The 55935-nt window shown below is 39.9% G+C and overlaps 2 protein-coding genes across 4 annotated transcripts; one reads left to right on the top strand and one right to left on the bottom strand.

Moving 5' to 3' along the window:
- Positions 1-2719: 2719 nt before the first annotated feature.
- Positions 2720-35017, bottom strand: ulk2 (unc-51 like autophagy activating kinase 2). 2 transcript variants are annotated; one of them, XM_017694781.2, is made up of 27 exons: positions 33745-35017; positions 31461-31553; positions 31311-31352; positions 23204-23236; positions 21794-21830; positions 19603-19776; positions 19248-19321; positions 19033-19134; positions 18711-18769; positions 18504-18586; positions 18339-18389; positions 18161-18249; positions 17785-17956; positions 16280-16340; positions 12724-12873; positions 10770-10915; positions 10339-10422; positions 9166-9437; positions 8866-9062; positions 8588-8697; positions 8201-8335; positions 7629-7840; positions 7122-7300; positions 6853-6971; positions 6441-6598; positions 6208-6343; positions 2720-5089 (listed from the first exon to the last, which is right to left on the bottom strand). In XM_017694781.2, the coding sequence occupies exons 1-27, from the start codon at positions 33832-33834 to the stop codon at positions 5025-5027; spliced, it is 3123 nt and encodes a 1040-aa protein (XP_017550270.1). In that variant the 5' UTR covers positions 33835-35017; the 3' UTR covers positions 2720-5024. The 2 variants fall into 2 exon arrangements, with proteins under 2 accessions (XP_017550270.1, XP_017550271.1); XM_017694782.2 differs by having other exon boundaries at positions 7629-7837.
- Positions 35018-45152: 10135 nt separating this feature from the next.
- Positions 45153-55563, top strand: aldh3a2a (aldehyde dehydrogenase 3 family, member A2a). 2 transcript variants are annotated; one of them, XM_017694783.2, is made up of 11 exons: positions 45153-45257; positions 47178-47340; positions 47451-47682; positions 49260-49342; positions 49444-49652; positions 50861-50978; positions 51079-51220; positions 51377-51543; positions 51809-51908; positions 51996-52234; positions 53968-55563. In XM_017694783.2, the coding sequence occupies exons 2-11, from the start codon at positions 47179-47181 to the stop codon at positions 53980-53982; spliced, it is 1467 nt and encodes a 488-aa protein (XP_017550272.1). In that variant the 5' UTR covers positions 45153-45257; position 47178; the 3' UTR covers positions 53983-55563. The 2 variants fall into 2 exon arrangements, with proteins under 2 accessions (XP_017550272.1, XP_017550273.1); XM_017694784.2 differs by having other exon boundaries at positions 45154-45251.
- Positions 55564-55935: the final 372 nt, after the last annotated feature.

The following is a 55935-nucleotide window of genomic DNA, read 5'->3' as shown; positions in this document are numbered from 1 at the left end:
GTTAAATGCCGAGGTGGAATTTCCCCATTTATGGGATTAAAAAAGTATCACTTCACTTAATAAATGGTTGGGCCACCTTTAGCAGCAACAACTGCAATCAAGCGTTTGGGATAACTGGCAGTGAGTCTTTTACAGTGCAGTGGAGGAAGTCTGGCCCACACATCTTTGCAGAATTGTTGTAATTCAGCCACATTGGAGGGTTTCCGAGCACGAACCGCCTTTTTAAGGTCATGCCACAGCATCTCAAACGGATTCAGGTCAGGACTTTGACTAGGCCACTCTATAGTCTTAATTTTGTTTTTCTTACGCCAACTGCTTTTTGTGTTTACTGGTGTTATCTTTGTCTAATATTTAAATTTGTTTGGCGATCTGAAACATTTAAGTGTGACAAACATGCAAAAGAATAAGAATTCAGGAAGGGGGCAAACACTTTTTCACACCACTGAAGATGCTACAAGTGAGCTAATGCTGTGCACTGAAATTACGTTACATGAACGTAAGTCTACTAGGTTAATAACTTCATATTAACGTATTATACAAGCACCAGCAATTCAAACTGCAGGCTAGACCTGTTAAAGCCTTGAAACTACAAAGCTTGATGGTTTGTGTGGGATGTTTTAGTGAGGTTTACAGTCTAATAATGTCAATTCAATGCACAGCAGTGTTGGCTTATATGTAGCATTAGCTAGTTACATGTCGGCTCCTTGCCAGCCTGTTAGGTCAGTCAGCGACGTTCAGTGGAAAAATGTCAGTGTGACCAAATGCATCAGCTTCAGGGCATCACAGCAGGAATTATATACATGCCATTCATTTGACCGAGGTCACGCCATCTGCACTCGGTCACGCTATCGACACTAAAGGTTCAAGTGCGCGTATAAACCGCATTTTACGGTAACAGCTGGCGCTTTCACTACAGATGTTTAAAATGGGCCTAATAAAGACAACTAAACTAAGTCTAGTACACACATGTCCCCGAAATAAAACACATGTGGAGCAGAGAAACACGTTAGAAATTAACATATGAATTGTTATTAGACAGTGTATAATGCATATTCAGCTCTGTACAGACCACAATTTGAAGTCCCATAAAAACGGCAAATTAAAGTGTTCAATTCAGACCACCATAATCCTGAAGACCACTCTCTCTGAAGTGATATTACAGTAGGAATTTGCATTAATGGCATGTTGGGTTGTAGATGTTCATTTGGTAACATACGTTTGCTTTTTCATATTCTATACAGAGAATAAATGAAAGGCAGCACAGCAGCTATTCTCTCTTTGGATGCCCCAAAATCATTTGACCTCATAGAAATGAGGGTTTAAAGATAAAGATTTGGTACGCTCTGTCTGCTCATGTTTTTTATATCTTTTTCAGAATATCTATCTTTCTGCTACTTTTTATTCAACTTAATGCCATCAATTTATCATTCATTTAGACCTATAAAATCTAATGCAGCTGGAGGATCGGGCATCCCTGTGTTTAAGCACTACTACTGGGCTGCTGATGCTAGAATTGTTACCTGCTGGCAGAGGTGAGCTCCGGGTCACATATATTTAACTTGTTTTTTTTAACAATTTCATTGTAAGTAGTTCTTTGAGGATTTAAAATCTAATTAAGAATTTATTTTCTACTGCCAGTTTCACACTTTTCACAAGTTTGCTACCCCATTACTCCAAATTCTTATAGTAAAAGTACTTGGTACTCATACCATGGGTACATTATACAGTGGTCTTTGGGATTGTGGTGGTCTGATATGATAACACTCTGATTTACCTGTTTTATGGGACTCCAAATTGTGGTCTGTATAGAGTGAGACAGTGACTCACTATCGCCCCTTGATGTACAAAGTGGTATTACGAGATAAGGCCGGCCGGCTAGATGGTTAGCATGCTAAATGACTCGGTTCCATCTTTTATCAGCCAGACAAAATCAGTTCACACGCTGAGAACATTTGAGAACATGAAACATTTAAAAACGCGTCTTTTTCTACGTCTCGTCTTTCTTTTTTAATTTATCTGTTGTCTTCTGTTACTGTAAAACATTATCACCTGTCTGTAAACACTTTGCACTGACACTTATACGAAAACTGCTCTATTATTATTATTATTATTGTTATTATTATTATTAATAATTTCAGGATCACTGGGTCTAAAAGAAATTTCTCTGAGAAGAATGAATGGAGCTTTCAAAAACTGTCCTGCGATACGTTTCGTCCTGTGATCATTCTTCTCTCAAATATGACGCCTCTGAACCACGAGGTTGTTAAAGATAGAACTTGTCAGAGCACCAGCTTAAAAAAAAATCCTTGAGTATATATTTTTAACTCTAACTCTGTTCTAGAATGTTTTAACTCCTCTTTAACTGGTCTGTATGTTTCTGTCTCCAGTCTAGCCCCTCCCTATCATTATTGTTTTCACCTGTGTCTTGTTTATTCATGTAGCTCTTGCTTTGTCACTTTGCACAGTCTTATATGCATATTAGCTGCACTTCCCTTTTCAATATTCTTCATCTTGTTTTTTTTATTAATGTATGCATATTCTGATTCTGTTCAGGAGGCTCCACTGCAGAGTTGTGTAATCCTAAACAAAGAGCCAGTAAAGATGCCATCTGACCAGCTAGTTTTAAGATGCAAAAGATACTTTTTCCATTGTTCTTCCTCCTTGATTTTACCCCTTTAATCATAAAAGAGTGATGAAGGCACTCTATAGCAGAAAAAAAGGGAATTATTGTCATTTTTATTCTTATTATCAAAGTTTGTACAGTGTAAAAAGAGATGGATGCTAGTTTCAAATGAATTTGTTTAATAAAGAAAGGCTGTAGTTCTAGAGTTCCAGAAAGAACAGAAAGAATTGGTCTTGATAAAACATCAATTTACATAATTTATCATTGAAAAAAAAAAAAAAACAAAAAAAAAACAAAACAGGAGCTTGAACTTTAGTTATAAAGGCCGTATCGCATCAGATGGGCCACAACAGGCCAGGTTTACGTTTTCATTTGAAACAGGAAAGGTGCTAAAGACAGGGCAGATACATTCTACAGTTCCACAGGTATGACCCATGTTCAGTACCAGTCAATTCTAACAGAACATACTCTATACACAGGTCTCTGAGCTGGGCAAGGGAGTGTCATCCACACACTATGGAGATATGTCCATATATGATAGGATATTATAAAAAGAGTCAAAGACTGTCTTTATGTCTTCATTTTCTGTACAATAAAGGCTTTGTGAAGGTGAAGGCTCACAAGGGGGCAGGAGAACAAAATATAATCAAGCACAAACCTCTAGTAAAGAAGAGCACACTGGAGACAGCCTCTCAGTATCTGTGCCAGTGCTGCTATAGAACACTTGGGGGCGGCATATTAACACATGTACATGTGAAAGCAGCCTACTTCTTTAGTGCTTTCAGTTGTTCAGTTTCTTGAAACTGGCCTTCAGTGCACCTCGGCAGTGTGGTCACACTGCAAACACTGTCCCGAGCACAGAGCATGGCCAAGGAAAAGCCAAGCATCACGTCGAACTTCGTATCTATATTCTGCTCCCTAAATGGACGTACATTATAGAGAGCAGTTACTTCTAGAGCTGCCATGCAAAGACAAACATGAGGTTTAATGTTTTCCTGGAGGGCCTCGTAAAGACTTTGAACAGAGATTTGTGGCAGTAGTGGGCAAGTATCAAACCACAAATTACAAAAAGAAGGACTTGTGCTCTTGGGTTGACTGGTGGGATGTCCTATGCCAGCATCTTCCACCACTGATCACACACCGTGCTCGAACGCATTCATTCAAGGACAAAAACCAAAACAAACATCACACATGCAAGTACAAATACTTAAATATTTACAGAATGCAAACATAAGTTTGTAAAAAAAAAAAAAAAAAAAAAAAAGCTACAGTATTAATATGAACATAAAAAACTTGTTTCAGTATTGACGATTCAAATTAAAAGGTAACTACTCAAGTATTTTGACCGTTATTGTTGATGAACCTTGCGGCTGTGTTCAACCTGTATATGACCCTGATCACAGAGAGAGCTAGGAAGGCTCTTCAACTCCACGCAGGAGATGTTTTTGTCCTTATTATGGTCTTCACTGCCATGCAGAGCATTGTCTCCCAGAGTCTAACATCTGTGTTCATTGTTTCTGCTCTCTCTCATCACCTCCCATGAGCTTCCCATTCCCGAGCTTTCCGGAAAGTCCTCTCCGCTTCTGTGTCAATAAAGTGCATTTGATTTAAAAAAAACAAACAAACAAACAAACAAAAAAAAAACCCACAGAATCTGATTACATTAAAAATCTCAGGCTACCGTGCTAAACACAACTTGCGAGAGGTGCCGAGTGAACATGTGCGAGTGAGTTTGCTGCAATTGTTTTGTATATTTGTGGGATTCACTATTACTATAATTACAGTCCATCATGATTCTATCTCTAGAGCCCTCATTCAATATGAGAAGCATCCTAACTTAACATTTCAACACTATGATATCCTCCTAAAACCAATAAATAATTGCAACAGTGTCACAGATTACAGTATAAAAACAAGTCATTGCAGAGAAAAAATGTTTTTGTTCTTTCGAAAGGAACTTTGAGCTTCATTGTAATGTTCGCTCAGTCTTGCTGCTGGGCACTGAGCCCGATTCTCAGTGTAAAAAGAGAAAAACAGCTAAAAGTTGGATTAAGTTCCCTTGTGTTGTGCGATGAATTAAAGAAAACTGTAAAAACAAACAAGAGACGGCTCATGCCAGTAAAGAGTCCGATGCCGCTTTCTTGACAATAAAATCTCTATTGATACATTTAATCTTTGGTAGTGAATTTGTGCACAAGTCCCTCTCAAACATTTGTCCTTTATGAAAAAAATAATACTTGTCTCTGGTGGGTCCATGAAAAAAGAGGAGTAATTATAAATGGAAAGTGCCTTGACTGCTACGAAATTGAAGAAGTAGAATCGAGGAGGTCCTTGATTGAGTGAGCTGAGAGGAGGGTGGTCCCTGGGGCCAAAGGGCCGGGCCAGGGGTGGTGTGAAGCTGCTACTCGTACAGCGTGACGGTGCAGTAACACAATGCAGAGATCCGACGGTCGACGCTCGCCTTATCTGTAGACACACATACAGAGGAAGACATACATCACAGGCATGAAGAATGCTGGAAGAAAGAGAAACTGAAGCTGAGGTACTACGCAGACTGCTAACAGAGAAAACAAATCTTAATAAAAAGAGCAATTATAGGTAAATTAAGATATGAATTTGATTAAAACTTTTAATGTAAAACAATGAAAAATGTTTTACACAGTTGATACATGTACACCACTGCTCAACATAAAAAACAGAAAATAGTCTAAATGCACACTCAAACCTGTGAATACAAAATGTATATTACATGGAACTGTAATTAACTAAAAGCTTATTCACATAGAGTTCGAATTTTATGGATGAAAATATGTATGTCAAGTTTTAAAAACAAACATGTTTATTAATGCCATTTTAACATCTAGCCAGCTCGGTTTTCTGTGTGGTATGGATATATTAAAAAATCAGGCTGACCAATCAGAGCTCCAGTGTCACGGTTTCATTTCAAGCAAATGAGATTCAAGACAGAACAGATCCATCTAGACTGTGGCAGAGCTCAAAAGCTTATACGAAAAGCAACAAGATTTGAATGTTTTAATTTTCCTTTGTTATGAGAGCAGCTATGAGCAGAAGCAGTACCTCACTCCCACAGTGACTTAAGGAAATAAATAAAAATTATTATATAGCTTCAGCTCTTCTATAAGGAAGTAGAACTCACCACGTTGTTGCCTTTTTTTGTAAAATGGGGCGTACCCTATGTGTGTACATTCCTTGACCCCTTAAAAGTTTTCTTCTTCTATAACTTAATAATAGTTCAACCAGTTTGCATTGGAGTCCCTGTATTTACTACATAATAACCCCTAGTACATAATAAGCTTGGAATTTTTTCTGGGGCTAGAAAAAAGATAAATTCATCATGGCTTCTACTCAACGAATCCATTTTTTTGTCTTCTGTCTCCTTCACTCTCAGAGAGTTTAAAAAATGCAATCAGATTTAATGTGAAGATTCCAAATAAGTCCAGATAATGTCACTTGGTGTGCATAGGCCTTGAGTCTGTGCTTAAATGTTACTGTGCCATTAAATAGTACAGCAACACAAATGGAAAATTAAGGGTTAAAGCTGGACCATGAGGTAAGTTACTCACACTTTGTAACATTTTCTATATCTGCCGGGTCCTGCAGGATCTTGCTGAGGCCCTCTAACAGCATGGCAGCTTTGCTGTAACGATAGGCAATGTCCTCAGTCTGCTGGAACATCTCATCCAGTGCTGCCGACTGCACCTGTTACAAACATAAATGCAGAGTGGCTGTGTCAAACCACTGCAAAGACAAAGACACATGCATAACACATATGCACACAGTATGGTCTGTATCTCACCATTTCCACAGCGTGGTTGTATATGAGTTTCTCGGCCGTCACGCTATTAATTTCATCCACAAAGCGCTGCTTGTCCGAGAAGAAGTGGTTGAGTTTGTCCGTGAGGCGACGACACAGAGAGATGCAGCTCTTGTAGCGCTCATTCAGGCTTTTGACCACTGAGAAACACAAGAGGAGACATGAGAGACACTGTATGTCTGCGCTGAACTGCTGATATTCTAAGCTCTTTCTGTTAGGAGGAGAACATTTCATCAGTGCATCATGAGGCATCAGTCTGAAGGTGTCGATTCAGATTTACACTCTTAGTTTCTGATTATTTTCATCAATATCAGTGTTTACTACCGCTACATTAATCTGTAATCAAGGTTCTATACGCTCTCTTCAAGTGTGCATGTCAAACGCAGTTGCTCACCTTGTTTGACAGCGGTGGAGGGATTGAGCTTTGCCGACTTGATCTGGGCCTTGGCCAAGTGCAGTGAGGAGGCCAGCAGTTGAGCAGCCTTCATGTACAACACCAGCTGCTCCACTTGCCTGAAGGGGGTGACACAAAGAGACATGGATGAGCATGTGAATTCATGTGTGGTGTGGTCTGTATGTATGCATGTATGTCTTTCTGCCACTGGGTGAGCCTGGTGCATACATGTATGGCGTGTGGTCTGTCTGTGTGTGCACATGTCCTACCCCCATTCTTTGCTGAGCTGGCTGATCTGGTCTACCACCACACTCTCCTGGGGAGGGTAAAGCGAGGCTGCAGAAACCCCTAGGTCTGCCCCTCCTGCCCTCACAGCAGCCATCTCCAGCACACAGTCCGTAAAGGACAGCATCATCCGCAGGTACATGAGTGTGTCTGTGTGCTCTCGCTGCAAACACACAATACACAAGCCAGTCAGTATACTTGTATGGTTTTAAAGTGATAGCTTGTCAAATAAGGTACACAAGTTTATCCTTCCTAGTATCTGGACAAATGGACAAGATGGCTATAGTTTTTATTGTATTGCTATTTTTTTGCTTTGCACAGAATTGTCCTTTTTGTATTTGTATTTGTCCAGCTTGCATTCTACTAGCCTGGTTATATAACAGACAAAGACACTGGACACTAAGGCTTTTTAACAAACAGTTTTCTGTATGGTACTTCGACTAGTTTCCTTTAGATTAAAATAACTACCCTTAGCTGTTTGGTCTCCTCACCTCCATCAGTGTCTCTTCAGGCAACTCGGGGGCCTCAAAAGTAATGAAGCCATCCAGGCTTGGTGGGGAGGTGCCATAGGGGACATAGCGCAGGCTGCTGGGGGCTGCCTCTGCCCCGGGTGGGGAACTGCCAATGGTCATACCCGGAGGAGACCCCATACACACCTTCCCACTGGTGGAGCACAGTGAGCCACCTGAACTGTTGGAGCCTACTGCAGAGATACAAATGCACACATGATCACACCTACACCTCAGTATAGTCCAAAGAAGGTTTTAGGTCAAGTAGTTTGCTGTGTGTTAGTGGCTAAATTGTGTGGAAAAAACTTGAGCATGCAGTGGATAGCTTTGAAAAACACTTCTATGGAAGTGCTCTATCAAAGCCAGTCAGAGAAATAAGTATACCCAAGGAACCCCTAGCTAAAGGTTCTTTAGTACAATAATAATAGGGAACCTTTATTTCTGACAGTGTATGAGCAGTAGGTTTGTATATTTGTTTCTTTCTAAAAAGGCTTAAGTGGTCTGGGTAGCAGTAACTACAACTCAGCTATGAGTGATTAAGGTGAATCCCTAACCTGAGGTGGTGCGTGGGCGAGTGGCCAGATGACTGCAGGTGGGAGGAGTACTGCTGTTGGGGGGTGAGCCCACTGTGAATACCACAGTGCGGGGGCTTGCTCCACCTGCTGCCATACCACAGGACCCTGCAGGGGCTGGGGTGGAGGATAAACAAAAACACGACACAGGGGTCACTCATAGCCAGCTTCGCACACTTTTATACTCAGCAGAAGCCCATCATAGTACAACATGTTCTGAGCTGTGAAATGCTTGTGAAAAATATATCAGAGATTATATTTAAATGAATATGTAAATTATTTATTGATGTCAGATTAAGAGATTATACAATAGCAACAAAATCCCATCAGAGTAAGGAATGCTGTAATGCAAAAGGAGTGGACTGCTACCTGTGTCCATAGGTCTCTCTGTGTTTAGACTGTCTGTGCTGCCTTGGTATGCCTGGCCTCCCAAAGTGATTCTCACAGGCTGCTCTGACAAACGACCTGTACTCACAGACCTGAGGAAAAAAATAAGAATAAAAACTTACTTGTTAACCATTCAAATCAAATATGCCCATATGTATATTAAAATCTGACGATGTCAATCAGAAAAACAAATGTAATGCATTTTCAAAAGCACTATATAGCTCAAGAGTAAAAGAAAGAGAAGCGTTAGTCTCTGGCACCTTCCAAAGGTAGTTTTGCTGGCCTCTGGAGCCGACTGGCGGCCACTAGGATATGGGGAGCAGTGGTGAGCACAGATATCACGGGCGTCCATCAGCGTCTTGCTGGGCGTAGTGCTATCTGCTATTCCCTGCTGAGAGGCCAAGGCCATGAGGTTGCATGAGGCCTGGGTTTTAGGGATTTTGAAAGGAGCCGTTGTCTGTAAAACAGTCATAAGATCATATGATCTCTTTGTCCCTTAATGACACATGTAGAATACCATGCAATATTTATTCTAATTTTATCTAATTCATAAAGCTTACTTTGGTCGGTGACCCAATGATCGTAGGCAGGGGGGACTTCTGTAGCCAATCAGATGTGCGAGGAGAGGAGCCCAGGTGCTTTGTGGGTGAAGTGCCCAGGTTGCCGGGACGTCCGAGCTGTGGTGAGTGGGTGGGAGGGTAGGCTAGGGTGGTGGGCTGCACAGGATCAGAAAGCTGCTTGTGCAGCTTCTGCTTGTTCTGGTAGACATCTGTCAGGGTAGGTGCACTCTGGAGCCTGGCTCCAAGCAACTGAGACGAGGGCACAGGAGAACCTGTAAAAACAAAACATTTAGACATTTAAGCTTAAAAGTAAATGCAATGACTAAAGTGTCCTTTCAGATGCTTCCATTTTTTCAGGTAAAGAGGCACTCTGGGCAAAACGAAAAATGTAACCGTTGCTAAATCTGTTGCAAACATGCTTCGCAGCCTACAGATGTATGTAACCCAATGATTGTATGATGTATTTGCATAATGCATGCTATGCATTGTAGTGAGGGAACATTTATGAACAAAAACATGAAGACAATATTTGATTGTGAATTCAATATATTGTCAAATAGATTAAGCTGATGGATACAATATTACATTACAGAATTTGAAATAACCTATTAAACTCTAGTTTAGTCCAGAATGCTCCTTTAAGAGATTTTCTTTGGTTGTGCCAAGCATGCTACACTGTATGCTTCGTCCACATGATGGCACCAGAGTCTGCATGAGATTTCCATGCTTCAGTGAACCACCAATAACACTGAAAGAGGAGCTCAGGCTCCTTCCCTTCATTTTTAGTTGGGAAATACCTATGAACAACATTACAACATGTAAACAAAAAGATAACACAAAAAGACCATAAACTTTAAAAGGTGGAAGGTGGAAGCTTCCAGGTCACACAATGGCAGGCTATGTCTGAGCTGAATCTCCCATGGCTGCACTGGCTGTAATCACAGTCTGAACACTGCACATATTAAAAGTGATTTCTCCTTTGTAAGTGGAGTTTCCATGGAGATAAGTCCCTTGGTAGAGCAACACAGACACACTATGATCCATAGTAAGGTAACCCCGAGAAAACTCATGGGAATGTTAACAGGCTCATAGTGAGCTAAAAAAGACACCTGATTCAAGGGAGCAGAAAACAGAGATAGTCTCTCCTACACACAGACACACACAGACACTCACCACCAGAGGAGCTGCGGCTACGTGCCTCGTGGCTGTGGGGATGTCCACAGCAGCAGTGGCCCAGCTGTTCAGGAATTGTGCCCACTGGACAAAACACACAGACATGTCACAGCATGCCCCACATTTAAAACACCCCCTCCCAAAAAAGTGGCATCTCCCTGGCAACTGCATTTATAAACATTACAGAAAAAATAGAAAAGAGCATAATAGGGGAAAAGTAGAAAGACAAAAAGCAACTGAATAAAATGTGTACATCACAAACTCTGTAACCAAAGGTTTGACAATAAAAATGTACTTATGTCAAGAAAACATCCTGAATTGAAGAGATTTTAAATGACAGAGAGACAGAGAGAGAGAGAGAGAGAGAGAGAGAGAGAGAGAGAGAGAGAGAGAGAGAGAGAGAGAGAGAGAGAGAGAACAAAGATTCTTACCCAGTGGAGAAGGCGAGTACGGCCGGGAGCTGCCTGTGGAGAGTCTTCTGCCCACAGTCTGGGCAGCATCAGCTGGGCTGGGAGAGCCAGAGGAAGCTTTAGGAAAGCCCATGGGGCTGGTGTTGGAGCGTCGTACTGTACCCGACCTGCAGCCAGATGAGACAAAACCATTTCACCATTACAACTGGCCATAACCTTCTCATTCTGACTTCTACAAACACAAACCCACACCGTATTTTGTCCAAAATAGCAGGCAATTAAACCAAGGTGAAAGCAGTGCTCCGTCAGTGGCTCACATTTCTCAGATGTTTTACGTCTGGTGTTATTAACGATCAAAATCCTCAGCTGAGCTGCTCTTTCCACCAGAAAAATATCCAAAACAATGCTGCAGTGATCTGTCCTCTTTCTCTTGTTGGAAAATTTGAAAAGTTCACTGTGTCACTTGCTCTTTAGCACTGGAAAACAAGCATGACTCAGAGAATCCCAGTGGCAGTTCGGTCCAGCACAAAGACTAGTTAGCAGCGCTCTTCAGCACAACCGCTAGTGGAGCTGACTTAACAGCTCCAGAGTGTGAAGTGCATTTAATCCTTGTTTGAGACACACAGTCAGGCCAAGGGAAGTGGGGCAGCAGCTGCTGCTGGAGGATCAGCCCCTTTTGGCCAGCAGGCACTGGGCTGGGCCTGGTCTGGTCTGATGGGGCGATGGTTGAGGTAGAACAGGCTTAATCTTAAAGCTCCCTGCTGGCCACCTGCCTAAACCCTACCAGCCCCATGCTGAGACAATCACCTCAAAACAATAGCTGCCTCTCTCTTTCTTTCTTAGCTCCCTTACAGCCCTTTACACAGCATTAGTGCTGTGCTAGACTAATTAAATTAAATGCCACAATATTTTCCAAATACATCACACTGTGAGATAATTTTACTTTTAACTGGAATAAATTAAAGGTATTGGATTATTTACTTATTATATACTTTTAATTGAAAAAAAACATAAGTTTGCATGAACCCTAAAAGTATATTTTACATGCCTTGTAAGTCCTACAAAGAACATGGCTTGTAGGGATGCACCAGTATGGGAATTGTGGGCCAACGTCAACATACAATATTTTACAGGTGTGGATGTGCCAATGCCAATGCATAAACATTTATAAAATGTATAAACTGGGACTACTTCTACTTGGATTAACAATACATAGAAATGTATTGCTAAATACACTTACTTGTTAATGTTACAAATGAGGTAAAACGAATAAAATGCAGACATTTTGCCCAGCATCACCTAAACGTTCTGCTCTTCCAGAGTACAATAAATATGTCATCAAACATCGGTTTGAAACGTTGGTTTAAGATCTAAACATCTGTATGAAAGCACTTTTGTTTTTAGCAAATATCTGCCAATACTGATATGATTCTGATTTCATTGTGTATCCTTTATAGCTTGAATTGAATGAACTGTTTTGTTCTGTTCTGTTTCTCTTACAATTACACCAAAGAGACCCTTAAACACTATAACAGCATTACGAATGTTAACCTTCATATTTTTTTCTATGTATCTAAAGCTGCATCTAGCAAATCACATACATTGTAGTTAACTATGCTTTTGTTACCCATCAATATCTCTAAAACTAAAATCAATATTATTGTGTGGCTATACTGGTATTCAGATAAAGTCATTATATCACCTAGGACTTCTCAGTATGACTTAGCACATCTTGCTAGTCCTTTCAACTCCCCCTCTTGGCTTTTGTCCCCATCAGGGTGGCTACAAACATAGACACAGACACTGACCACTGCAAAGACATTCTGATGCAACCTGGACACTAGCTGATGTAAACCAAAGCAACCTACTGAGTATTAATCATGAGTGAGTCACATAAGGAGCATGGCAAGACAACTCCCTTACGGCACTTAAACTAGACACTGTGAACTGAGGCTTTTAAAAAGTGCAGTCTTACCTGGGAGAGCCATAGAGGGTGGTGGTGGGGCTGCTGGAGAGGTTCTGCTTGATGCGCTGGTAGTTGCGCACCTGTGTGGGAACGGGGATAGGGGTGGTCTCAGCCCGAGGAGACACCATTGGCGTCTGGCCCGAGGAGGGCTGCGGCTGCCTGGACATAGCAGAGAAAAACGCCGTGATCCAGTCAGCATGCCTTTGCTGAACCATGCTGGCAAACAAAACACTAATACAGCTCAAAGTCTGAAAAAAGAGTCTTGCACAGCAGAAGACCTATTCATTCTCAGAAGACATGTCAACATGCTGAAAAAAACTGATGACTAAATTAAGCAAAAGTAACAGAGCTGAGAACTCAGACCTGAGTTCTTTGTTTAGTTTGTTAACAGCGGCAAATATAGTGTGAAAAAACCTTTTCCTGTTTAAGGGGCCTGGCCAGACAGAAGTGGGAGGAGCAACCTTGTAAACACATGCAGCTCCAGCCTATCACCAGAGAAAAAGGAGGGGCTAGGGGGCTGACCCAGTGGTAGTGTGGGCTGAGGTTTTGGCCAATGGCACGTGCTGCAACTTCCCACTTTCAACAGCCACACAGTGAAAGAAACGGCTCATTTACAATCTTTGTTTTCTTGACCAGCAGCAAAAGACAGAAGTCATGAGTGGGTCATCTGCAGGAAGGGTCTCAAGGATATATGTACAGCTTGTTTTCAGGGGAAGGGTAAGCTACATACGGAGTTAAAAGGGAAATGTGCCATTAGAGCTTGGGTTTCAGCCTGCTGGATTATGTAACAAGACAGAGGGTGAAGGGAGGGCCTGAAACTGCAGCAGAGAGAGCAAGTACACGTGAGCAACACAAGGCCGTCCAGCAGAGGAACACAAAGAGAGTTTCTTTGTTTGATCGAGAGTCAGTTCAGCATGGCACAGCACAAGAAAAGGCAAAAACTATCCTATACAGCAAAGCAACACTAACTGTTAAAAGCACAACCAATACATTTTTGCACAACTTTTAAATTGACCAGAAAGACCAGAATTCAAGAGAATTAAAATCCTTCTCAAAGCCCTTAGCCTAATAAACTACATCAGACACAGTGTGTCTTGTCCTCAATAAAAGCCTAACTGAATTTTCCCTGACAAAAAGAAACCATATTTCTCCAGTGCTGTTTACTTAAGTCTCCTTCCTCCATATAATATTCCTGTAACCACATTTTGTCATTCTTATTTCCAGAGATGTTATATTGTTATAAATAAACAAGGACAAAGCATCACTCTTTTTCCCTGTGGTCATTTTCACAACCTACATCTTTACTTTAATACTTCAATAATTTAATCATTTAAAAAGGTCCAATACATTGGGTCAAATTTTCATGATGAACGGACCAATACAAACAGTCCTAAATTACTCCAAATAAAATTGTATTGTACTAACTTACATTTAAATTTAGTAACATTTTTACCTTCTCCTGTAAATGTACCCTTTGGAGGCTCAGAACAAGGTTTTGTTCTGAGAGCGACGACATACTTAGTGTCTTACTAACATACCCTTTATAGGAGTATATGCCCTCTTTCACTTTGAGATACACAGACATCCCTGTAATATTGCTGTATGTTTTTCATAAGGGTCAAAAACAGCTTTTTTTCTCTGCTTTTTATGGCACTACTGTTGACCTGCTTTTGTGTGCCTGCAGGGAGGCAGCACTGGGCTACTCGTCCTTTGGATCCACACTCTTGGGAATCAATGCACAAACAACGGAGTGAAAACAAGCCACTGACTGCACTTCATGGGAACAGCGTGTAGAGCTGCAGTTCAGGGATCCAGGAAAAATCGGCCTCTCTCCTGGAGGAGCTGGCAGTCATCCAACAGTATTGCATGAGAGTTCACACACGCACACAAACATGTTGAGAAATGCTGTGTGCACCGCTGTTCAGCCACCTCACTGCACTTGAACACAGTGTGTCTTATGTCAGAGCAGGAGTCAGAGGGCATGGAAAAGGAGGATGAAAAACAGAGCAACAAAATGGGAGAAAGAAAACAGCACATGTGTGTTTAAGAGAAGACAGCCAAAGAGAGACATGACATGATGTACAGAAAGGGAAACAGAGGAGGAAGTGGCTTTGAGATGGTGCACTGACTCTCAGAACTGCTGTGCAAAGCAGCTGTGGAATAACAACTCTCACAAAAACAAAAGAAAACAGGGCTAAGAGATATATAGCACGGTTTTTTTGTGATTTTTGTCAATCATAAAAAGCAAAAAAAAAAAAAGCATAAATTAATTAACCCTTGTTATAATGCAAAAATAGTATTTTGCCATATTATCATGACATTATTATTATGATCTTTTCAATCATATCTACCTGCCTTAAGGGGAGATAAATGAGGTATTGTTTTATATTACAATGAAACTTAGACAGCTAACTACTGATATTCTTTCAAGCATTTTTGTACTGACAGTTCTGCAAAAAAATTACAAAGACATGCGAGTCAGGCATTATCTACTTAAAACTGCAAAACAGTCACATATTTTTCAAAAACCAAATGTTATTACAAAATGTTTTTCAGGTCTTTTTGTAGTATAAAAACTACCCTAAGTCCAAATATGAGCAATAATTTATGAAACCATTCTACAATATCCTTCAGACTATGGTTAGGAAAGACCAATAATATATTTAATGAACGCAGGTATACTGGGATATTCCTAATTTTCAAAGTCACGAAAAGCTGATTGTGAGAAAAACGTGTCAATTTTTAGAAGAAGAAAGAGCCTCAGAACTGCAAGACCCAGTGATACCTCAGAAAACAATCACCATTTGTGTGAATGTTGTCGTTAATACCAAGGAAATGTTAGTATTTTGACAGGCTATTTTCTGGAAACAAGCTTTTCAGTAATACATCTTTTCAGCTGCAATATATCCAAAAATCTGAAAAATAACTGATGGGACCAGTGATTTTTCCTCATTTGGAGCAGTAGACAAAAATAGCAGACATTTTATGACTAAAATGTGTGAAACTGGTTCAGACAAGCAGAAGGGGAGAGTTCACACCACACACATATTCAAAATCACACACAGGCTCCTCTTTCACAGCCTTGTGATTCACACCTCAGCCTGGCCACACCAGCTAGCCTGAGTACAGAAATAGCAGACGCGTCATGCTAGGTCATATTCGCATAATGGAATCTGCTCTTGTTCACCTTCATGATCAAACAGCTTAAAAGAGAGAGCTGAAAATATCGCAGCTGACATCACCAAGACAAACAGGTCAGCATGTTAATCCAAAACAATCCTGCATCTCTGTGACGCATAATAGATGCATCTGTTCTACAGCCCATGTATATTGGTCAGACCATGAATAACAAAAAAAATAAAATTTTAAATTACGTCACACTCTGCAGATGTATTGTGAACCTGTGGCACAGTCATGTCTTAAAATCTTTTTGTTTGCACAGCTAAGCCAGGAAAACAGCATGTGGAGTGGTTTAGAGTGCTACTGTAACTTGATTACAGGGTGTAACTTTTTGTGTGGCTGTGATTTCTCGCTATATGAAGTGTGCCTGAGATGTCATACTCACCCTCCACACAGCAGAAACTCGCTGGACGGCCTGCGGCCAGTGGCTCCCATCGGCAGATCATCTGAGGAGAACACAGGAATGAGCAACATGCAATAAAAGCCTACAAAGCAGTAAGAATGTGCATATTTTGTGATGTAATTCTTTGACTTCACATTGATTCAATTCAAACATGATTCTTGAGGAACCATGAAAACTTTTCTGCTATACAATTCAGTACCCTTTTGATTCTGAATACACAAATGTGACTGCAGGACCTCTTTACACAGCAGTGAAATACGGTTGTATGCAAATGTTTGGGTGCCTCTGGTCAAATTACATGTTCAAGTGAAAACAATTTCTTCCTCTACAGGGAACAAACATCTGCACTTTTTAATTCACAATTACTGTGACTATTTGCTGAATGTAACAAACTGGAAAATATAAAACATGGCCTGTGCAGAAGATTTTATATTTTGTTTCCAAAATGTTAAACTCAGCAAATAAACTGCAAAAAATCTGTGCATTAATATTAGTAGAAAAATGTTATGTTTAAGTTTGTTCTCTGCAGTGGATGTGTTGATGATGTACAGTCCTGAAATCTGATTGGCTGAACCATGTTCAAAGTTGTAAAACACTGCTTATATAAACACGTATGACTGACAACAACGCAATTCTATATTAATGCACCAACTCATTAAAACCAGTCATACAGTGAATGGTCTGTTATGCTGCTTGCATGAACCATCATACTACTAGAAAAGTGAACGGGCAAGCAGCCATTGTAAATAGGAACATGGTCTTAATGACTTGCCTGGTTCAATTAAAAGTTAAATAAAAAAAGACAAATAAAAGATAAGGAGATAACAATTTAGTTTAAACGGAGAGGCTGACAACTTAATTTCTTAATAACTAGGCAAAAAGACAGCAAGCTAAACATGCTAAAAGATACCTAATGGGTTAAACTGCTTCTCCATTAATACTCAGTCTTAGGCTTTGTATTGAAGGATTTACTGAATAACTGACTAAAACTGCAAAATGAAAACTAAAGAATATGTTACTTAAATGTCTTCATGCTTCCAATGTAGTTAAATCTGCTAAACCCAGATCGGAGAAACAAACGTGTGGCAGCGTTGCTTAAAGCCAACACAACTAGTGGAAATTATGTTATTATATGACAAAAATGAAATCATTCATTAAATGACTGCCTTAAACAATGAGCGAATCGTAAGCACAAGTCAATGAGTGCAAATCATCCTTCAGAAGTCACATGTTACTTGGCAACAATAGCGTACTCTACACAGTCATTTTGGCATAAGAATTGTTTATTGTGATTATTATCAATTATACCTTATGATTTATGAAACATTTGAGCATGTTACGGTTGTCTATTTTATTAAAGCGATGAGCTGCTCGATGCCGTATACTACAGTGATTTTACCAAGGGTAAGAGGGGTTTTCGGCACTTCTGCCATCTCTATAAACACCCCTTACCTGTGATAAATCACTCTAACACACAAGTAACTCACAAGACTGTTCTCCTGAAAGGTGAGGCACCAGCACAAAGTCGTCAGTGTCACAGGAGGAGTTTTTGCTACTGGTGCTGCCGCCGGACTCTTTGGACAGCTGCAGGTAGTTGGGAGGGCCAAGAGGGGGTGAAGAAAGGACATCCTCGGGCAATGTCTGCATGTCTGGCAATGACTGCAGCAGAAGGACAGAGAGAAAGAGGAAAAACATTGGATTACCTAGAGTTAAGTCAGTGACGGTATTAATTCCTTTCCTGAGCTTGACTGCCGTCACTCAGCTGCAGCAGTGGTGTATGGATATAAAGAGGCAGCATTAATCTGAAAGCATAAGCCAGCTGCAGTTGAGTAAGAGTGGGCTTAAGCAAGGTCACAAACTCACTGGAGGAGAGACGTAACGGCAGGACGGCGAGCTGCCACAGGTGCTGTCCGAGACTGAGCTGGGACACGCAGGCACCGGTACAGGGCATGCTGGGTAAAAAGAGCACATACACTCAGTTAGTAGGGCAAGACCAGATTGGCTATAAAATATGTGCTGTAATATGATCTATTGTTCTCACATTTTTTAATAGTCGATGATTGCTCCAGGAAGGGATGGCTGAAGAATGTATCTGTGAGAAGTAAAAAGAGACAGTGAATAATGTAGGGTTCATCCAAGTTAATGACCTTGACAAACACAGCATTCATCATAACCTGTCAGGCCCCCAAATGGAAGCTTTACTCACCAAAATCCATTCGGTCCTTCTGGTTCCTCTGCAGCAGGCCCAGCAGCAGATCTGCAAGCTGAGGAGACGTCTCCCTTGGGATGCTGAGAGCAGGAAGGAAGCACTCTTTAGTTGTAGGGTCAATAGAAGCCATGTTTCAGTAAAGCTTTGAGTTTCATGAGTCACATCTCCAGCACCAACAACATTGTGATTAACGTTTTTTCTTACTTTGGCACCAGATTCTTGTTTTTCTCATAGAACATCCTCAGATCTTGCGGGCTGTTTGCCTGTGGAGAGGACAAAGAACATAAAAATACAAAACTGAAATGAACTCTAAAGGATAAAAAAAAAAAAATCTGAGATAGGCTACTATTTCCACAATTAATTAATTAATTCACCACTTCCTTTACTTTTCCAAAAACATTAAATGATACAAGAAAATAACAACACTGTGGGCATTCCTAATGCTATTAGGAAAGACAATGCAGTCCTGTTTTTGCTTATTAAGGGAGTACAACAGGTTGGCAGACACCTTTAAATAGACTCTGACCTGAAAGGGCGGCTTCCCCACGAGGCACTGATAAATAACAGTCCCAATGCTCCACAGGTCTGCTCTGGCATCGTAGTTCTGGGACATTATCACTTCTGGAGCCTGGAGGTGAGAGGAGGCAGTTTATGAGACATAATTAAACAGTCTATACAAGCAACTTGTCAAAGGTTGGACAGGCCACAGTAAAGTCTGCTTAGCCAGCTCTGGGCATTTACCATGTACATAGGCGATCCACACAGCGTGGCTGCCATCATGTTACTCTGAAGATATCGTGCGAAGCCAAAGTCAGCTGTAGAACACAGAAAGCTCCCATCAGTATGTCTGTGTTATTAATAGTAACTTGCTGTTATTGTCTGACTTACGCCTGCAGCACTGAGCTGGACCATGGAGACAATTGAAAGGCTGCATAGTCAGAAATAGCACAATGACACCAAATAGTCCTGCAGGTTTGGAAGATAAAAGGGCTTTCCCCTCACATGACTGCCCTATGTAATGTGCGTGAGCCATTATTGCAGCCTAGCTATACATACACAGTGTAGCTGACAGTGTTCATTACACATATTAAATTACCAATTTTAATGCGGATGCCACTGATGCTGGATTTCTTGCGGCCGGTGTAGGACAGGAGGATGTTCTGGGGTTTGAGGTCCCGGTGAATGATTCCCTTGCTGTTTAGGATGCGCATGGCTGCAGCAATCTGTTGCAGAAAGACCCTTAGGGTGTCCTCTCTTAGGGTACCCTTGGCTAGAACAGAGCAGATATAATACTGCTGAGAAAAACTCACACAAACTCACTGAACAGTTCATCCTCTGCTATAAAACTGTACTCTCCTAGTACTAAACTGTACTTTTTAAATACTATATAATCACTTATCAAGTAATTATGTTCCTTTTAAAATGCAATTTTGAAGAAGTTTAGTAACAAAATGTAGTGTAACATTACAAAAAATCTGATTTGAAGCCTACCTACCTTCTTTATTAGTGTTTTGATTTTTTGGCCCTCTGCCCACCACAAACATTACACTTTGGCACAATGCAAGAAATTCTTGCACTGTTTTTAAGTAGAGTTTTATTTTTCCATTTAAATCAGTGAACTTATAAAAATGTGCAAAAGGGCCTCCTTTAACCTTACAAATAATTGAATGTGGTGTACCTAAAACTAAAAATGGGACCTTAAGAACCATGTTGTCCAATTATAATATTAAAACACTTGAACTTCCTTGTCAATAAAAGTGTTTGTTATATATGCACATATCTTTTAACTGTGTCTTGAAACCCTCTGTAAATGCAGATGGGCACACAAAACGGTAGAGATATTGACCCTGAAAAATATATCCATTGACCTCTAGTACATTTCCATCATTTGTAGATTGTCCTTGAGGGACAAAATAAAATTTTTGTGACCACAATACCCATGTTCCCTTGCTGAGATCCACAAGATGTATGTGCACCACAGCTACAGTCAATCATGCCACAAAGCGGATGTCCCCTGACATTTGATGTCCATTAACAACTAGGCTGATATATCAAGATTATGATGATTAATTTGGTGCACAAAATACATTAGCAGAGCTGAGTTACGCCACACTCCAGCTAAATCAAGATCAATATATAATATAACACTGTCCTGTGATTTGCAGGGACCTTGTGATCGGTATGAATTTCAAAATCAGAAGTAGCTGAGGGGTATTACATAGAGTGACACTGCTCTGGCTCTTGGTCCCCTGTTACAACAAAACACCACTAATCCACAGAGCTGTTAAGAGGATTCCATTTGCCCAATCTACTCAGTAAACAAAGAAATTCTGATCACAACAGATCTAATAAGAATCCCCAAACACCGGCTTCACAAGAGCTTGGCATGAGTAAATCTCTGCGATACACGTCAGATAGAGCGGAATTGTATAACTGAGGAACAGTTGCATAATTTGTGAGTAGGGGAGTTGAGAGGCTGACACATGATGCACCATGCCATCTGACGTGGGAGTGTGTACCTGCACAAAACTGTTACGTACTGATAGCAACTTCAATCACACAGAATAACGGGCTCAGAGGTCAGTCTCCACACTCCTCCACCCATGCACACTCATGTACACTCTTCATGAGCTTGGAGAGGACACCTGAGTCATCCAAATACAGCATTCAAAAAGTCATGCTGCCACATTTCATGATGTAAACATGCTCCAGACCAATCACATCTCCTCACTGAGAACACCAGAGCACCATTATCAATATTTCTCTAAAGATAAGCACCAGATCAATAAACTCTAACAGCTGCTGCTTGAATATTCCATAAGAAACCAATGTGCACATTTCCAAAAAAACACTGCACAAAACCTGCTGGTAGATAAACTGTGAATGTCACTCTGACCATGTGGAACAACATTCAAGTAATTTAACCAAATCATACGTCATCAAAAAAACTGTATAAAACCACCTCTGAACAACAAGCTGAATATCACCCTGATGGCTAAAGAATGATTTGGCCTAATTGAAGCAGATCAAAAATTAGTATTAGTATTTGGTGCCTGAAAGCACAACAAGCTGTAAATATACATCTTAATATAAACAGCTGTCAGGTAATGTGAGTGACCTTTGGCATTGGATGCCTGGGTTTGAAACAAACACTAGTGCTCTGGAATCGAGCCACAGACCTGCATGTTCACTATTATATCACACACCATATCATATATATTATACTCTTTATCAGTTCTGAGGTTGTACTGCAAAACACTCAGTGTTATGTTTTACTAATAGCTTACCTTGTAAATAGTCTGCAAGATCCCCTCCATTGCAATACTGTAACAGGACACACACAAATAAAATGAATTTAACAGGATAGGTAATATGGTAATAAGATTTCATCAAGATATATGGCACATTTTCTGAGGTTTGATCAATTTGAACACACCAAAGAATCATAATTTTTATAGAATTTTTAGTATAATGATTTTTTATTAAACATTTTACAAACTGCACTGCACTAAATCCAATTAATCAGGACTAATTATGCTGTCTCAGCATGCAATTGTTCAGCTTTCTCAAGTAGTGATTTTATCACAATAAATATTGTCATACGGCCTACCCCTACTGTACAACCAGTATAGTGTTGGTATAAACACTGAAAACCTTGTATCTCCCAAATTAGTAACTTTACAGGATAATAAAACAACCTTCATTACTTTACTGTATGTTAGTTTATCCTGATTTTGGATCATTTATTTTATTTATCATAACAAGCTCACACAATGCAAGTGTTTTCAAATGGTGTGGGAATATTTAAAAAATTTAACGTTTTGACATTGACAGCAAGAACAGCTTCAGAAATATGAAGGGCTGGAGAACAAGGCAATATGTGTTATGCTGGGCAACATAAAGCAGAGATAACAATAAGCTCTTCAATTAATCTGATATAGTGATGTAGTGTTATAGCAGCACAGCTTCCATTCAGGGGCAGTTAATCTCCTTACAACAAGAAAAGGGTAGAGAGAGTGAAAAGGATCAGTTCACTGCACACTCACTATAGGAATGTACTGTATTCTACACAGCCAAAAGGTTTCAAATAAGAACTTTTGATAGGAGCTACTTAAATAACAAGTGCTGATTAGGCTGTTCTTAAAGGTCTTTGTTCGACAAGACTGTAATGGACTGGGTTAACTGTGGTCTGATAAACCTTGGATAATTAAACAGTGATTTAACAGGCAAAAACTGAGTGCGGTCATTGTTTTGTATCGTTTCTACAAAGCTCCAGATTACTTGCTGATTTCCAAATACTCATCTAACAGTGACCACCTGCCTAATCACTTAAACAACAAAACTCTGGTCACTCTGACAGTTTCCATAAACAAGAATCAGGTGGCCACTCACTTATCTTATCACCTGGGACACATGAAGTGTGAGAATTATATTACATGCTAAAGATAGAGATGATATAAAAGTAGATGAAAGATGTTTTTCTGAGTAGGCTTCTCTGAAACGATATTCTTAGTTTCAACACTTAAGGTGGTCAGTTTGTTTTTCCTTCAGCCACTGTAGTGTTGAGCAACACCAGACAGAGCCACAGCAGTCTGAGTCATGTGATTCTGCCGTATATGGAAATCAAGGACATGAGGAACGAAGACAGAAAAAGGGACAGAGAGCTGGAGACTGATGACAACACACAGTGTACTCACCTCCATTACCAGGAACACAAAATTTGGCGTTTCCTAGAAGAAAAAAGAAGACAGCTCTTTACACCTCTTGTTTTCAAATGACAAATCATTTATTTTTGCCAAGGCCCATTCAGTGCCACATAGAAGGGAGTGGAAGAAGAAGGCAACAATTAACAACAATTTAACTGCCATAAATGCACTATAAAAGTTTCTGTCCCTAATTGTCATATGACCTTAGATGTTAAGTTTAGCCAAGGGCTAAAATTACACAGTATGATCAAGTAGCCATCAAAAGATCACAAGCACATTAATATGCAAGGCCCTCAGACACATTCTCTCCATAGCCTGTTATAGGTTAGCATGTGTTGATCAGTACAGACCCTCTGGGCACTATTATAGCTCAAATGTCAAGCAAAGAGGCATATATGAATTTGAATATGTATAGAAGATGTCAGGTATGACAGCAAGAGGGAAAATCCTGATTTATAAAACGGAAAGTTCTAGTTCTAAAAAGCCATCATAAAATACCTGAAATACACAAAACATCAAAGTCAGGGATCAGAGATGTTAACTAACAGCCAAAACAATCATTATATCTCTGATTTTTGCACAATACTGTACATGACTGCACACATCATCTGAGGCCTGTTTTAATGAGTCAAGTTATGCTTATGAAATAACCTCTCACAACTATGTTGCTTGGTAAACATAGCCTACTGGTAACAAACTATAATACTATTACACAATTTATGGAATATTAGTGGATTTGTTTTACATTACTTTGTGGCTTATTGCTTTAATACATTTCCCCTAAAGATGATCAAGTCCACATCTCTTTTCTTCTGCTTAATGGCTAGTGCTTAACGGCTGCGTGAAATACTGTTCAGATGCTGGACTGGTCCATTAAAAAGGGAAATGTGGCTATTTTGTGCACTGTGATTGAATTTACAGGAAGAGTGTGCGCCAACTGCCATGCTGGTTCTAGTTTCTCCGCACAAATCCCATTAACTGCCTCATACAGGTTCATTTTCTCAACAGACTTTATACACCGAAAGCTGAACTCAAGATTTATTCATTTGGCCTGGTTGGAATGTCAGCCGTGTCTTTAGAACTCATTGTTCATTAAAGTTGCACATGGACAAACCACCATTATTCTCTGCTAATGACTGCTCAGACAGTCCCAGCTCTGGAGTCTCAACCAAATGTAAACCCTAAACTGAGGCTCAGCTTTGCTCCAGTTTTGCTCAGAATCCTGTAATGGGATGGGATCAGCGCTGCCTCTGGGAAGTGGGGGGGTGGTCATGAGATAACTACTGGATGACTGTCCACTCAGGCAATCAGAGTGATTACATAAAATGCTGTTTGCCTATCAGCTGGAAGTGGGACTGTGGGATAGGAGGAAGGAAGAACTGGAATACTAGGAAAGCATTAATACAGAATTCTTGGACCAATAACACTAACTGGAATTTAATATCTTGCTGAGAATGACAGCTTTGAAATTTCTGGATTTTATGTTCATTTATGTATCCATACATGAAGAGCAGAGTTATGACAGAGATAAATCAGACAAGACAATTATTGTAAAATGTATATTCAATCATGTAAATATTTTACATAAGTCATTAGTCAGCCTCATCCACAGACACTAACAGCATTAGGAGAATGTACCATTAGAAGTCCTGCCCAATGATTCTTAGTAGAAAGATGTAGCTAAATATGTAACGAACACATTCTGGCCTCCTCACTCAGCTCGTCTGCCAAATACCTTCAGATGTCACAGAAGCACATGGTTCTACGATTTAAGATGATCGAACAGACCTGTTGACCAAGAGTGGGCCAGAAAAAAATCAAAACAACCAGCACTAAGTCCGGAAGCATATGTTATCCACACACACACACACACACACACACACACACGCTGCCCCGATCTCCCTGCCATCAGATTTTGTTCTGTTTGTTTTGGCGAGAGGCCACACTTGGTCTCTTGCCTAACAAATGATGTATGACAAGGATTTAAACCAGTAGCTGTAAAATCTTTAATTATATAAGCTCCACGGTACGAAAACAAAGACATTCATGTAATGTACACACAAATCAGATCAGATACTACACCACAGAACATGCTGGACCCGGACATCAAGATACCATTTAGACCTGTGGTAGAAAGAAACAGAATATCTCCTTTGAGTATGTACTTCAAGCTGCTTTTTTTGTTTCAATACTTGCTTCACGCAATTCTCAAATAATTTTTAATCCTTTATTAAACATGTTTGCAATTCCCTGTAGCAATTAACCTTTTAAAACACACAACCCTTTCATTTCTCAGCTGCACAGGACGATTTCATCTTCTGCACCTTATTTAATTAATGTTCTTCAGACTGACTACTTCTTTCTAGCTGACTTCACATCTAGCTGTGTGTCTGGATGCCTTCTGGTTAAATGTAGTTCTTTTTAGGTAAGCAACGATCAAAAATTGTTTTATTTATTATTAATTATTAATAACTGTGGGAAGGTCAAGCAAGTCATATTATTCCCCCATATTGACACACATACAGTAATATGCAAAAGTCAGCCTTCATTCATTTAATTTCTAGTCAAAAAATCCATTTAGTACAAGTCATTCTTTGTGGGATATTTGTGAGGAGATTAGATAAGAATAGATAATCATTTATTAAAAGATACACAGAAAAATGGAACCACTAACCATACAAGGCCATGCAGACTAACAGAACTCACCATCAAATAAACATTATTTATAGCTTTCATTTTTAAGAGTTAGGAGAAAGGAAAAAAAAAAAAAAAATCAAGTTCAATTATTATTTCAGATCTAAAAAAAAAAAAAAAAAATCCACAAGTGTTTCTGAGAAGACAATGTGTAATAGGATACATATGTAGCTGTCAAGAAGCCATTATTAAAAGATTTAGTAAACAATCAAATCTGCAAGTGGAACAAAGAAGCTTGTGCTACTTTCAGAACAATGGACTGACCACCCTACTGAATGTGTTTGGGATTACTTGATGAGAAGTAAAAAGTTGCAACCAATGCAAAAACGTCCCTGCAGATTTCTTTAAAAAACTGAAAGCAAGTCTGACAAAAAGAGTGGAAGCTGTAATAACGGCACAGGGTAGACTAACCTACCCTAAACCTTGCAAAAATATATTATATATTTAATTACTGTGTAATTCAATTTCCTGTGAAACATATTTCCTGCTTTTTTTCCTGATGCTGAAAAATAAGTAACTTGTACTTAAAGGCCATTTTGACCTGAAATTAAATAAATCAAGGGTGGTCTGATTTCTGTTCAGTGCTGCACACATACAGGGTTACCAAAGTGCATAGCCAACACATTGGCGCACACGCACACACACACACACACACACACACGCTAACAACTGCTAGAACTCCTGATAATGCCCGCATGACATAACACCCGCAAATGTAGCATTTTCTTCGCGTGCTCTTGGACTGTAACTCAATGAACCCTGTGTTACATAAGAAGTGGAAAGTATATGAGACACACTGGGTTTTAAAGGTCCTGAGCCTTTGAAAACATATGTAGCTGACCAACATGCAACAGTAATACTTGGTAATTGTAACCATTCCTGAAAAGTGCTCTACATGGGAAAAAAATGTGGGGGCTTCCTCAGACAATGGAATGCTGTTTCATCGGTATGTTGTTGACAGCGATGATGTAAATGACTGTGGTGATGTTTTCAGAACATCAAGTCATAAAACTGAGAAACCTTTGAGCTCGGACTGTGTGGATGCAGACACAGGACTGGTTGGTACGAGGAACAACACCAGTAGGGCACAAACAGTGCTAGAACCAGATTAGATCTCTTTGTCAGCTGTGAGAACATCCCTCACAACTGTACACACATAAACTTACATGCCGTTTTAAACACACACAAATCAAACTCTGGGCTTTCTTCTCTTCTGCCCACATGGAGCCAGTAAATAAACACAGCCTACACTATTAAGCACCTCCAGGGAAGGAAGCATATGATAAACAAAAACACTTCTGATCTCAGCCTATAGTTATGATCACACACAGACGGCACACCCTGATAGTCATCAGTCTGAGCGTTAACTATGCTGTGCATTCAGCTTTAGGAGGGCTGGAGAGAGCATGTGAATTCCTCCTGGTTTACACCATAGCATGTGCTGGAATGTGAGCCAACAAGCAGCTCTCTAGGAAAACCAGTGAAAGTTCCTGAAAAGCTTCAGTTCCCCCGGCCCCCTTTAACGGCCCACTCCTGATTTTCACAGCTTGTTTCCATGTCTAAGCCCCTCCCACTCTCTTCCAAGAACTGGAGAGAAAGAACAACACAAACCCCTCAGAGCTGAAGACACGACGTTCTACAACAGGAAGTTCAAGTTCTGTTTCGGTGAGCCTGAAAGAACACGTGTGTCTCTTCAACTTCATAATAAACAAACTTTCCACATCCTGGACTTTAAACTTCCTTGCTAGGCTAAAAATGCATGTGTTCATCTTAAGGTATGTAAGAACTAGGATAATGTGTATGGGCCCATTTGTTGGCCAAAAATTCTCAGGCTATTTTCAAATGTAAAATTGTACGCCTGTGCCAGTAACAGAATCCTCTTATTCAGGTAATCATGTGGAAAACAACCTCGCTAAGCATTTAAACTGGGGCTTAGTTCTACCTTTGATTTACATTTTTTTTATTTCCTCAAAGCTTTTACACACTTTTTCCTGGTAAATCTGAGACAGTCCCTAACATTGAATCAGACGTGGGCGCAAACACGGACAGCACGTCATTTGAAGCTTAACCTCTGTGAAATAAGAATAAAATAATAAATGCAAATCTGTGATTATACCGTATTGTCACCTTTCAGTTGACCACAAAGCCGTAATTAATCTACTAATAAAGAATGCGTTGTAAAAGTAATTTGTACATTGTATATTTGAGTTGAGATATGATGGTGCTTTCCCTGAAGCTGAATTGTACACCCCGTAATACAGGCTGCCTTTTGTTCAGGAATGATATATGTGGGCCCCAGTGGCACACAGTCCCCCATGGCAGCATTCAACCAGCCCAGCTCAATATATAGGCTAGAACATCTCATTTATGCTAGGTCCAGTAAATGTGGTATTTAGTATAGAACATCACATCATACAACATGTTTAAAACTTGCTGGAATATCAGTGTCTTGCTATACAGCAACAGATCAATAAATGAGTCACTTTTCTTTGAAGCCAAGTTTTTAACATCACTGGGGGCTGGTGTGTTATATACTTCATTGATCCTACAATCCGGCAAAAGGTATGCCAGGTAGACACGGTCAGCTAATTCCTATTACCCCTTTGATTGCCGATGAGACTATCATTCTGTCCTTTACACATTGTCTTAAGACACAAAAATACATCTGAACATTTAACAGCTCCATTAGAGGCAGATGCAGGCAGAAGAGAGGCAGTCGCCACCCTGTTATTACACAGCTCCAAACCCCCTCCAGACTGTGAAAAACTTCAACAGGAGCCATACAGCTCTCAGCACAGACCTGTAATTAAAACTGCTGAGCAGACACCTCCACAGCACAGCCTCATTCAGAAAAAAAATGTACAGAGAAAGGTACTATTAGCTCTAAAATCTCCAGATTGAATGGGTAGGCACTTAGTGTCTGGGCTACAGCTCCACTGCTAACACCTCTTAGCGTTAACATAAACACAAGCTAGCTTTCATTCACACTTCATCACCAGAAAAATGAGATGGGACCAGTGGTTCTGGAGCTGCTCAGTGAGGTGGCGTGTGGCTCACGCTCTAAATGGCTTAAATTAATGAAGCCCATAGTGGGATCTAAAGCCTCCCTCACGGTGAGGCGGAGGCGCTAAAGGGCAAACCTTACCACTTAGCGATCTTTAATAAGGCAGCTCAGCCAAGAGAAGAAAAGTCAATCATGCTAATATTTCCCAATGACAGGAGGCCATAAACTGCCCCCGGTGGTATAACTGTGGCTCAGAGGAAAGCTGTAACAAAGAAAGGTCACGTGCCTATGTGCTTTAGTGTTCTATCAGAGCAAACATCTACTGTTCTCCTGGTGTGTATGGTTACCTATGCTTTCCTATACCTGCTTTTGACGGTCATCAATGTGTCAGTGGTTCAGGCTTAACCCCCCCTAAAATCTTGTTTACTTACTGGGCTTGTTTACTTACAAATCCACACACAAGTCTTAAAAGGTTGCAATTTAAAACATCTGTGATCATTCGTAATCTGCCAGGGTTGAACGGGTTTCGCTCCAAACATGCAACTGTTTGGCCCACTAAGATGCATATAATGTTATTTATATTGTTACTTTAGTACTATAATACATATAGAGTGAGCTTCAGGTCAAAAATAAATAAATAAATAAAAATTTAAATAACAAAAATCAGCTGTCAGTCACTTTGGCAGTAAAACCAGAATTAGCTATTAAAAAAATTGGTGGATCCACAACTATACCAAAATGTCATAAATCTCATTGCACTAAACAGCCAGATGGTACTTTCAGTGTAGCACTTTAATTGATTAATGTTGTTTAAATAGGTAACTCATTTTTTTGTAAAGAATCTAAAGTGCCCGTTTGGCCTGTTAAGGAGCAAATGTTATTTATTTATCATTTTTGGCCAATGGAAAGTCTCAGAAACGTAGTGTTTGTCATGTGCACAATAAAAATCTGCCAAAAAATGGAATTGGAATTGTCTCTATACAATATGTACATGAATCAAAAGTGTCTTTCATATATATATGTGTTTTACACAGATCTGTCAATTCGAACCTTAGATTTATAGCTTACAACCAATCTATGGCATGATTTTTGCGATTTATGCTAATTATTTACACAGAAAAAGCCCACACGCTGTTCTTTTAATAGCAAACAGATCTAGCAGTTGCACAAGCATGTGTATTTATGGCTCCTCAGCTGAGTGACACAGCACGTGGTATCACCATGAACAGATGATGTGCTGCTGCGTCGCCTGTTTATTCATATCAATGCAGAGGAATCACACTAAACCAGCCTGGTTTACATAAATAGCACATCACAGCTGCAACACAGCCAGGTTACTTCTCCTGCCAATGTAAAGCATGTTTTTTATGATGGCTACAGGGGGAAGGAGGTTTTCTCTGGAACAGAGATGCATTACAATAAAGGTGCCACAAAGACTCCATTTCCATCACAACATGCTGAGGCTAGGCTGTGATGGAGGAGTAGCAGGACAGATTCACTGAAGCTGGCTGAATTAAAGGATGAAAGCCTTAGCTTAAGGGGCCCTCTCGGCATTGCAGGTCCGAGGTGGGAGTGTTGCATAAGGGCAGGAAGTGCATTATGTGGGAAGAGGGTTATGTATGTATGGGTATGGGTATGTATATGAGCTATTCAACAACACTCCACTTACTAGTGCACAGAACTATGGGCCTATTTTCTCTTCAGAGCATAAAAAGAAGAACTGTACTACTGTATCAAGATGAGCACAATTAAGGCCCACGCTTTGAGCCATTAGAGGCTAGGCTGCCTCTCAGAATCCTCTCTCATTCATCCACAGTTATCAGCTGAGGCTTAGAGCAACCTGGAGAGAAAGGCAGTCAGACTACTGAAGAGACGAAACTGACTTAACTAGCTAATGGATTTGGCTGACTTCTGCCATTTGCCAACAAATTTGTACCATATAATCTTATTTCCTCCCTTACAGTAGTAGCATTTGCCGGTCTGAGCACAATTACAAATGTGCATTCTTTTTATTGACAATTAACATCATCTTTTCAATCCAGTAATTCTGAAAGAAACACAGTCCCTATAATACAAACTTCAAAATAACTGTTAACACTAACATGCAGGATCTGTCCAAATACACTGAAATTACAGTTAGCTTTTGCTGGCTCATGTGAGAAACAGTCTAACATAACAGCAAAGCTGAACCCTCACATCTGTTAGTTAATAGATAAACACGACAAACACAATCTATTGACATCACTATTCAAATTCAGTGATGAGAGAGAACGTTTAGCAAACAAAAGAGGCATTTTGGAACTTGGCAGCCACCTTCAGTCCAGCTACACAGAAGCGCATGAACGTCATGCTGATGTTTGGATTAACAGTTTAACAGCTCCACAGCTGACGCGAGCTTACCTGGACATCATAGAGTGCTACGATGTTCTCATGCTGCAGTTCCTAGAGAGAGAAACAAAAGAGATGTTCTTCAGGACTAGCTAAAGAACCTGATCAGATACAGTTATATTTCAACAACAGGCTCATATATTCAATCAGCAGCAAACTCACCTTCAAAATTTTGATTTCCTTCCCAAGCAGAATTTGGGATTTGGAGAGGTTTTTTTTGTTAATGCTCTTGATCGCAACCTCCCAGTCTGTCTTCTAATAACAGAAAAAAGGAAATGCTCAAATGTCAATGAACAAAACAAGATTTTCTTTTTTTTTTTTTTACTTTACAATTTTTCCATCAATACATGCTAGTCATTATTTCTCATGAGGCTCTCTGGGTACCTACACTGACAACTGCCTCAACTTACTTAACAATGCTGAAAAAATTTCTACAGACATACTCTGATTAGGATCTGTAAACGTGTCTTGGCAATAGTGCATAAGACTCGGTACGATTAAGAGATTTTAGCTATTTGGAGAGAAATTTAAACCAGGTAGAAACAGCTTTAAGAAACCATATGACCAAGTGGAAAGTTGAGTGGAAATCTATGAATAGAGGGGCACGCTCACATAAATCTAGGTTAATAGGAGATGTTCCTGCGGCTCATTCTGCCCTGGCACCAAAGCAGAGGCCGCACAAGAGAGTGGCATCAGTCAGCTCATCTCATCTCAGCGAAAGCCAGAGCAGCCAAGCATGGTTAAGATGGCACAAAGACAGCCTTTCCTTAGGGAGCGACCCCTTTCAGCAGATGAATCCCAAAGACGAGAGGTTTTTTTTGTGTGCGTGTCAAATCAGTTGCGTATCAGTTAATCTAGGGAAGATCTCGTTTAGCCTAACATGAGCATTAGTGGAAAAACATCCCTGACATTCTGCTAATTCTTGACCTGAATGAACCTTACACCAGCATCCCAACCATATCCTATAGGTAGGCAAATTAGATTATTCACGTGATGCAGTAGGTTTTCAGGATAATTAGACAAATGGGTCTATAAGGGCACAGTTGCAGGGGACATGTTCTCTACTACTAACAGTACATCTTATCTATGAGAGGCAAAGGCAAGTAAGCAAAAATCAAGTGTGCATCCCTAAAGTGTGAGGATTCATTATGTTTTAGGCTGAATCAAACCATGTTCATGACCATAATTTTATCATTTGGGCCATTTTCTGTGCAGAATCACCCTTGTCAGCACTGTGCATCTGTTGAATGATCTGCTTGTCGACATAAACTGAGTGATTGTGTTCTCTGTGTGCCCCACAACAACCTGATGTGAATTACAGTTGAGAAGCACATCCAGGTAAGGTGCTGGTCCTGCAGGGCAGAGGTGAGCTCTATCACCGAGAGCCCAGCTGCACTCCAGAAGTGCCGTATGTTGCCTGTGGTTCAGGGTCTTCGAGGGTACGACTGGTCAAATTCTACTGTCTTTGCTGTGACACAGCAGCAAATCCACACACCTGACAGATCAATTCAAATATTTTTGTTTACAGAATGTCTAGCTTCAGCCACAAAACCCTGCAAAACCATATTGAATTATGTGAAAACCTGGTGTAGTGGCACCCAGAGTTGAGAAAATCAAATCAGCAACAGAATCACAACTATGTCAAACCTTCTTGGCAACCCTAGTAAAGTATGCCTGCATTTCTGTGCTCACAGAGGTGTGTTTTGTCATACAATAAGCTCACAGCTCATGGTTCAGGGTAGAGACGGCTATGATCATGTAATGTGACGTCTGATGAAACGCACACCACTAATGCTAGCATTTCTGCCCACATTAATATGCAGACTTGCTGATACTGTGGAGCACTAACTACATGCCCTATTTGCAGCAGGATGCATGAAAGACCTCAAACCTGCTGGGTCACCGTTCATCATGATCTACCGCAGACTTGACAGGCAATATAGATTGACTTTACCTCTCCTGTGAATCAGGCGCACACAGAGATTGGCTTCAAATGAATGAGCTCTTCGAATGAAATGAAATGAATGAAAAACAACGCTGCCAAATGAGGTCTTTACCCTCCACCCAGCTTTTTTGCCCTCACCCGGCAGACACGACCGTCCCACTTACGTCAGGCGGCTGTTTTATGAATGAGTGACTCGGGTTTCTTAAAGCTTTACCCAGGATATATAAACAGCAGCGTTTTAGGGAACGGTTGGTATTTTCCTGCGTTATACACAGACGCTTAATACCACGGATGAAAAAATGCTACACGTCAATCATTCATAATCGTTATGAGTGCTACTAAAATCCACGCGGTTGTATAACCAAGTCAAAGTATGCCTGCCCCTCCGCCCCCCTTCAAAGGAAAGAATTAAAGCCTTGACCCAGATGTAGCCCAGCAAAGTGATGCTGAGCCGGTGAGGAGGACGGAGAGAGAGAGAGAGAGAGAGAGAGAGACCTTTACCTTTTTATGTCTTCCCTTGAAAACAACCGCGAAGGCTCCATGTCCAACGAGGTCCTTTCGACTGTACTCAAAGTCTCCCACGGTCTCCATTGCGGACCGAGTGTGTCCAGTGATGCAAAAGAGCAGTTTCTGACGGAGAGCTGGGCAGTTTCAAGCTCTAGCTGGCTCAGCCAACCTGCTCATCCCATATATGACATCTAACGTTACCTCAAGGCTAGACAGCTCCCTTTTTCACAGACCCACTATTACCTCAGCAATGCGAACAATAACAACAACAGTAATAATAATAATAATAACAATAATAATATGCTACAGTGCTGTCTGGCTTTTCAGTATTACATTAAATACTCCTCAGAAGTGCCACAGCAGCAGCTAATACTATCAGGCCTGACTAGACGTCTGTAATGAAACTGTAAGCAGGGCTATCGTCCGTTCACACCCCGCTAAGGCAGCTAACGTTAGGTTAGCCCGCTGCAGCAGCAGCAGCAGGTCGGGCTGCACACAGTGAGCGCTGTAAGCTAAGCTAGGCTAGTTTCCTGACATAAGCAGTTAGCTGTCATTTTCCGACCTAGTTAGCGAGCCGACTGGCTGTAACCTCTTCCCTCTGCGCTTGCCTCGTATTTCTCTTGAAGCCGGTCGTCAAATTCAGCTGCCAGGCTGACGAAGCTACATGGTGTCAGTCCACATTGAGGCAGGACAAAGCAGGCAGCGAAACAAACCCCTCCACCGGCTCTGCCGCTGCGGCGTAACGTTAACGCGGTTAGCACACTCGGGTACGGTGATGAGGAGCGCTGTGTCTGCGTTGCCCATGCTAGGGCTGGCAAAGAAAGGTCACAAATAAACAAAAACGGATGACAACGAAGGCTAAATACACCATTAGGGGCTAAGCGCGGTCACGGAGTTACAGGACTGACGGTAACGTGACGCTTGTTCGTAATTGCCAGCGCAATTAGCCGTTGGGCAGCTCTGTATCGTTACTATGAGCAGCCGTTCCATCGACTGCTGTCAGAATCCCCCACAGCTCAGCTGGAGCGGAGATGCGCGGAGATCCTGAACATCCATGAAGACGGACAGCTGCAGCTCTCCTGTCCTGCACTGTCCGCTCTGCCTTATTAGGTGCTTCAACACCAGACGATCAGCGACAGTCTTTTTTCTGCGTACAGCGCTTCCTTGTTCCCTGGAAAGCACAAACTAAAGGAAATTATATTCCATTTATGCCTTTATTGTTCATCGGTGAGCCAGCATCTCCCACTGACTCCTGTTTACAGCTCGGCTTGACGTAAGTGCAGAGCTCGACTACATGAGCGTCCTCTAATAGCGTATACATCCGCGGGGCTGCGTGCGTCGCCCTCCGCCACAGAGGATAGTCCCTGTATGTCAGTGTATAAACAAGCCTAAAATCCCTTCCACGTAAAAAGTCTTGTTATTTCAACTGATTTATGACTAGAAGCAATAAATATTTAAGTAAATAAATACTCCTACTGCCCCATTGTGGCACTTTATAATATGTCCAGCGTCTAACAGCTGATGGTAGGTTTGTTGATGTTCTCCTTTGGTTCTTAAAATAAAATGCAAAAATTTCAAAAGTGTGAGATGCAAAGTGGTCTATGTGCTGGCAAAATGTAAATTATATAAGATAATGACATTAAACACAAAAAAGAATTATACATTAAATGTCCCTGCTATAAAAAAATAAAAAATAAAAAACCCACCGTAGACCAGCATGGTGGACATCAAAACCAGCATGGCTGGTCATCAAAACCGTTTGTGTTTTGGGTTACAGTGACACGCTTTGTCTTTTGGATTGCTTCATTTGGATAATAATTGTAGTGATTACATTTATTTTAGCTGGTCAGCAGCAATGAAAGGTAACATACTGGTCACCACCAAAACCAGCATATGTTGTGTTTTGATGTTGGTTCATGCTGGTTTATGCTGGTCTGGTGTATTAGACCAGCATAAACCAGCATGAACTGTGTGGTCTGTGCTGTTTTTGTCACTGAAGGACTGAAACATAGTAATAATCCTTAAGACTTTATTTCAGGAGACATAATCCTGCTATAATTTGAACAAGCTCTGAAAAGCACGTCAATCAAAAAACTAACAAATGTGTCTAGTTACAGCCCCCCACCCGCACGTGTTCTGTGAAATATGTATGTAAAAGCTTATGGATAAACAACTGTGATCTGCATCTTATCATCATATATGAATTAAGAAATCTGTAGGTCAATAAATGAGTGTGAGAGTCTTTATATATTAACCCTTGACAGAGCTACTGTTCACTGATGCAGTGGAACAGGCGATGGACTCAGTGGCTCCCCCTGGTGGTGGATTTCAAACTAACAACTGTGAAAATAGAGTACACACGCACACACACACGCACACACACACCTTCTAAGCCGCTTCTTGTTCTGGGTTGCGGAGGGTGCTGGAGCCTATCCCAGCTGTCATCGGGCAGAAGGCAGGATACACCCTGGTGTCATTCACAGGGGTACGAAAAACAGCCATAATGAATTTTTACACTTTTTAAATCTCTCTTTCTCCCTAAGAATTATACAGGCTGTTTTGTTAAGGTGTCTATCAAGATATATGTAAATGATCTGATAGGCTGCCCTGTATTGTCCCAAATAAATGACTGAAACAGTTCTTATAACCTCATTGTGAGTGGGCGAAGCTAAACCACCGTAGGTTGAATAGGTGGATATATGTGTATGAGTTTGTTCTCATTCATGACAGAAGCAATGAATTCAAAATGGGCTTTGTATTCATATGTGGACTGTATGGACTGTGTAGTGAATTTTGAAAATTTGAATATGGTTATATTTTACTTTATTTCAAAACATTGAGGGAAGTTTGCAGAATTAGTAACTACATGTTTGTGATTAAAATGTTGCTGCAGTGAAGGTAGGGTAACGTCTTCACAGATATACTTGAACGGAAGTAAAACTTGGAAAATACTCCTCAGATCAAATCCATGAAAATCTTGCTAGAGTACATTTAACTGAATGAATACTAGTTGCAACTAGTTACTACCCACTTTTGTTTTTGAATATTTTACAAGTGAATATTCCACAATTTCAATGAAGATGGCAGGCTTAATCAAGAGAATTGATTTGTTTGGTACTGCAGTGATACAGGCTTCAAATAACACTGATGAAAATGTACAATCTGCAGTAAACATTTGAACTTTTGACCATGGTTTACATTATATGTGATCCTTTCAGTTTCATTTAATAGCTTTTTAACATCTTCAGAAATGTGTTAAAATGTTTTTTTTTGTAATTCTTTATTTTTTCTAGTGTAAACCTCCAAGCATTGACATTCACAATATACAATTTTCCTTTTGTTATCACTTCTGATATCACAATTATGACAGTTTTTATACCTTTAACAGAAAAAACATTTACAAAACAAGGAACTATTTACACGGAGGGTGTGTTCATATAATGCAATCAAAATGAAATAAAGCAAATAAATATGAGAGGAATAATATATATGTGTTCTGAGTAGTACTTTATTCTATTTGTGTTTCAATGAAGTCTGGTCTTTTACTTTTCATACAAATTGTCCATTTTGACCATAGTTTTGCCAATTTTGTCTTCTGCAGCTTAATAGCAAAGGTCATTTTTTCCATTACATATATTTCATTGACTATGTTTATCCACTCTTCCATTACTGGGGGATCAGGTATACGCCATCTCCTTGTTAGGGCTTTTTTACTTGCAATCAAAAGGATATTCCAGAGATATCTATTTGATCGTATTTCTTGAGGACTGATCTCTCCAAAAAATAAAATGTCAAATCTAAAGTTAATTTCTAAGTCCAATATTTTTTGTAATGTGTCGTGCAAATCTGACCAAAAAGTCCTTCATTTCGGGCATGCCCAAAATATATGCCAGTGTCCAGCTTCCTGACCACACAGTCGCCAGCATTCCCGGTTCTCTCCAGGTCTCTGTATAGGTGGAATAAAATAACGAGTTATACATTTCCACCCGAATTCTCTCCAATTATGTGCACTAGTACTTTCCCATTGCTGTTCACATATTTTATTCCATCTCTCATCTGAAATATATTGACTACTTTCTTTTTCCCATTTTTGTTTTATGTATTCTGTTGAATTTCCTGTTTTTTCCATTAATCCCTTATACATTTTAGATATAATTCCCTTCAGAAGCTGAGATTGATATGCTTCAATAAATAGTTTTGATATGTCATCTTCAAATGAATTATTTTTAATTGTTTTATCGAAATAGTCCCGAATCTGTAGATAACGATAAAAATCTTGATTTTTCAAGGGAATATTTTTCTTTTACACTTTGAAAATCTTGTCAATTATTTTTTCCAATCATATTGCAGTATGCATTAATCCCTTTCGTGGACCAGATTTTAAATCTTTTATCTAGTTTATTGGGTATGAAATCAGTATCATAAGTGCACCATCGAATTACTCTCATTGATTCCTTTAAATTATGTTTTTTTTGTTATTTTTGCCCAAGTAATCAAGGTTGTTTTGATATAAGGGTTTTTTATATCGTCAATTAGATTTTTGCTTAATTCTTGATCTCCCAGGAACGCCTGTATTGGAGGATCATTTTTCAATGAAGCCTCCATGTTTTTCCATCTTGCAGTATATTCAGGATTACATGAATAGATTAGAGGCCTTGTCTGTGCTGCAAAGTAATATTTTTCCAAATTTGGTAATGCCATTCCTCCTATCTCTTTTGGGAGCTGCAACGTTCGAAATCGAATTCGTGGTTTTCGGCCTTGCCACATGTATCTAGAAATAATTTTATCCCATTCTTTAAAAGTGCTTGTGGGGATTCTGATGGGTAGTGTTTGGAAGAGATACAGAAAGCGTGGGAGTTCGTTCATTTTAATGGATTCCACCCTTGAATTGAAGTTAAGAAAGGGAATCATGTCCCATCTTCGAATATCTGATTTAATTCTTTTAAAAAGGGCTCCAAAATGTATCTCTAACAATTGAGATAAGTCTTTAGGTAAGGCAATTCCTAAATATTTTAATGAATCATTGTCCCACTTAATATTATATTGTTGCTTTACGTATAATGGAGGGATATAATTAAAGGTCAATACTTGAGTCTTTTGTATATTTAAATGGTATCCTGAAATTTTTGTATAGGTATTTATTACTTCCATTAATTCAACAATGGAATTAGATGGGTCATTCAAAAATAACAACACATCATCTGCATAAAGTGCTAGTTTGTGTTCTTCACCCTTCATAGTAATTCCTTTTATTGAAGGATTTTGGCAAATCCACTAGGCTAGAGGTTCTATATATAAAGAAAAGAGAGATGCTGACAAGGGACAACCTTGTCTCGTACCTCGTTTGAGGACAATTGTTTCAGATAGGCTACCGTTTACCTTAATGCGAGCAGTGGGACTGTTGTATAGAGTTTGTATACTTTGTATAATTTCTTCATGAAACCCTAATCTACTCAAAACATTATATAAAAATTTCCAGTCCACAGAATCAAAAGCTTTTTCGGCATCTAAACTCACTAAAGCGGTCTCTGAATTATATTGCTGTATATGGTTCATAATGTGCAGAGTGTCTTATGTTATCGTGCGTCTGCCTGTTTTGTATAAATCCCGTTTGATCCTGGTCTATAATCTGAGGTAAAATCTTTTCAAGTCGTTTTGCTATTGTAATTGCATACAATTTATAGTCCACATTAAGGATTGAAATGGGTCGGTATGATTCACAGTCAAGTGCATCTTTCCCTTCTTTTGGAATTACTGTGATTATTGCTTCCTTCCATGAAGGAGGCGTGTTAAAATTTTAAAGGTTAAATATGTACCACTGTAGCTCGAGGCCTAGTTGACCTCACACTCGTGGAAAATTCAGCAAAATGCCACCGACTTGTTAAAATGACCTAAGTGAACAGACTTGTTCTAATGTAGGATTATTTTGAATTATTTGTGCTACAATATTTCCCCAAACACTTTATGCTTTGTTAAATCTGATATATAGCTATTCTAATTTAACTTCTTAAGAAGTTAAGCTCTGGTACTTTTTCCAAAATTTCTTATTTGGCCTATTTGGCAGCTGTTGAGATTTACACCTACCAATTCATTTAATCACCATTTAAAAACCTAATCAATCAATGTAATCACTTATTTGAATATTAAATTAGAGTCATTAATAAGTATTTTACTTCAGGGCATTATTAATAATTCTGCTTTAGTAACAAAAGGGAGAACTGAGAGAAAGAGTGTGCAGATTACTGGGAGAAAGAGTGTGTAGGTCACTGAGAGAAAGAGTGTGCAGATTACTGGGAGAAAGAGTGTGTAGGTCACTGAGAGAAAGAGTGTGCAGGTTACTGGGAGAGAAGAGGTGCTGGTTACTGGGGGAAAAAGAGAGAGCAGGTTACTGTGAGAAAAAGGGTGCTAGTTGCTGAGATAAAGAGTGTGCATGGTACTAAGAGAAAGAGTGTGCAGGTTATTGGGGGAAAGAATGCGGGTTACTGGGAGAAAGCATGTGCAGATGTCTGCAGGTGTGCAGGTTACTGGGAGTAAGAGTGCGTAGGTTACAGGGGGAAAGAGTGAATAGGTTACTGGGAGTAAGAGTCTGTAGGTTACTGGGAGAAAGTGTGCAGTGTGCAGGTCCCTGGGAGAATGCACTGCAGGTTACTGGGGAAAGAGTGTATTGGTCACTGGGAGAATAAGTGTGCAGGTTACTGGGGAAAGAGTGTATTGGTCACTGGGAGAATGAGTGTGCAAGTTACTGGGAGAATGAGTTTGCAGGTCACTGTGAGAATAAGTGTGCAGGTTACTGGGTGAATAAGTGTACAGGTTACAGGGAGAATAAGTGTGCAGGTTACAGGGAGAATAAGTGTACAGGTTACAGGGAGAATAAGTGTGCAGGTTACAGGGAGAATAAGTGTACAGGTTACAGGGAGAATAAGTGTACAGGTTACAGGGAGAATAAGTGTGCAGGTTACTGGGTGAATAAGTGTGCAGGTTACAGGGAGAATAGGTGTGCAGGTTACAGGGAGAATAAGTGTGCAGGTTACAGGGAGAATAAGTGTACAGGTTACAGGGAGAATAAGTGTGCAGGTTACTGGGTGAATAAGTGTGCAGGTTACAGGGAGAATAGGTGTGCAGGTTACAGGGAGAATAAGTGTACAGGTTACAGGGAGAATAAGTGTGCAGGTTACAGGGAGAATAAGTGTACAGGTTACAGGGAGAATAAGTGTGCAGGTTACAGGGAGAATAGGTGTGCAGGTTACAGGGAGAAAGAGTGAGCAGTTACTGGGAGAAAAGGTTACTTGGAGAAAGAGTTTGCAGGTTACTTGGAGAAAGAGTGTGCAGGTTATTTAGAGAACAAGTGTGCAGGTTACTTGGAGAACAAGTTTGCATGTTGCTGTGAGAGTGGGTGTACAGGTTACTGGCAGAAAGAATGAGCAGGTTATTTGGAGAATGAGTGTGCAGGTTACTCTGAGAACGAGTTTGCAGGTTACTGTGAGCAAGAGTGTGTTGGTTACTTGGAGTATGAGTGTGCAGGTTACTGGGAGAAAGAGTGTGCAGGTTACTGTTAGAGATAGTGTGCAGGTTACTGGGAGAAAGAGTGTGCAGGTTACTGGGAGAATGAGTGTGCAGTTTACTTGGAGAAAGAGTGTGCAGGTTACTGTTAGAAAGAGTGTGCAGGTTACTGGGAGAATGAGTGTGCAGGTTACTGGGAGAATGAGTGTGCAGGTTACTGGGAGAAAGAGTGTGCAGGTTACTGGGAGAATGAGTGTGCAGGTTACTGGGAGAAAGAGTGTGCAAGTTACTGGGAGAATGAGTGTGCAGGTTACTGGGAGAAAGAGTGTACAAGTTACTGGGAGAATGAGTGTGCAGGTTACTGGGAGAAAGAGTGTGCAGGTTACTGAGAGAAAGAGTGTGCAGGTTACTGGGAGAAAGAGTGTGCAGGTTACTGGGAGAAAGAGTGTGCAGGTTACTGGGAGAATGAGTGTGCAGGTTACTGGGAGAAAGAGTGTGCAGGTTACTAGGAGAATGAGTGTGCAGGTTACTGGGAGAATGAGTGTGCAGGTTACTGGGAGAAAGAGTGTGCAGGTTACTGGGAGAATGAGTGTGCAGGTTACTGGGAGAATGAGTGCGCAGGTTACTGGGAGAATGAGTGTGCAGGTTACTGGGAGAATGAGTGCGCAGGTTACTGGGAGAATGAGTGCGCAGGTTACTGGGAGAATGAGTGCGCAGGTTACTGGGAGAATGAGTGCGCAGGTTACTGGGAGAATGAGTGTGCAGGTTACTGGGAGAATGAGTGTGCAGGTTACTGGGAGAATGAGTGCGCAGGTTACTGGGAGAATGAGTGTGCAAGTTACTGGGAGAATGAGTGTGCAGGTTACTGGGAGAATGAGTGTGCAGGTTACTGGGAGAATGAGTGCGCAGGTTACTGGGAGAATGAGTGCGCAGGTTACTGGGAGAATGAGTGCGCAGGTTACTGGGAGAATGAGTGTGCAGGTTACTGGGAGAATGAGTGTGCAGGTTACTGGGAGAATGAGTGCGCAGGTTACTGGGAGAATGAGTGCGCAGGTTACTGGGAGAATGAGTGCGCAGGTTACTGTGCAGTTTCAGTGTTCACTGTGAAATAGAACGATTTTTACTGTGATTTAGTCATTTGTTAAATTTGTTCATTCAAATGTAGTAAAACTTACTATTTTTGTATTATGCCTTAATTACTTAAGTAAACTAGTAAATTTCAGCTAATCTGGATAAATTCTATAGACTGAAGAATCTTTCACCCGAACAAAAATTATTTTTCAAATGTTTCTCCTTTGTTCACACAATGATGTTGTTCTGTGTTAGAGTAGATACTTATGCTTAGTGCTTATTGTTGTGTTGAGGTTAAGACAATGAGTTAGATCTGTTTTATTGCATAAAGTGACATTTTTTGGTGTAAATAAATCAGAAGTTAACCTAATTAGGCTTACTAAAGTTATCCTAACTCATTCAAGAGTAAGCAGAACTCAAAAGAATGAAATGCTGCCTTTTCAGTAGGCTGTTTGAGTCAACTTTGCATACTGCAGATCAGAAAGCACCTTTGGATAGATAGATAGATAGATAGATAGATAGATAGATAGATAGATAGATAGACAGATAGACAGATAGACAGATAGATAGATAGATAGATAGATAGATAGATAGATAGATAGATAGATAGATAGATCACAGAGGAGATACAGTGATGTGATTCAGCACAGTTCAGACAGCAGAAGATCAGTACCATCTCTGCAGTAGGGAGACTCGTTGTAGAGCCTTATAGCAACAGGTAAGAAAGATCTCAAACGGCTCTCTTTAACACAGTGCAGCTGTAACAGTCAGTCCACTTTTGGGGCAGTCGTGGGCTGGAGGTTAGGGAACTGGCCCTGTGACTGGAAGGTTGCCGGTTCGATGCCCAGTGTCCTGGAGCAAGACACCTAACCCCCAATTGCTCCCAAGGCACCGTGAATAGGGCTGCCCACCGCTCCGGGCAAGTGTGCTCACTGCTTCCTAGTGTGTGTGTGCTCACTAGTGTGTATGTGGTGTTTAATTTCATGGATGGATTAAATGCAGAGGTGGAGTTTCCCCGTTTGTGGGATTAAAAAAGTATAAATCAACGTGCTTCTCTGGTTATCCAGTGCAGCATGCAGACGGTGTAAGGTGTTGTCCAATATGGCTAACAGCTATTCAAACATACAGCTACTTCAGCTTGGACCTATCAAGTAACTTGAGTTGTCATCTCACAGTGGAAGGATGGACAGAAACACCTGTGGATTTTTCAGATTGAAATCAAGAGTGGAACTTGATGACTAAACAAACACATATGTTTTTATCTCATTTTCAGCGGTGGACACAGTACACAAATCATGTACTTGAGTTAAAGTAGAGACCCCCAAGGTCAAATATTACTTCAGTAAAAGTACTTACTTACTCTAGACCTCAACTTGAGTAAAAGTACTAAATTATTTGCCTTCAAATGTACTTAAGTATAAAGTAAAAGTACTAAAAGAGTAATTCTGGCTCTGATGTCCTGTTATCATTTTTATAACCAGACTGGCTTCATGAACTCATTTCAGGTGAAAGTCCTCCAGCGTCTCTCTTGGTAAACCAGTCTTTTAACAGAACGTCATTAATTAGTGACGCTGACGTCTATTAAAATGATCATAAACACAAAACATTGGAGGTACAGTTTCCATCAGGGAGAACCGAGTGGCTCTGAAATCACTTTTACACACAAGCAAAGTTTCAGATTAAGATTACTTTGTAAATTAGTTACAAGTTGAATAAAAACTGGCTTTAAACTCAGGATCACAAATAAGCTTCCTTTACTGTGTTGATCTGTAGGCCTCTGTTCATAAACATAAACCAGCCCAAACTAATTTACTATAAAATGAAAGGGTTTGTATGAATTCAGAAAAAAGAAACACGCCAGTCACGTCTGCTTATGTGGACATATTTCTATATTGTGGTCTATTTACACAAAGTTAGGTTAGTTCATCATTTAGGTGACGCATGTGCTCCCAAATTTTTACGCTGCTGCACTGATGTTGAACCGTGTGCTGCACTGGGTCGGTATGACCAACAGGTCAAAACAAGCTCAGAACAAAGATAAGATAAGATAGGGCTTTATTGTCATTCACATCACATGTGGTACATGAGGTGGAACGAAACATTGTACTCACAGTCCAGTTAACTCCCAAAGTGACAAACAATAAACAATAAATAGAAGGTGGATAAAGGGGGGACAGATAACAGCAGCATGGACCACAGCAGTATGAGTATGAGGTAGAAGGTGTACATCTTTATACTGGTAATGTATAAAGTGACATGTGTAGGCATGATATAGTGGAGGCATTCATTAAGTACAGCAGCAATAAATAAGTGGACATGAAGTGCCATTGCAGTGATTGTTCAGTTGGAATCTGAGAGTCTTACAGCTTCAGGGAAGAAGCTGTTTCTCAGTCTGGTAGTTTTGCTCTTAATGCTCCGCAGCCTCCTACCTGAAGGGAGCGGAACAAAAAGTGTGTGTGCTGGATGGGTGGGGTCCTTCATGATGCCAGTGACCGCTGTGCCCTGATTGGTGCTCTTGCTTTGCGCTTCTTTTGTTTTTTGTTTGTTATGTTACTTTTTTATACACACAAAAACAAAAGGAACGACAGATTTCTCAAAATGTAGCGGAGTAAAAAGTCAGATATTTGACTTTGAGATGTAGTGGAGTGAAAGGAAAACGTTGCCCAAAATGGAAATACTTAAGTATAGTAACGAATTACATTTACTTAGTTACTGTCCACCACTGCTCATTTTATCCTTTGATGTTTGGATATTTGAAGCTGATCATATTAGCAGCAGACAGGCCTAATCGGCAGAGCCGCCTCTGTAATACTAGCTAACAGCAGGTGGCGCTGTGCTGCGTTTTATTCCACCCGTGCTGGGAAGAGAAGAAGACGTAGCAAAACAAAAAACGCCGTCCTCGGTTGAAATAACTGCATTTGTTTATTAAGGTGAAGGTTTGTAACTTTCGAAGTCATTCTCTTGTTGAGTATCGTCTTAAACACAAACGTTACAGTTACATCTTAAAGACTCAGCAGGGCAGCACCTTTGACTTTGGCTGTCAGTGTCCTCCGACTGATTGCTGGAGCCACAGGCAGAGTAACAGTGACAGTTGGCTTGTTTCGCAGTTTTGACCTCAGCAATGAATTAAGAGTAATTTACTCGAGAAAGCTATTTGTTGTGATGTGGTAGCTGACAGAGGTTTGTAGTACTAACTAGAAAGGGAAAGTTCGCGAACGAACTTTAAGTTGCCTTGAAAAAGCCAGTTCATTTCGTTAAAGTGGTTGAAAACTGTTGATAGTGGTTGAAATGTTGCCAAAATGTTGTAAAGCAGAAGCTGCAGTATCCGTGATGAATGGTATGTCAATGAGGTTCCACCTTAAATTCTGTGCCACCTTAAATTTAGTGCTATGTTAATTGCAGTGCCACCTTAAAATCTGTGCCACCTTAAATTTAGTGCTATGTTAATTGAAGTTCCAGCTTAAATTTAGTGCCACCTTAATTTTATTGCTATGTTAATTAAAAATCCACCTTAAATTTAGTGCTGTTATTTCAAGTTCCACCTTAGGTTTTGTGCCACCTTAAAAAGAGTTCCATTTTAAATTCTCTGCCACCTTAAATGAAATTCCACCTTAAATTCTGTGCCATGTTAAATTTAGTGCTATGTTCATTGAAGTACTTAGTGAATACATTGAAATTTAATGCTATGTTAATTGAAGGTCCACCTTAAATTTAGTGATATGTTAATAGCAGTTCCACCTTAAATTCTGTGCCATCTTAAATTTAGTGCTATGTTCATTGAAGTTCTACCTTCATTTCTGTTCCAAGTTGAATTTAGTCACATGTTGATAGCAATTCCACCTTAAATTTACTGCTATGTTAATTGAAGTTCCACCTTGAATTTATTGTTGTGCTAGTTGAAGTTCCACCTTAAATTCAGTGCTATGTAAGTGCAATTCCACCTTAAAAGCAGTTCATTATGTGTGCCTATACTGCTGAGCATTAGGCTGGGAGCATGTGAGACATTGAGCTCCGTGCGTGAGGTTGTTGTGTGAGAGAAGGAGGCATTGTGACATCATGTGTGGCATGCTGCCAACATTCTGCCCATTAATTCCTTATGGGAAAAAAATATCGAATTTGAATGATAACTTTCCGGAAACTGTACGTCAGATCGCTTAGAAAAGCACAAGCACAATCCGCGGGTATAGGCCCTATGATCCTGCAAAATATCGGTCTTGCACAGGCTCTAGCTCGAAAACTGTTGGAAGAGTAGCATTTTATATTTTGAGCGTAGAATAATAATAAGAAGAAGATTACAAAGAACAGTAAGGTGGCTTTTTCAAGCCAACTTAACTAGGAGTTTCATGTCGCTTATTAAATAGCTGCATTTTTGACGGAGTTGTATTATTTTTAATGTTTTAAATGAGAGTATTTCTGTTTTGTTGTTGACAGCACTTTGTATGTAGGGCTGGTCAATATGACAATATATCTATGTATCATATCTATTTATATTTGTTATTCTGAACCTGTATTGGATATCGTCAGTACCTTTTAGAACACTGACCAACTGACCATTAAAAAGAGCTAAATTAATTTTGTGTAACTGGAGCGCAACACGGTATGCCAAATATTGAATAAAAATCGTTGTATTCCCACTTTTTGATAGTATGTTTTAAAATGTAGTACTGCTGGCTCTCTGTTCCAACTGATCAAAAAAAATATGACATTTCATGTATCATGAAAAGTATCACAATATACATTTTTTGCCCTATTATTTACATTACATGAAAGTGGTACAAATAAGTTGTCTGATGCGTAAAACAAATTTCGCTCGCTTTGCTAAAACATACTCTTGGGTTTCACTCCTGCTTATCAAGAATGTCCCGAGAGCAGCTGGTGGTTCAGCAGGCCAGGAAGGCCTTCCTAACGGGAAGATCGAAACCCCTGGATTTCAGAACTCAGCAGCTGAAAAACCTAAAGCGGTTCATCACAGAAAGACAGAAGGAGATCACTGATGCTCTCAAAAGGGACTTGAACAAGGTGAAACTCACCGGTTTAGTGTTATTTCATTTTACATGAATAATGTGAACAAATTTAAATATCCTGTTATAAGTTTGCTTTTGTATGTGTGTACCTGTCTTCTTCGGTAGAGTGAGAATGCAACCTTGTTTTATGAGCTTCTTGGCCTTGAGGGAGAGATCAACCTGGCTCTCAGCAAGCTCTCAGAGTGGGCGGCCCCACGACCTGTGACCAAAAACCTTCTCACAATCTCAGATGAGGTGTTCATTCAGCCAGAACCTCTTGGTGTGGTGCTCATCATTGGAGCGTGGAATTATCCCATAACTGTTACCCTTCAGCCACTTGTGGGAGCTATTGCTGCAGGTAAAGCATGAAACACCTGAGCCATCAGACACATAAAGATGGAAATTAGTGATAGGCAGTATGGCAAAAGTACATCATAATGTTTGAAGACATTTTCACATATCATTATAGTTAATTTGGTTATATGTTTGATGCGTTAGAACAGACACAGTGCACCAGCAGGGACACACTTAAGAAATGCTATTGAAAGCTATGAAAACTTTTTCCCCCCAGTATTTAGCATACTACATTTAGTTAAAAATGCTCTTATGGACTTCCCACATCATCAAAATTTGAACTGTAAATCTCCTGCCAGTATGAGAAGACTTTAGGCTGCATTTAAATTTTGCCAATAAGAAAAAAAATATGTTCTATGCGGACACATTGCCAGGTGACAAAAAGTCAGGAGGATACTCTGTATACTCTCTACAAACTCTCTACAAACATGGCTCTGAAAGTAAATCAGCTCCGTTTCACCCACCACTGTGGTTGACAGCGAAAGTTAGTAAAACTAGAACCCTTAATAGAGCATTTCTCTTGACTGTGGGTGGAACACATGAAAGGTCATGGAAAACATCTTAAGGTTTTACCAAAAGAATTTAAAACAACCATGCGTATCTGAAGTGACCTTCTTCACCCAGTCAGCATTAGCCAGAGGAACAAGCACTTATTGTCAGGGCCTACAGAGATGAATGACCCAACTGCACACTTAGAAAATATACATTGTAAGAACATTGTAATACCTGATTTTTTTATATGACCTAAAGCTAAAGATGAAGTGTAATCAATTGAGGTGAAAGGTGTGTGTGTGTGTGTGTGTGTGTGATGCGCGGACTTAGTGGATGTATTTGTGTTTTTGTGATGTGCAGCCTAACTATGTAGAGAGCAAGGAGCCATTTGAGATTGAGCCCCAGCATGAGAAGAGGGCCATTGCTGGATTGGTGCTAAATAAAACGCGATGATAATTTGGTGACCAAAAAGTACTTATAAAGCAAAAGTGTTTGCATAAGCAGTGCTGGGTTATCATCTGTTCATTGATGAAGTTCATGAAATGACCGCCACATACAGCGATGGGCGACTGAACATTCGTCTCCTCTTTCAACCGTCCATGGTTGCTTCGCAACGACACCATACGCTGAAGGAACAACGTTTCTTGGCGAAATACATTATTATTAATTATTTTTAATAATGGCTTTTAAAAAATAATAATAATAATTCATTAGTATTATTTTTTAAAAAGTGTATTTTATCCTAGTTTATGCTGGCTGCTGTTTTACAAAAGCATTAAGCCACAGACCATGCATTACAGGCCTCTCATGACATGACAAACAGGCCTCTCATGACGTATTGCTTTAATATGTGTCTGTGTGCTTTTCTTGTCTGTTTAGTATGTTGCATGTCATACTTGTAGTGATCCTGATTCTGAACTCTTCTATCTCCACACCAGATATGACGTTTTTCAGACCATCAACTTTAGAAATCAGCATATGTTGTAGATGTTCACCCTCTGCATGTCAAGTAGACAGACAAGCATTAAGTGCATAGTCCACACAGGAATGTATTTTCATCTTATCGCACTAGAATGTTCTTTTATGTAGGTAATGCAGCAGTGGTGAAGCCTTCAGAAGTCAGCGTTCACACAGCCAAGGTCATGGAGCTCTTGCCTCTCTATTTGGACCCGGTAACACATTACCTCCTGATGTTACTTTGACTGCATCAACAGAATATTACAGTCACATAATTTAACTTAGCTTTAGCTGCAGTGTCCATTAATGCTTTCAGGAGATGTACCCAGTGGTGACCGGTGGGGTTCAAGAGACGCAGGAATTGCTGAAGCAGCGTTTTGACCACATCTTCTACACAGGGAGCAGCACAGTGGGCAAAGTGGTTATGAAAGCTGCTGCACGTCACCTCACACCAGTGACTCTGGAACTGGGAGGAAAAAGTCCCTGTTACATCGATAAGGACTGTGACCTCAAAATCGCCTGCCGGTGAGATGATCATAAGCCTTTGCATTAAAATGATCCTCTCAGTGTGATTGAGTACTTCCAGATGACTCAGTGTTATGAAATATCAAGGCCTTACACTTAGGCAGCAATAAAACCTGCCAATAACTTTCAACTTTTAAGGAGTGAGTGTAAATTTGAGCTGTTCTCGAAGGCTGCACTATGTTTTGTTGATTACTCAGTAACATTACTGAGTCAGGAGAAAAAAATGTTGTGAGTCACCTTGTAAAGCCGGAAATAATAAGTTAGAGGTGAAGGGTCAGATTTTGTGGAAGTTTAACATATTAACATCACAAGCTCAAAAAGAAGGTTTGGCTTGATGTTTAGGTCTCAAGTGCAAGATCAATATTACACCGATGAAGATATGATGACAGTACATAATTTGCTTTCAACAAATTTCAACACACACAATCACCAGATTCAGCCTCTTGGGGTCTGAGGTGTAACCGCTGTTACAGTGTCCTTCCACATGTTGCATGCAATTACACATTTCCACCACAGATGTCTCCAAATCCCCTAATCTTACATAGTGCAGCTTAGCAACCAAAAATGTATATTAGTGACTAAGATCATGGGAAATACTGTTTAACATGTATGTGGACTGGAATCTGCTGGAATTGAGCTATATTAGCTCATTAGCCCATCATTTAAGTAGTAAATATAAGGTAAACTCTTGAGGATGAAGCAAATATAGCAGATTTAGCAATACTGGGTATCGTGAGTGGCATAAAGCATTGGCCTGAACATTGAGAGACTGCTGTTCTGTCCCTGGTGATGCCACAGCAATTTATGGCTAGGAGTTCACAATATCATAATTGTCCTCACCCTCTCCCCCTTATTACTCAGCGTGATGCTAGTCAGTAACAGAATTAGCAGTGAGTGTTCTCCTTCAAGCATGTCGAGTTGTCCAATGATGTTGTGTTTTACCAGCAGTTTGAAAATATGCTGTGGTGCGTCTCAGGAAGCATGTGTTAGCTTTCATACTCCCAGCTTCATAGGATTGTGTGATGGGAGAGTGGGAGAGACTAAACTAGTGGATGGAGAATTTTTTTAGTCATGTGACACTTTCATCAATGCAATGTGGAGGAGTCTGCACTTGTTATACAGGGATTATGTTCGAGTTGACATTTTAAAAATAAATTCATACTGCATAATTTTTTCCCCCTCATATTCTATCGTTCTTTTGTCCACAGGCGCGTTACATGGGGGAAATATGTCAACTGTGGTCAGACATGCATTGCACCAGATTACATCCTCTGTGAACCCAGCATCCAGAACAAAGTAGTGGAGGAGATAAAAAAATGCATTAAGGTTTGTAAATAATTTGTGATTGTTGTCAAAGGTACAACTTGTTTTCCACATTTTCTTTTCTTCCATTTTTTTTCTGTGTCTTCTGTGCTTAAAATGACAGGAATTTTATACAGAGGACCCCAAGACCTTCAGAGATTATGGACGTATCATCAATCAGCGACATTTCAAGAGGATAATGGCTCTGATTGAGGATAGCACCGTGGCTGTTGGAGGAGAAAATGATGAATCCCAGTGCTACATTGGTTTGTGTCTGTGGTCATTTGGTAAAAAAGAAATAACAAATAAATCAGCTCATTGCAGAGGCAGAGAAAATAATAAAATCAATGAGACTAAATAATGTTTAACAAACTAATCAGAAATTATTAGTTGAAGCACTGATTTTTTTTTTCTTTGTGCAGCTCCCACTGTGTTAAAGGATGTAATCCCAGAATCAAAAGTGATGCAAGAGGAGATCTTTGGGCCTGTACTGCCAATCGTCCCAGTAAATGGAGTGAATGAAGCCATCCAGTTCATCAATGAGAGAGAGAAACCTTTGGTGTTGTATGTTTTCTCTTCCAGTAAAAAGGTAATTGAACTACAGAAATTGATTAAGTTTGTCCCCCTGCATTTGTTTTTCAGTGCAATTTTAAGCTAATGGCATTAAGCCATTCTAACGTTCTTTGTGATTTAATAGGCTGCATCTGTATTGGTGCAGTAACAGAGCATACAGGGTTTTTTTTTTTTTTTTTTGGACATTTTTGCCACAAGCCTTCGCATATTTCTGACACTGGCTCTGACACTGCATCATTCTATACTGTTCTGTCTACATTAGCCATTGCATTATCTTCTAGGTAATCAAGCAGATCTTAGCAGAGACATCCAGTGGAGGACTGTTGGCCAATGACTGTCTTGTTCACTTTACCATCAGTGACTTGCCTTTCGGTGGTGTTGGTAAGCATGTGGGACTATGAAATGTTCTAATGAAAGGCTTTTTATTAAGAAGGGGACATTCTGCTACTCATGCTCCTCTGTCAACAGGTAAAAGCGGGATCGGTCATTACCATGGCAAATACACTTTCAATCAGTTGAGTCACCTGCGCAGCTGTCTCATCAAAAAGCTGAGCATGGAGAGGGTCAATCAGATGCGCTATCCTCCCCACTCTGTGGAGAAAGTGCGCTGGGCGCGTTTGCTTCTCCTGAAGCAGGTGAACTTAGGCCGATGGCGCCAGCTGGCACATGCCGCGATGCTGGCAGCGCTGGCAGCTTTCGTGATACAGGTGTGTGTCTCCTTCCTTCTGTCACTCCCTCCCACCTTCCCTCCCTCAGTAGTTCTCTTCTTCCCTTCCTCTTTCAACAGCATTCTTCCTAACAGATAGCCTGTTACGATCAGATTACACATAGCAGGCGTATAATCTAGACCTCAACAATAGTCCAGTTTACTAAGATTCAGTTCGAAGTGAATCATGAATAATCATGATTCACTTTTCTTATTTTAGTGTTTTAGTGTGGTTGCAAGAGTTAGTTCTGATGGCACAGTCTCTTTGAGAAGTGTTCTACATGTGCTGTTAATCATAAATCAGTTTTTCACAATAACTCTCATTCCCCTGAGCACCAGTTTGCTAAGTAATGACTCTTTTAATGCTGCAGCTGTTACTGTGCTTCTACTTCAGTATATATGACAACAGAACATGGATGTATGGGACAACTTAAGTAGGGTAATACCTGACCCCCAGCCTCTTTGGTCAGATTCCGAAAAAAAAATTGTGACAGCAGGACTACATCAAATTACTGAAACTGTTAAAGCCCCTAAAAGCTGGAACAAAACCACATTCAGGCTAATCAGGCAAATATTTTTACAAGGCTGAGCTGAACCTGATATTTTGACTATTTTTTAACCTGTAACACAAAAGACTACTACTTTTGTGGTGGAAGCAATTGATTGATGCTTTTGAAGGACATTTCATACAGTGTTGGGGGCTTCTTTGCTTAACTAGTTTATCTGTTATTCAGATTTAGGCTGTATTTAAGCAGTAGAGCACTCAAGGTCCTATGTTATAATGAATAAAATCATGGCTGTGATGATCTACAGCAGGTGTTCGGATCCAGTCCAGGTGTACTGAAGTCTGCATCCAGTCAGCACACTGCCTCACTAAACACACATGATTAAGCTCATTAGCTAATTAGTAAGGACTTGATAAACTGGATTCAGAACTTTAGATCAGGGTAAAGACTAATCTGTGCAGCACTTTGGCCCAGAAAATTTCTACTACTTAAAAAGTTATTTTACTTAAATACTGTGGAATGTAGATAAGTAAAACAATACACTAAGTTGTTTTTGGATTGTACTGTTTGAAAATAGCATGATAATTTTAATTTGGACAAAATATGGGAAAATACAAAAAAATGAAAACATTATAACTGATTATAATCAATTTGTACATTCCAAAATGTAGCTGAATCACAATGTACTAATATATATTTTTTTATCCCTGTAGGGGTTAGTGTTTCAGTGAAAATGCTTATGTTTTAAAAGTGATTTCCTTCATTTAAAGCTAAATTACAGATCTAATAGACATGTATTGACTTTATGTCCAATCTCAGATATACTTTGCATGGACAATAATCAGAATTTGGAGATTATTGCTTAAAACTCCCGTTTTTCAGCACCTAATTTTGATAAAGAAGTAAAGAAGACACACAAAATTCTCCTCAATAAGTCTGTTTTTGTGAAGGAGATTCACTGAACTGACAAAGCCCCCCTCCCCCCTCCCCCAAGCTAAATGCACACACAAGACTGAATAGTTAGAAAATTGCTATGTAGCCCACTGCACAGTAATTACCTCTGGGGAGGAGAACAGAGAAGCAATTCATTTTATTTACTAGCCAACCTGTAACAGGGGTTCATATTTCTAGTGAATTGATGCTTCTTGTTCTGCATTGTTTTTTGTTAATGGTTGTTTTAAAGCTGGCCTTGTTTTGTCAGTTGATTTTTGTCTCTTGTCCTTTGCAGAGATTCTTGCGATAAGGCAGCTGAAATGGAATGCTTGCAGGCCTGTATATGGTTCTCCTGAAAACTCTTTTGATAATGATTTATGCCACTTTTATTGTTGGTCTATTAAACCTTATCTGAGGAATGTCGACCATCTTTAATCATTAATTTGCAGTCATGATAACTCTTGAGTAGTTAGAACAGTATCACTTACAAAAAACATGTAGAGATGTATGAAACAAACATGCACAGAAATGTATAAAGTAAAAAAAAGTAAAAAGACAAGACCATGATATTTCCACAAGAACACATAAGCAAACATGCAAAGGCTTAACTACAGTAAAAAGACTCTAAATGACAATGAGGACGAGAGATGAGCGAGTTAGGGGGCGAGAGCAATGTCAGGTGTCTCCCTCATTTATCACAGACTTGGTCAAAGCAGGTATACCTTAATGCAAATAAAATGTAAATTAGACATGCCACACACATATTTCCTCATCATAACTTAGCTTTTATAATGGAGACTTTGATTAGTCCTGAGCATAAAATTACCGGTTGAGTTCAATCAATCAGTAATGTCTTTCATGCGCATCCTAATGACACCTGCATTCAGTTGCTCCCAGCCAGTTCTACAATGATGGAGGTGCACAGTTCTAGCTGTATTACGACAGACCATGCCACTATGTCTGGTGGGATAGGTTGGAGATGGGTGTGAACAAGTCCTTATTTTGTTAAAATAGCTTTCTCAAGAGACAATCACTCTCCACGCCCTGGGATGGTCATGACGAAAGACCACACAACACAAACATCCCCGAGATATAAAAGTCCATTCCTAGGTATGAGAAATGTATTCTCAGGAAAAATAATTAAAAGAATGATGATATGATTAGAGGAGATAATCTATATAATCTGTATTCCACAGTATATTCCACAGATAATCTGTACACCCCTTTGAATGTAAATAGGATTTTTTGTATATTTCAGAAAATTATCCTCTTTGTTTTAGAACTGTAACTGTTATTATTTATAGATTACACAGTCGTATGCAAAGGTTTGAACATTCCTTGTCAAATGACATGTTCTGTTGAAGTAAAAATGATTTACCATATCCTCATACATGGCATTTTCCTTCATATTGTTTTAATACACAATATCTTTATTTGCTGAGTTTAACATATTTAAAGATAAAATATAAAATGGGCCCTATCGTTTTCAGAACATAGTTTGTGTTATTTTTTTTCCCCAATATGTTAAATTCAGTAGCTGTACTTCCAAACGTGCCAATGTGTGTTCTCCGTAGAGAAAATATGCTTATGTTCACTTAAAAAAAAAAAAATCAGCAACATATAATTGAAACGGCACTCAAACTTGTGTTTTCAGGAAATGTACCTTAAAACATGTCTGTATTTGAGTTTCTTTTCCTTTCTAGATCAAACACTTTTGGAAGTACAGTAGACTTTGGCCAACATGGAGTAAAATCAGGTGCACTGAGCAAATGAAAGGTCGTGGACAGTTGCTTGATATGTGCAGGGTGTGCAAACTTTGTGAGCTCATAATGAACATATTTCATGGATTTCTTCTCACTTTTTGAAATAAAAGTTTGTTGTAGTATGTAAACACTGTCTAGATTTCTGTACCATTCATCCTAAAGTCCATACAGTCCATATCCAGAAATGAAGCTGCAGAAACACTCAGTGTTGAATTCACTGTTTTATATGATGTCGACAAACCAGCATATTAAATCTAGCTGTTTAGCCCCGCCCACTCGTGCTGACTGTTTTTGACTGGGGGACAGTACTGGGCAGCCAATCAGAACAGAGCTCATTTACGTATATTAAGCTTAAAGGCACAGCAACAAAAATAACCTGTTTAATTCAAAGCTGGTTGGTAAATTATAATGTTAAAAAAAATTTATAAAGCCACATGAAAATTATAATTAGACGTCGGGGAGGAAATATAATACCAGAAAAGTGGAGGATGTGGGCCCTC

The sequence above is a fragment of the Pygocentrus nattereri genome, chromosome 17 (assembly GCF_015220715.1).
Source record: "Pygocentrus nattereri isolate fPygNat1 chromosome 17, fPygNat1.pri, whole genome shotgun sequence".
Taxonomy (NCBI): Eukaryota; Metazoa; Chordata; class Actinopteri; order Characiformes; family Serrasalmidae; genus Pygocentrus; species Pygocentrus nattereri.
This window is presented reverse-complemented; position numbering and strand designations above follow the sequence as displayed.

Coding starts and splice junctions, on each gene's coding strand:
- ulk2 (XM_017694781.2), bottom strand. CDS start 33,834: ATGGAGACCGTGGGAGACTTTGAGTACAGTCGAAAGGACCTCGTTGGA. Junction 31,554..33,744: donor TCAAGGGAAGACATAAAAAG/GTAAAGGTCTCT, acceptor TTCTGTTATTAG/AAGACAGACTGGGAGGTTGC. Junction 9,438..10,338: donor TAGCCGCAGCTCCTCTGGTG/GTGAGTGTCTGT, acceptor TTGTTTTTACAG/GTTCTCCTGTGCCCTCGTCT.
- aldh3a2a (XM_017694783.2), top strand. CDS start 47,179: ATGTCCCGAGAGCAGCTGGTGGTTCAGCAGGCCAGGAAGGCCTTCCTA. Junction 51,544..51,808: donor TTTTCTCTTCCAGTAAAAAG/GTAATTGAACTA, acceptor ATTATCTTCTAG/GTAATCAAGCAGATCTTAGC. Junction 51,909..51,995: donor CTTGCCTTTCGGTGGTGTTG/GTAAGCATGTGG, acceptor CTCTGTCAACAG/GTAAAAGCGGGATCGGTCAT.